Below are 62915 nucleotides of genomic sequence, written 5' to 3'. Positions count from 1 at the left end.
TGGCCCGTGGACGATCGGAACCATGGGATCTTATCGGGTCTAATCATCCATTCCCCACCATCCGTTTAAGTCCAGATGGTGAAAATTCCAGTTTTAAATATCAAATCTCTCAATCTAAATTCCAAACATATGAACCTTCAAATTCTCAATTTCAATCCAATTACCAATACCTAAATCTGCTGCTACTATATGCCAGATACATGTATTTTCTATACATATGTGATTGATGACTAGCCTTAATCGAAAGTTCTCTCTCGTGATCGGGAGGGGTAATTAACTATAGGGGCTTGCGCCTATAGGAAACCAGAACTCAGATCATAAAGTCCTCACAAAATGAGGGCGAAATCTCTGGGTAGTGTCTTATCTATAACCCATCTGCCTTCCAAAATATACCTCGGAACTTATTCAGTTAAAACTCCCCTCGCTCAAATAAAAAGAAAAAGCGCGGCGGGGAGGCCGGGGCCGAATTTTCGGAGCCCACATCAAGACAAAGTTCCTTGTTCAGGAGAGATGTTATATAGAAAGTTAATGTACCGAGTAGTCAACTAATGTTTAGCGCTTTAAAAATTGGCTAAGCTTTGGTGTTTTTTTCTTTTTGGTAGTTTTGGGTAGGTGGTGGGCTGTTGCAATTTAGTGCGGTTATTTAGGGAGAAAGGGGCTACGCTTGTGTATTGTTTGGGGTCTATTAACTGGGATAAAATTTTGATTAGGATCAAAATCAATTGAAGATCTGCCAAGATTTTGACCCTAATCAACATTAATGAGGTCATTAGCGTGGTAGCCCCACCCCAAATCAAAATTAGCAGGGATTATTTTTCATCAAAGGTGACATATTTTTGAATTAATTTTTGTTTTTTGGTGATAGGACGATAACATCTATATCTTTTTTGAGTAGAGGAATATCAAATAAAGACATTTTTTAGCTCTAAGATCAAGTTTATCCTAATATTGTTTGTTGATGTGGACATAGATAATGTGCCAAATGTTTTTGGAGAAGTTTTTCAGAGAAATTTATTTGTAGGAAAAAGTTCTATTAAATTATTTAGAGGATTTTTGAAGTAAATCACCATGAAGGTATTCAATTTGTTTTTGGAGAAGTTTTTTAGAGAAATTTATTTGTAGGAAAAAGTTCTATTAAATTATTTAGAGGATTTTTGAAGTAAATCACCATGAAGGTATTCAATTTGTTTTTGGAGAAGTTTTTTAGAGAAATTTATTTGTAGGAAAAAGTTCTATTAAATTATTTAGAGGATTTTTGAAGTAAATCACCATGAAGGTATTCAATTTATTTGGTATGTTGCAGTTAGGACTGTCTCCACAATATATTTTTGCAACTTGATTATTGAAGAAAAATAGTCATGTTGGCTTCCAAAAGATAGCAATTTTTCTTTTTAGTCCCTCTATTTTGTTGGGGAGTGTTAGGCAAAAGGATTGGTAGATGATACTTTTTTTTTTGGAAGAAAGATGATAATATGTAATTAAATTAATTACGAGCACTATGTATCCAAAATATTGCAATGGTAGCAAGAAGTTGTTTTTGTTCATGATAATTTAAACGAAAAGAATTATGCTGATGTTAGATTTTTGTTTGATAAGATATACTCATGTTATTTGAGTATAATTATCTATGAAGCCTGAAGGTGACAAATTCTATAGCTTTAGAAATGTTGAGGATTTTAGAATACCCCTAAATGTCAAAATGAATATTTAGAAAAAAAGAGTAGAGGATTTAGAATCACTTTCAGAAATAACATGTTTGGCAAATTTACTGTTTTTTAAAAAGAAAGAAAAAAAATGGCAATTTCATAAGTCTCACAAATTTTTTTTTTTTTTTTACATTCAAAAAAGAAAAACAAACATATATTATAAGATTTTGAAAGAGAAATGCCATGACCTATCATAATCCCAAATAACTTATGTATTAACTAGTAATTTATTTCTTTAAGAAGATATAACCCTTTATTTTCTCTTGTTTTCCAATCTTGTTCTTGTAGTGAGGCTCTAAAATACAAAATAATAAGCCAAAAAAAAACATTATAGTTTTGATTTTTAGTGATTTTATTAATTGATAAAAAAATTATTACAATATGCGGAATATGCAGTACATTATGGAGTATAAATGTGGAGGAAATTGAAATATTTTTTTGACCGGCAACAATTGTTACAGAACTATCAATCTTTTTTAATTTTCTATTGCTTGGTTAGGGTTTGTAGATTGAAAAAAATTTAAAATATTAGTTATGTGATCAATAGCTCTTGAATTTAGGATCTAGTGTGAGAAGAATTATTCAAGACATTAAAAATATAAGAGTTAGATGTCATACCATATTGAGTTATAGTATAATTTGGATGATTTTTTCAGAGAGTTAAGAAAGTTACAGAGTTTGTCAATTTCTTCTAGATTAAACCCTTTTAATTCCATAAGATAGATATGCCTATTTTTATGTCCTTTCTTTTTACAGTTGCTCACCATACATTGCCGAAGAAAGCTTTTATCCTTCATTATGAGAAGAGTTTTGTACCAGTAAGTCTTATATTGTAGTTCAATGGTTGTCATGTCAAATCTTGGAGATCGAAGTGTCTTGCATTATTGTCTTACTTCCTTGTTCAGCTTGTATAAGAAAAAAAAAATCTCATTTAGTGATGGTAGATTTTCTCTGTTTAAAATTTGGACATTAATTTAGTTGAAGTTATTATGGGGTCCTAAATATAAACATCCATTCTCTTTCTACAAATTACTTTAGAATTTTTGCACCATCACAGTATGTCATCTTGAGATCTTGACAATATACCAATTTAAGCACTAAATTTTCATTGCATTAAAATATTCAATAGCATAAATGTTACCTTGCTTGGTTGTTGAAATTTCAATTTTGATCTTGTAGATGACTGCAACATTATATACTTTTGAGTTCGTTTGTTTGATAACATTCTAAACTTTTTTTTTTTTTTATAGAGAGAGGAATGCATATATCCAATTGATTTCAAACATCATAATATTTCATAATCATTTCATGATCATAGAATCCACTCTATCCCAAAGTATAAACTTTTAGTCCGTTGGCTGAAAGATAATCCATATGGTGATGGATAATTCCCTTTTCTTTAGAAAGATTTTTATAATTTGGTACCACTTTAGACAATTTCTCCTGTTCAAAATGTGTAAATATATATAAAGTTTGTTAGAAATCTTACAATAGAAATAAATCAATATTATTCATAAAAAAAGGAAAAAAAAAATCTCTGAAGGGTTGGCAGCTAATAGAGATAGAGAAAGAGGAGGCACGTAAATTACAATCTAATGGTCATAAGAGGATTGATCCAATGATTACGTTATCCTTATATTTAAGGATCCTATAAAGATTGGTTAATTTATGAGTCATCAATCCCTATGTGGTAGGACTGAAGTCTATTTAGACGGTCAGTTGTGATTTGGGCTCCACGATCATTCAACATTTTGTATTGATCAGTTGCTGTATAATTGTATTTAAGAAATTCTATGCCATAATTACTATGCAAAGAATACTACATTGTTCTCGTTCTTCATACTTTTTTTTTTGGGTAAAGATACTATATGAATATTATAGATAATTTGGTTCTTTATTTCAGGAGAGGACTTGCAATGATGAGAAGGTCTGCAAGATGTGAGCTACATGTCATATCCACCTGAACATACATTATGGCGTAAAAAAGGTACATGAATATATATATATATATATATATGAATTGTTATAATTAGAAGAATGTAGGGCAATATCTCATTATCCTATGGACAAGTGCCTGTAGCTGCCCTTGTTATCGTAGAATAAATTAATCTATGTAATATTGAAGGCATTTAATTTTAATTATGGATCTATTGTGATTTTTGTAGAGATTTATTTATGCTGAAATTGCATTTGACTTATGTTTGCACTGGAGAATGGAAACAATAATAAACAGCAACAAGAAAGACATGCCAAAAAAAGTTATTCTTACAAAAACTAAAGTTCAACCGCATGCTAGATATAGTAAGTTTATATATTACTAAATTCTTTATTATTATTTTGAACTTTGAAGATTAAAAAGATGTCATACGAGTGGAGGAGTGTGTTTGTGTCTATTTTTAAGAATAAAGGTGATGCACAAGAGTGTGTGAATTATAGAGGAATTAAGTTAATGTGTCATACATTACAATTATGGGGGAGACTAATTGAGCATAGGTTACGATGTAAAACTAAGGTTCATGCTAGGTAGGTCTATATGGAAGCTATACATTTGTTGAGAGGTTTGATGGAGAATTATACAAAGACAAAGGAGAATCTACATATGATATTTATTGAATTAGAGAAAATATATGATATAATTTCAAGAGAAGTGCTACGGAGAAGCTCTGGAAAAGAAAATAGTTAAAAATGATTATATTCAAGTTATTAAGGATATATATGTAAGAACTGACACTTGTGTTCAAATAAATGGTGGTTTAGCCAAGTATTTTTCTATTTCAATTGGACCACATCAAGGATCAACTTTAAGCTCATATCTTTCTGTTTTAGTCATGGATGTTCTTACTAGACATTTACAAGAGGATGTACTCTGGTGTATGTTTTTTGTTGATGATATTATTCTTGTTGATAAGACTAAAGAGAGAGTAGTAAGAAAATTTGAATTATAGAGGTCAACCTTAGAGTCTAAATGTTTTCGTTTTAGATCTAAAATTGAATACTTTGAGTGTAATTTTCGTAGTAATAGATCTAATGATGGGATTGTGACTTTGGGTGATTAAGTCGTTAAAAAGAGTGCATGTTTTATATATCTCAGGTCTATTGTTCAAAGCAATGGTGAAATAGATGGAGATATTATTAGTATAATTCAAATTAGATGGTTGAAGTGGAGGAATGCATCGGGCTTAGTGTGTAATTGAAAAGTGGCTCTCAAGCTGAAGGGAAAATTTTATAAGATGATGGTAAGACCTGTAATGCTTTATGGCCTATAATATTGGTCATTAAAAGAGAAGCATAAATTAAGTATTTGTTGTAGAGATAAAGATGCTTAGGTGGATGGGTAGTTTTACTACACTTAGAGAGAGAATGTGAAATGAGTATATATCTGAAAAGATTGGACTAACTCCAATGGAAGATAAGATTAGAAAGAGCGCCTTAAATGATTTGGTCACATCAAGCGTCGAACTTCCAATGACCAAATTAGGAGAGTAGATGTACTAGATCCGGCCTATGTTAATAAAGGTAGAGATAAACCTAAAAAGACTTAATTAGAAAGCATTAAAAGTGACATTTGTTTATTAGATTTAAATGAGAATTTACCTCTTAATTGGATGCAATGGAGAAAAAAGATTCATGTAGCCCCCACATAGTGGAATAAATGCTTCATGTTATAATTGTTGTTGTGAATAATAATACTTTATAATTTTGTATTTCTTTTTAACACTTAAATGATAATATATGCTTTACCGAGCCAATGCTTATCTACCTGCAGGCAGTTGGAAAATATGTTTAAAAAAAGTCTGATTTTATTAAAGTCATCATTTGGTTTGGTGTAATTAAAGGCCAACATTGATTTCAAATTGCGTCAAATAGAATTATTTGATTTTCAGTCATATAAATGAGTGACATTTGAAAATCAAAATTGAAACTGATTCTATGACTTAAAGATTAATGCACTTTAGTTTCAAATGGTAAAATTGTGATATATATATATATATATATATTTGCATTATAGTTCTCAGAACCAGATATCAGATGGACCCTGAGTAGACTAATATTTATTACAAGGCCATGGATTGTTACACCAAGAAAATTCATATTAGACAAAGAGCATAGTACAATTAAATCTCTTTTCCAACTACACACTGGCCAGTAATGGCCAGTCACTGGAAACTAACCTCCAGCATTACTTTCTGCTGTAACCAGTTGGACAATTGCTTGAGAGTTGCTCTTATTTCCTTTAGAATATCACTCAATCAATATAAAGCCGGAAAGAACAAAAACATAACCATTTGCAGGTGCTCATCTGTATATGGCTATTCGCTATGTTTGAAGCCCTAGAAATCTTCTCAAGGAACACCTTTACCAAGCTTATTTCCTTGGTGACATGAACAGCATTCGATCTTGCTTTCGACTTGCACATCTATGTAATGGAGAAAACTTACCAACTCCGTTAGCCAGGCGAATTTCTGAATTGATGCCAAGTATTAGCAAGTTTCTAAATTTAGTTCAAGTAATGGAAATTATTTTAACATGTTGAATATATTACCTCTTTGCCTTTCAAGCTCTTGGTCCAACTCTTCTTTCCACTTTTTGCGCCTGTCAATAAAATACACATAAAATTTTGAAGTTAGCCTTCAAAAGTAGAAGGATGCTTAGGTTCTTAGAAAAAGATATCAAATATATCATCATCAGAAAGGTGCAGCTTGCATAAGACTTCAACATTTTTATCTGCTTATGTCATCAACTGAAAGAGTGTTCAAATAAAGTAGCAACAAATGAAACATTTAATGGTGAACCTTGGGCTGTTAGCTTCTGGCTGAGAATCCTGAAGAGGCCCTCCCCGCTCGTTGAGTTGAGCTGAAGGAATTTCTCGAAGAACAGGATTGCTCTCTAAGCCAGTATTTAGAACAGTTGGGCTCCCAACAGTGGCAATATCAGCACAAAAGGTTGATTGATCACTAGTAATCTTGTTAGAAAATGGTTTTGAATTTTTAGAAGGTACTTCTGCTTCGCCTTCACCATATTCATCTCCAACTTTCCTATCAAATGCCTCAGGAATGGCGCCTAAGCTGTTGAAGAACTCCTCATATAGTGGTGTCTGTAACTTCTTCAAATCAAGCGCCTGGAAGCAAAATGACATGGGCAATATTTTGTATGAAACCATCAGCAATTTCAAGTAATTTTACATTCCTCGCCATTTAATTTTTGTTGGTTCGGTAGATAAATAAATAAAACATATCATAATAGATTAACATTTCATACCTTTTCATCTAGGAAAGCTCTGATTTTCCCTTCTGTGACTTCATAATCATCTTCCTCGCATGTAGGCTCGCATGGGAATGTGAATTTATTCTCCCCATTCGATGATTCACCCAAGTTATCAAAGTATGTTTTTACATGCTCTGGATTTGCATCAAATTTGGATGGCCATTCATCAAATGGCTCTGACATGGGATTAAAACTCTAGACTCAAAAAAAAAAAAAAGGTCACCATTAGAGTTTTTAATTTATGAAGTCTAATTTTTGCCCTAAAACTAATAGATCCCCATTATATTAATGCTAAGAATCCAATGTTTGCAATTTTTTTAACTAAGGATGTTTTAGAATTTTCACTGTATTTTTTGTTTGTCTTGTTTTTTTTATGGGGCTATAAAAACTCCACAACCAACAATCAAATCATAATAAAATCTGCAGTGGTGATAATAAGATGAAGTCATTAGTTTGGTTAATTAATATAAAATTCATGAAGTGTTATATGTGTTTATGTTTGTTCCATTTTAATTGTTTTCAATGATTTGAATTAGATCTCATCTAATTCCCCAACAATAACAACCTGAAGACTGGCTTCACACTAACTTTATGTATTATGTCATATGATGCTATATTTATAAATAAGGAATAAGATCTTACGGATCCAACCCCTGGAAATGCATCCTTGTCAAAAATTTGGCACATATCATCATCACTGGAATTTGTGTCCCAAATAGGTCTGAGGTTAGAAAGCTGATCAGTGTAGCCCCCACTGTGCTCAACATCTCTGAAACTCCTGCAAAAGTTAACTTACATTTGTACTGAAGGAGAGATCTATCTAATGGTTGCATCCAGTATATTGAATATATGATGTTGTTTTAAGAAAATTGATGCTGCTAGAATAACTTACCGATCTTTCATGTAAGATTTGGTATCTGGAACTACAGCTTTCGATTCCTGATACAGACAGCATTATGAGAGGAATAAATATGACATATGACATATTGGACGAGCAACTTGAGGATGGATATATGCATATATGGGAATACTTTCTTGGGAAAGAGGCTTACCGTTGCTGTGGAGTGATGAACTAACTGTGAATCTTCAAAATCTGCTGTAACAAAAGGATGCTACACAAAGTTTTGAAATATATTCAGATTAAACTTTCCTGTTCATGGCAGTAAATAAACATTGGCTTTACTAGACAATTATCTCAACCCAACCTGAAGTAAATCTGATGCAGGTGGCCTCAACTTTGGTTCCCTGCATGCACATTCAATAATTAGAGCCATGATTGCAAGCATAAGAGATACAAAATGTGAGGTAGGTTTTAATTGCGTAGATGTTTTTGATGAGAAATGACTCTAGACCTTGAGAACGAAGAGAGAGCAGAAAACCTAGGCAAATAGTGTTGTTATGAATTTAGATGACAGAGGGAAAAAAATGATCCATGTCATGATTGAAAGAAAATCAATCAAAACTTATTATTGAACTTGAACACATTTATAAGGTAATTTATTCTTGGACACCAATGTGTAGAGATTGGATTTAGTCCCACATAAAATAGTTGAAAATATATTTTAGTTTAGAAATATTGATTAATCCTCACCCATAAGTATTTTGTTTTTGGATTGAAAATATGTTTGATCACTGGTATATATGACTCGACTTCCTTGTTTGGTTTGCACCATAACAAGTGGAGAGTTGATAGTTAGATTAGGATCAAATGGTTTGAATGTATAGTAAATTTTTTACGACCTTCTATGATGGTTGAGTAAAGTTTAAAGGCGGCCGACTCTTAATAATGTTGAGTACACTCTTGGTGCATGATACTCGATGATATTGAAAACTTTCATTTGAAGTCTAGTAATGATTAATGTGAAAAGCCCTCACATGAGGGAGAGAATGTCATCGCATGTGATATTGGGTTTAGTCTTACATCGAATAATTGAAAAATTGTTTGTGTAAAAATAACAATTAGAAAGCTTTAAGGCTTTTGCATGTTACTTAACACAATATCAGAAAAGGAAGAAATCCATTAATCAAAGTCAGAGGAATATACGGCATTTTGCAAGAAAATATAAAAATTGGAAAATTTTATTCTTTCTCAAAAATTAAAAGACAAAAGGCGATGGTCCCAAGGTCATGAATTCGAACTCTGGATTTCCACAACACATTTTCCATTTGAAATTGGGCAACAAGCACTCCATATAGGTGTCACGTGGGAGTATAAGTCCAAAGGAAAACTAAACATGAACGTGAAGTTACTCTAATCTGAAGTAAGACCTTTAATGCACATATTAGACAATTTAAACCATATTATAATAGCAATTAAATATATGACAAGTACAGCAAAAAGCATTAGACTAAGGATAGTTATGCATTGTGGTACACCTTCAAAATGTTAGTATGTGTGTTTACTGAGCGGCATCAAGCTCTAAAGCTGCCCATACGCAGAAGTTTTATCAGCTTTGTTACCATAGTCAAAATCATGCACAAGGACAATGAACATACACCAAAACCGGTACAATTAAAAGTAAAATTTTTAACATGCACTTAATATAACAATGTAAGGACTATTACAAGTACAGTAAATAATGTTAAAAAGCAGTGGCATTTTTAGCCTCATAAAGCATATGTACACAACTTCATAAAGCTCTATATCCTCCTATATGTTATTCCCAACACCATATTATATAAGTTTCTATTTATTGCAATCTAACCCGTCTCATATTGAACATCATGATTTTATTTTATTTTTTTGTATAACTTCTCAAGTGATCATCCATTCTAAAAATGCTCCATGACGAGCACCTTTATTGTAGAGTTTCCAAGAGAAATCCATCCATCACACTAAATGATGTCTTGCATACTGTGGCCTAACTCCACATATAGTAGGGTTGCCCCTATCTGATGTAGGTTTAATTCATTCATTTCTTCTTCTCTTAAAATTTGACAATACCTTGCATAATATGATTTGGAATGCCACAATTGGGTATCAGAGTTTGACCTCCTCTAATATGATATGTGATTTAGAGATGTATCAAATGAAAGTGGGTGAGCCTATAACATCCCAAATTTGAAAAGGGTACTCAAATGAGGTAAGTGATCGTCAGAGTTAAGAGCGAGATAAGGAACGGCTCCTTGCACACTTCTACGATATAAGGGGAATATGAATGACTTCAAATGTGATATTGAAAGAGAACAAAAGGATACAAGGCATTGCACAGTAAACTTAGTCCTTATCATTTCAAGTTGAAGAGATAGTAGATATTTGATGTTGGTTAGGATAGTACCAGATAGATGTAATTCAAAGAGTAGTAAGCTCTAACACATCTCAAACTAGAATTTGCTGAGTTGCCAACATTATCTTCCAAAAACTGCCTAAATTGCAACTAGTTTAGCAAACACTAAAATTCATGAAGTTCTCCTATGTTATGCTAGGAACAAACTGCATGTGGTCCCATCCCATGTCTTGCTATGACAATAAGTGTTTAAATACAATTGGTGATTTCTTTTTTTATATATTTATCTTAACACACAGATGTACCTAGCAATCCAACATGACCTTGTCACATTGATGCGAATAAGACACGTGATGCAAATAAGATCTTCATAATAGGCTTCTTAGCAACTTCGATGGTATGATAAGCAGCTGCTTAAAGATGCTTAAAGATGAGGGGACATTATAGAGCCTATTGACTTAATGGATGCATTAGCATAAAACTAAGTCTGTCTGAAATCCAGAAAACGATGTAACATATAGAATAAATATTTGAAAGCAAGCAAAAACTTGTAACTTGCTATAAATTTGTTGGTCAAAACTAGTTCAAAATAATACTATGGAAATAAATAAAATTTGCATGCATACTTGTGCAAACATTTCAAGAGAAAATGCTTGGCTTCTGATGAAAGGTGCTCTGGAATGGGAGGATGTGACTTTGTAGTCCCAATGTGAAATAAAGCTGCAACCTGGAGATTTTTTAACTTAATAAATCACCAAATGAAATATCAAGGCATAGGATGAATGCAACATAAATCATAAATAAGGAGAAAGCAATGGTTATGGTACTAATTTACCTCTTGATATTGCTGACTCCATGGAGGTTTTCCAGTAGCCATCTCAATAACAGTACAACCAACACTCCATATGTCCGCAGAGCTAAGATTTATTTTTTAGCAAACATTTAAATATTTAGAGGTTAGCATCAAACTAAAGTTATCATATGAAATGAAAATATTAGAAATTATCTACAGTTTTAAATATTTTCAACGATGAGTAATCAACCATAAAAATAGCCTAAATTGGAAGTTTATTTCATGTGAAGAATATAAAGGTGCGAAGTTTAAACATCTATCATAAATTACCTGACAATTATTATCTAGCCACTATATTTGGCATGCATTCATGTATCAATAATGTAAATGAGGTGAACTACTCATTGACTCCATCTATTTTGATCACCCCTAGTATATATAATACTTATATTAGTAAAACATGCATGCTATGCAAATCCTTATACAAATTTCATCCTCAAACGCATATCAATTAAAGGCATGTTCAGTTTGTGATCATTGAATAAGGATAATATTTCTCTCCAATGTCAATTTACATTGACAAGCATACGTAAGATTCTAATGTAAACATGCATGATAAGTTTATTTTCAAGTCAGTCGATAATAGCAAATAGAACAAGTTTAAGATAAAAGAGGCACATCATATTAACAATCAATTACATGAAAATTATACTTTCTTAATCATGTGAAAGAAAAAGAGCATGCATAAGACTTTTATATCCTTACAAGGTATGCCCTGTTTGAAGAATTACTTCTGGAGCCATCCAGTAAGGTGTGCCTTTCATTGACTTCGCTGCTGTCATTGTAGCCTAAAGAAAAGTTCACATTACAAATCAATCAAATAATAATGATAATTTGAAAAAACAAAAGATAATAAATGTATAAATCAAAGGTAAATTTCTTATTTTCTAGTGAGACAGTAACCTCTAACAGAATAAATACCCTTCAAAGGTTCTACCAACAATGACAAACAGCAATGGCCAAGAGCACAAATTACCAGTTATATTTCCCCCCAAAAAAATTACAAGCTATATCAATCGACCAGAATATGACATCGTTGAGAAGTTGCTTAAAAGTTATTATTTAACTAACTTTTAATATAATTGTAGCATTGTCAAATCAGATTTAAGCATTAGATTTACAAAAGAGAAGCAAAACAAAGGAATATAAGTCCATAGGAAGACGGAGGAGGCCAGAGTTTTCTCTAGCATTATTTTACCAGCTTGGCCACTTGTTTAGATGCGCCAAAATCTGCAAGTTTGATGCATCCTTTATTATCAACAAGAATATTTGCACCCTGAATTTGATAAAAAACTCATTATTTAAACATGTAAAATGAAATCAAAGATATAATCTAAGAAGACCATGTAAATAGACCTTTATATCTCTATGAATAATTCCATTCTTATGAAGATATTCCAGTCCCTGCAATAGCTGCTTGGTATACATTTTTATAACCTGCTTAAAACATAAGAGGTTCCAAACAGGATTAACAATTAGTTATCACTTATCAGTTATGTAAACCCTAAACATACAACTATGGCACATACAGCTTCAGGGAATGACCCAAATTTTCCCAGCAGCGATGAAATGGAACCGCCCGGTACAAACTCCAATAATATATTTAAGGTTTCTTCTTCCCTCACAGTTCCCAAATATCTCTGATCGAAATACACCAAATAAGAAATGTAATTTTGACTTTAAGTACAGGAAAAAGGACCAAGTAATTCAAAACAAAGATAAGAAGGAGAGAACTTACGACAATATTCCGATGGGATAGGTTCTTGAGAAGCTTCACTTCTTCTTCAAGTTCCCTTATATGAGCCTGCAAACATAAGGAAAGATGTTGAGGCGGAAGACGAGCTGAAAGGCAGTTCAGGAAAGACGAAAACCAGGGTTATATTTCATTTTTGAAGAAAATGGAAGGAAAGAATCTAACTTGGGCCTTTTCCTTGGAGGCATTGCTATTCCCGAGCAAAACCTGCAAAAATCGAAAACGAAGCAGCGGTCACCTTAGCCGTAGAAATCATCGTTATCAAAATTAAAAGAAGCACTGGAGATAAAAGAGTAGACCTGCTTTACAGCGAGAAGCTCCCCAGAATCTAGATTCATCCCCATGTAGACATGGCCAAAGGCGCCGCAGCCAATTAGCTCGCCCTTTCTCCACCGGATCGGAGAGGCATCATCGTTGGTCTCCTTCGGAGAAAGACCATTGGGGGATGCAGAGAGTTTGGGTGATAAACCTAACCCTAGGCCCAACCCCACCTTCGATTTCCTCAAACGCGATCCGATCCTTTCCACAATGCGGCTGCCAGGGCCGCCGCCGCCGCCATCGTTTCCTGCGGGATTCGATCGGAGAGAGAAAGAACGCCGAACCGATCCGAATAGATCTTGCATCTTCTTTCCTCCTTCTGCGTTGATTACTTGGCTTTCCACGACTGAGAGAGAGATAGAGAGACAGAGAGTTTTTTTTTTTTTCTCGGCTGAACGGACAGTGTTGGATTCTGCTTCGCTTCTCATTTTCAAAATTTCTCGTGGTGTGACCGAAGTGCCCATTGGAGCCGTTACGTTTGGAAGTGCCGAAGATGCCGGAAAATGCTTTTTTTTTTTACTTGTTGAAAAGCTTTTTTAATGAATAATATATTTTCTTATTTAAAATTTGAATTAAAAAAAAAATTATAAAACTTAGGATCGGATAGGAATGGCTGCAGTTTTTTTTTATAAAAGTGATTGTAAGGCTATTTGGAGAAAGTAGTTTTTTTTTTTTTAGTTGTAGTAAATTTTTAATACACAAAATTATTTAAAGCAATAAAAAATATTGGTCAAATAAAATAGTAGTTGAGGTTTGAAAAATAAAATAATAAAAAATCATCTCAAATACAATGTGCTCGAAAGAGGTTAGGCTCTATAGATTCTTTGTATGAATTGATTTACAAAAAAATATAATTACACCAATTATCCTTGCTATAGAGGTGAAATATATATATATATTATAAGAAGAATCTTAGCGATAGTTTTGACACCAATAATAAGATTGTGTGATATTTATCCTCGATTGATAAATCCTTATTTATAAGTGTGGATTAGCAAAAAAATTTAATTAAAATATGCTAAGTTTTCGATGGTTATTATCTTTAAAGTATAATAAGACTTCTTTACATTTAATTATTATTATTCATATGATAATAATCAAATATAATTTTCAGTAATTATATGACATCAAATATTAGTCATGAAAATAATCATATGCTGCCTGAAAATAATGAAATTCAAGAAATTAAAGATCTAAAAGATAAATATATAATTTAAAATTTCATGTATTTTTGTAAAAGATAAAAATATTAAAGTCATTATGGATCTTCATGTCAATTCTATGACTTCAAAAGAGCTAGTCTGTGGATTTGCAGGGCTTCCCATGGGGGCTGGCAGGCTTTAGGCTTTTGTTTGTTTGAGCGTTTATTTTGCTTTTTTCATTTCCGGAAACAGAGGATTTTTTTTTTTTTTTGGTTCGTCAAATCACATTCCTGATAACTCCTTTTTTTTTTCATTTTTCTGCAGTTTTGAGAAAGTTTTTTATATATGTTAGAAAACTTCATTTTCTGAACTAATGTTTTTCAAAACTGTCTTTTACAAAAGCACCAAAAAAACAAACGAAGCTTTAAAAGGGAGGCCCAAAACACTGCCTATTTAAACCCATATTTTGTGCCCTATTACACCTAATCGTATTTACCCATTTAGGTTTCCTAAGAGGCTGTTTGGCAACAAGTGGTATTTAATTTTAGTGGAATTTAGTAAATCTTATAAATTTGAATTTAGTAAATCCCAAATATGTTAAATCCTCAAAATGTTTGGTATGTCAAATGTTAAATCATATTAAATCTTGAGAAACTATTTATTAATATATTTCATGATTTATGGCAATTAGGGATATAAATGTGAAGATAATAATTATAAATTAAAAAATAATGTGTTATGAATTTAATAACATGTTAAGTGCAAATTACTCATTAATTATTATTTACACTATTAATTATATATTTTATAATATATATTTAAAATTATATTAATTAAGCTAATTATATTAATATTTGATTACTTATTATACAATTAATTTAAATTAGATAATTAATTTATGCACTAATTATACAATTAATTATTTAATTCATTTACTCAATTATTATTAATTTAAATTATATTGATATGCGCCAGCAGACGCGACGCGACGCTCGATGCGACGCGCGGTCAGACCCGGTCCGCTCGGACTCCGCGCGGGCAGCTTCGGTCAGCTCCGGTCAGGGCGGGCAGCGGGTCATTCCGGGTCATTTTCGGGTTTCCGGGTCAACCCGAACCCGACCCGGTTTTTCAAACGGGTCAAAAACTCCAACCCGAACCCGACCCGGTTCGGGTTCGGGTTGACCCGAACCCGAAATTTTCGGGTCGGGTCCGAATCGGGTTGTCGTGTCGTGTCAAATATTGACAGCCCTACCTTTCATCTTCTCTTTTGGTCTTTGCTGTTCAGCTTCGTTGCTTTGCAGGTGTATAGATTGCACGCGTCGCTTCTTCGGCTCCTTCGTGGCTGTTCGACTTGGATCCTTCGACGACTTCCCTTTCCTGTCGGATCGGAAGTTACAACATTTTGATCGGAAGCAAGAACGGGACCTTGCTGGCTGTGAAGGTAACTTCTCCCTTTCGCGCGCTTCTTCGGCTTAATCTCGTTAAATCCGCCAAACCGACGGATTTAGTAAATCCAGGATTTAAGCCGTAAATCCGGGATTTAACGCGCGCACAAAAACCATTTGGCTGGATTTAGCGTAAATCCGAATTAAATCCGATACCAAACAGCCCCTAAGCTCTATTACGCTCTGCGAAGCCCGGCGCCGAGTACGATCGACCTGAGCTAGAAACTAGCAGATGAACGCAACGATGAAGGGAGTCGGCGATGTTGCCTACAAGGCATTCACCGCCGGTCTTGGCGCCGCCACCATTTACCTCGCTGTCACTTTTTCCATCAACGTCTACCGTGGACTCTCTTGGCACACTTCACAATCCGTGAGATTTTCCGAATCCTGTTCTTCATTTCTTTATTTGAGGCTTGTTTCAACCGTTAATTCTATTTGTTTTTTAAACGTAATTTGGTGGTGATATAACCCTAAATGTTTAGCGCGGTTAAATGTTGGTATGCTTGTTGCAGGCGGTTTTAGCTGTTCTAGATTCCTTTTTTTTTCAGTTCAGGTTTTAGTTGGCTAAGCTAAGCCCTGTTTTCCCTCACTTAGTGGATAAGATAGGATATGCGAAATGGACACCCAGCCCTTCTTAAGATTGCTTTGCTTAGCTTCCCTCTCCTTCGTCCACAGTTAAATTCACCGGCGTGCATTAACTTACATTTTTAATGAACCAAATGGCTTAACCCAACTCACAACTTTAAGCTTCAAAAACTTACAACTTATGTTTGCTTATCTCATTATTACTTGGCTTACATAAATAGACAACCAAACAGGCCTATTATTATATGAGGCGAATCATGTTATTTAGGGAATCTGTAGGAAAGCAAGGAGATATTTGTAATAAGAGGAAAGGGAATATGCTACAATGTATGTCCGAGAAGTAGGCTAAAAATATGGTAAAAGAATGAGCACTCATTAACTTTCATTGGTGCCCGTGCATGTGGCGAATGAGAGTTGCAAATAGGAGAGAACAGAAAGGTGTTAAGTAAAAATTATATTTTTTTCTTATGATTGGGAGTGTCTAGTGAATACAAAGAATGAAAGTAGAGGATAGTGAATCTGCTATGGTTTCTCTCTCAATTTAAGTGAAAATAGGAAGAAGGGAGATGCATTTACACAATCTAATGACACCCAAACAGTCTTCATTACTCCCTACAACAACAACAACAACAACAACATCAAGCCTTTATCCCACTACGTGGGGTCGGCTACATGAATCCTTTTTCTCCATTGTATCCAATTAAAAGTCAAATTCTCATTTAAATCTAATAAAGAAAGGTCATTCCTAATATTTTCTAACCAAGTCTTTTTAGGTCTACCCCTACCTTTCTTAACATAAGTCAAATCTAATAACTCTACTCTCCTAACCGGGTCATCGGAAGGCCGCCGTTTTATGTGACCAAACCATCTAAGGCGACTCTCTCTAATCTTATCTTCTACTGGAGCTACTCCAACCTTTTCACGTATATGATCATTTCGTATCCTATCTCTAAGGGTAAAGCCACTCATCCACATGAGCATCCTCATCTCTGCCACACTTAACTTAGTATTATGCTTCTCTTTTAATGGCCAACATTCGGCACCATAAAGCATTGCAGGCCTCACTACCATCTTATAGAATTTTCCCTTAAGTTTGAGGGGTACATTTCTATCACATAACAAGCCCGATGCATTCCGCCACTTCAACCATCCAACTTGAATTATGCTGATAATATCCCCATCTATTTCACCATCACTCTGAACAATAGATCCAAGATATCTAAAACATGTACTCTTATTAATGACTTGATCGCCCAAAGTCACAATCCCCTCACTAGGACTATTACTGCTAAAATTACACTCCATATATTCCGTTTTAGATCTACTCAAGCGAAAACCTTTAGACTCTAAGGTTGACCTCCATAATTCAAGTTTACCTTCAACTCCCTCTCTAGTCTTATCAACAAGAAGAATATCATCAGCAAAAAGCATACACCAAGGTACATCATCTTGCAAATGTCTAGTGAGAACATCCAAGACTAAAGCAAAAAGATATGGGCTTAAGGCTGATCCTTGATGTAACCCAACCGAAATAGGGAAATACTTGGTCAATCCACCTTGTGTTTGATTTTGAGAAACATTAGTATCACGTCGCAACCTATGCTCCATAACTCGCTCCCATAGTTTTAAAGTATGACACATTAACTTAATACCTCTATAATTCGTGCAATCCTGTGCATCGCCTTTATTCTTAAAAATAGGAATTAACACACTCATTCTCCACTCATCTGGCATCTTCTTAGTCTTCAAAATAGTATTAAAAAGTTTAGTAAGCCATGAAATTCCTTCATCTCCTAAGCATTTCCACACCTCTATTGGAATATCATCAGGTCCAACAGCTTTTCCACCCTTCATTTTCTTTAAAGCCTCTCTAACTTCAGTTTTACTAATACGCCGATAAAAGCATAAATCTTTATTTTCATTTAGGGTGTTAAGGTCACTATAGTCAATCTTATTTTCACAATCTTCATTAAAAAGTTTAGCAAAATATCTCATCCATCTTTGTTGAATATCATCTTCTAAGAAAAGTATTTTTTGATCTTCATCTTTAATACACTTCACTTGAACTAAATCCTTACTACTCCTATCTCTTTGTTTGGCTAACTTATACATATATCTTTCTCCCTCTTTAGTATCTAATCTATAATATAAATCACTAAAAGCTAATGTCTTTGCATCGCAAATTGCTTTCTTAGCATCCTTACGAGACACTTTATATATTTCCCAATTATCATAATTTTTAAAATTAAACCATTTTTTATAACAAAGCTTCTTATTTTTAATCTTTTCTTGCACATTTGGATTCCACCACCAACTAATTTTACTATTATGAGCTTTTCCCTTTGATACTCCAAGGATATCTTTTGCAATATTCTTAATATCACTAGCCACTTTTTCCCACATAATATTAGCATCCTCATGCACAGACAAAATCTTAAGATCTAAAATCTTATTTCTAAAAATATTTTTATTAATATTCTTTAAATGCCTCCATCTAATCCTAGAAAATCGTTTTACTTTATTTTTTATTTTATGCCCCTTTATCTTAAAGTCCAAAACTAATAATCGATGTTGTGTACATAAATTTTCACTCGGAATAAATTAACAATCTTTGCAATCTAAACGATTTAGTTTTCTAATAAGAAAATAGTTAATTTGTGTTGTACTATATCCATTTTTATAAGTGATGAGATGCTCATTTCTTTTCTTAAATAAGGTATTAGCAATTGAAAAATTATAAGCTAAACAAAAATCCAATATGGTCTTGCCTAAAGAAAATAGTCTTCATTACTCCCTATGTAATGAAAAATATAGCTAAAAAATTATTGAAGCAAGCATTCGTTGAAACTCATATCTCGATCACCGACTGCTCTAATCATCATGAAAGTCTTGATTGCAAAAAGGGCATCTCCCTCTCCAAGACCTTTTGAGATGCTCCTTTCAATATCGGTGCCCTTTATTGCCTTTATCTCCATCATTGTTATATTTTTCTCCAATATTTTTATGTTCTAATGTCATTGCCAAGATGTACAAAGTTTAAGATGTGCGACCTTGAAAACTATCATCCCTCTAGCAATCATATATTTATCCACCACTTTCCATGTGACTCCCCTTTTTCTTGAGAATTTGTCTTCTCTTTCTTTGAGTTGTGTCAGTTGGATGTGATGGTGCATATATTATTGTTTATGATTGTGAGGAGTGATAGACATATGCGATATGGATGATAAATATATTGGATGGGACGCTCTTACGAGAGTCACTGGCAATAAGAACAAAATTATTGATAAAGTCTAAGCTATCTTGGCATATTAGTTGCAATATTTAAACCTGCTACTGCACTTTGCACAGTCATGCTTGAAGGATTTGACTGTATACAGCTTTCAGCTTTTTTTTTTTTTTGCTAGCTTTTGCAATGTGCTTGATCTTATGTTCCAATAAGTTCTTGCATCTCATAATGCATAAGCCAAACTCTGAATGTTATTGCATAAGGCCGAAATGAAACGTTAGAACGGTTAGAAACGTTTTATTAATTATAAGAGGGAAGTGGTATATCTAATAGAAAATTCATAGTGGTTATTTAAAATAATTTGTAAAGGAACTGTTTAACACCTCAAGAAACACTCAGCATGAATGAATTGGGCCAGAAATAGCTAGGATAAGGCTACTAATGATGATGATGATGATATATTCCCTTTGGCATTGTATTTGACAGAGAAATTTATCGTATTTTTGGTCAAGTTTAATTCTATGTCAGAAGATTCAGTAGTGATGGAGGACTCTCTCTGTGTTGTGTAAAAACCAGAGCTGAATCTATTTTTTAGTGGGGGCATTATAGTAAAACTGTGATTTATTATTTTAAACCTCATTTTCTAGATTGCACTTGCTGTAAGTTGGCACAGCATTGATGGCGAGTTGGCAGTGCCCTATGATCTCTCTAACTATTGCAACTATGTGTTTTTTTTTTTCATATACATTCCCAATTCTTTGCCACTTTTTATATTTTGTAAATATTTTAATCCTAAGTCATAAAATCAAGAAGTGCTGAGTGAAACCCAAGTGAATGGGGGTATGTGCCCCTGATTATCGAGAAACTATTTTGAGCGGACACCAGATGGTCCAGAGACCAGCTAAAATGCGTCACGTCATCCAGTACACAACATTATCGAGCAAAAAAGTGAGATTGTGCATTATGGTTGGTCTCAGGACGTCGCCCGGTGTGAGCACAAAATAATTTTCCCCACTTTGAATCCATCCATGGCAGAAATTGAAGTGAGGGAATTGGTCAGAGAATGAAATTATGCTTGAACCTGAGCGGCCAAGGCATTAATTAGCTTATTGCTAATTTGTTGTTAACAATGTCATTCTTTAAGCTTTATTCCATTTCACGTTTTCTCGCATGTTTGATTTATTTAGTAAAAAATTAACTTAAATGTCTTAGAAAATTTGAGAAAGGATATTCTGAAACACTATTTTTGAATCTTATGTGTTGGATATTTTTTTATCTTTATTAATTATATATACTGTTCTTCTCAGAAAATTGAAAAGGATAAATCTCTGGAATGACGCTGGACTGGAGTTTTCTCCTATGAGAGCATGTTCCCCCCCTCTATTCGTCTCTCAATTGTAAGGCTGAAATGTAATTTTCCTCTCGCTTCTCACTTCTGTTATATTTTAAAATAAGATACGAAGACTTTGTTTCTGCTGTTTAAATAGTTCATTTCAGCTCTCTTATAATAGAATTTTTTTCAAATTTTCTAAGGTTCATTTTCCCCTTAATGTTGTATGTTAGTTAGTGATGTTTTTGTGATAAATGTTAGGCCTTAAATTTATGATGATGATAATATTGAATAATAGCCTTTAATTGGCAAGTTAAACAATCATCATCATCATCATCGTCGTCATGAAAATAGCTCAAATAGTTTATATTTTCAATTACATAAATATTTTTTCAGTTACATAAATTTTTTTTTTAGTTTTGTATTGAACAATGCGAGCCTTTTTCATCTTTAACCACCAGTTAGTTTTATTATCAAAATATGTTAAAAATAACGTCGACTTATCATTATTATTCATTTTTTTTTCATTATTATTATTATAAGTCAGATATTTTTATTTTTTAATAATAAAATTATTTGCTTAAATGTTATCTTATTAAATAAATGAATTTAAAAATTTAAAAATAAATAAATGAATTTAAACAACGTATGTTAAAACCTAATTTTCCAGCTTTATAGACGATAGCTTATGTTTCTTTTTTTCTATCGCAAGTCTTGAAGGATTTTGAATGAATCATATACATTTTTATGAATTGGAAGAGAAACTTTTTATCAGAGTTTGAAATTTCTCAACGGTCAATTCATAATATTTAAAAAAAAAAAGCGAGAACATTTATAGGAGAGAAATTCGAAACTAACGTGCGGGCTTAATATTTCATCCATATGAAGATTAATTAACTTATTTCTTCCTCGAATATGGACTATAAAATATCAAGGGATAAATGAAATTTTGGTGATGATATCAAACTGATTCATTTGAGAAGAAATCAATCTACATTCATGAAAGCAATAAACGACAGTCACATAATGCATTCAATGTTCCAAGTTTATTGTCATATTTGTACTTGAAATTTCAAAAAATAATAATAATAATAATGTTGCAAAGTTTTAAGGGAAAAAAAAAAATCAAATTAGAGTCACCAAAATCTCCAAGGATCTTTGTACGGTGGTACATAGCTCTCAGTGGGTGGAAGTAGACGAAAAGAAGCAACTGCTTCCTTCAGGAAAGGTCCCAACTGCATGCAACATATGTAAATTCAAGATAGAAGCGCAGCAAAATAACTAAAGATATATGGCAATATGTTTGCAAAATAACTACACATCTTAAAATAACCTCATTATATTTTTTTCTTTTTTTGATCTCTTTTACTACAAAAAATCAAATAATGACGCCCAACTCTTATAAATAAAATTTAGGTTGATTTGCATATCATATATGCATAAAGTGCCTCTTCATGAAGTATTAATTAAGTTTCACAATTTGGCCATGCGTTAAGAAACTTGTCATCCTCTATCAAACAATAGAAAATAATTCTTAGAATCAAGAAAAAGATTGTGATCTCCATAGAGAAATGAACATCTGAAATATATCATTTAAGAATGATTGTGAATATCCCCTACTTTCCATTCATTTTCATTAAGGAAAATGATTTCATTGCCTTTTGTTCTCCTTTCTTCTAGATATCAATATTTTATTTTAAGGATGTGAAATGACAGGGACAAATAGGTTAACAGATCAGACCAGCGCATATTAGGGTTTGTTTTTACATTGAAAATCATTCATTTTTTGGATAGGAGAAATTTTGGGTAATGATATCTTGATCTAAATTTTATTAGGTTATTTATGAGCGTAAAATAAGAACAGCTAAATGTCATACTCATTACAAAACAGATTGGTCAAGTAGAAAATATCCTGATCCAAATTTGGTTAGGTTATTTATGAGTGTCAAATAAGAATTGTTGATTAACTAAATATTAGACTGGTTCCAACAAAATTAGATTGGATGTCCTGGTCCAAACCCTTCTACAGAGAAAAAACTACAAAATGTGATAGAGAACAAACTGTCAAAATTAAGCAGAACGAAAAGTTAACTACTTACAGATTCCCACTTCTTGCTGAGCGTAGAAGCATTCAACGAGTACAAGTATCCTGACAACAAACATCAATGACTTCAAATATTGCCAATTTCAGTTAAAGCAAAAAAGAATAATTTATCCCGTTGCCAACGGCAAATTATTGGGTCAGGTGACCGAACGCAGAGATAGGTCCGGATATTAATAAAATATTATTTTAAATTTAGCGCAAGTAAAGCGCAGGTAAAGTGCAACTAAAGCGCAGGTAAAGTGCAACTAAAGCGCAGGTAAAGTGCAACTAAAGCGCAGGTAAAGCGCAACTAAAACGCAAGTCAAAAAGCGCAGGTAAAGCGCAAATAAAGCGCAAGTCAAAAAGCGCAACTAAAGCGCAAGATGACGCGGCAAAATTTTATTGGATGTCCGAACTTATTTTTCGCCTCCGGTCACCTGACCCAATAATTTGTCGTTGCCAACAGATCTAATTACTTGATGCATGATTTGAATATTCATTTTTATCTTCAGAAAAAAAATCATTGCAGCGATAATAAGCAGTGAAATGACATCTTTTTTTATGAAGTTATGTCATCAAATTATTATTAAATTTTTCTTCCCCCTCCCTAAATGAGGCAAAGTGCACAAAAAAAACACTTGTATCAAGATCTTCTTATAAAAAAAATGCACCAGGATAGACTCATCATGTAACACTTAGGCTTCCTTTTTATTGTTTTTTAAAATCGAGATTTAGTAAAAAATTAAAACTTTTGTACTAAAATTCTATTTTTTAATAAGCAATAAAAAATTGATCCCAAACAAAGCCTTAGTCACATGGATGTATGTTTCTTTCTAATCAAATGTCTACTATTTTCTTAACCACAGATATGTCTTCTATAAATGTAGTTATCTTCTATTCTTATTAAATGTCTTCTTAATCTCTAACCTCAATTAAGAGAACATGATACATGCCGCAGGATGATCTAATCCTCAAAAATATTTCTATTGATGCAATTTTTTTTCTGAAGTGCAATGTTTCAACTACCAATTTCTCTTTAGAGGTGAAGAAGTTGGTGCATATCTTATTAGCCAGAAAGCATTACTTTGACTAGTTAAGCTCTCAGCCAACACTAAAATTGACATTTACCATCTCGTTCAGCAGTTGAAGCCACACTGTGTCTGTAGAGATTGGAATCTGGCGCCTGAAATGGCAATGAAAAAATCAACCTTAACAAAACGATTTGTATACTTACTCCCAAAAAAAATCGGTTTTGAAATCTCTGGAAGATGTTAATCAATCTCATATTTAAATATTCTAGTATTTAGAAATAGTCTCCCAGGCCGATAAGTGAAATAACTCACTGATTTTGTAGGAGATTTCCGAACCAGATACTCATAGTACCAGTACACATCTCCATCCACCTAAAAACACAGAACAAGTTTCAGTTATTGATTTCTAAAGATTTAGCTAGCATGAACTTGTCTGATTTTACCTAATGCATCACAATAAAATAATGCTAACAAATTTATGAGTTGACCTCACTAGCATGGGCGTCAAGGACAGAACTCTCGGTCATTCTCTGGCCTGTTGAGACAGGCTGCATGGAATAAGCACATTTTCAGCCACTTTTATAGTACAGTGTATATCTATGCATCATGTTCAAAAAGTATGAGCTAAGAAGTATATAAAAAACAAGAAAAAAAACAATAGCATATCATCCAAATAATCTTTTCATGCATTTGTACAAAGACATTCTGCAAACAAACATGATATGGACAGAATAATAGGCAAAAAAGTTAATTGTTCTATTGCATATGTATAATATAAATGGAAATGTTTTATTTGCAAAGAGATATTGCATATGCAAAACTCTTAATCATTATCATTATGAGTAAAAGTTCAAAATAGACCTTTGACTATTTAGTAAATGTCCAATTTGATCCCAGACTTTTATAATGGCCCAATTTAGTCATCTGACTATTAGAAAAAATCTCAATTTGATTTCAAGGCCAAAAGTAATAATTAAAGTTAATCCCAACAGTTAAATGTGAAGTCATTTTGGATAATAGAATGTATGTGATATTATATTATTATTTTAATATATTTTATCATTTTTCATATTAAAATAAATAGAAAATTCATAATGAAAACTAACCACGTTTTTTAAATTATTCATTCTTATTATTTAATTGGTGAACTTTTAAATATAAAAATAATATAATCTTATATGCACCATAATATCCAAAAATGTCCTCACATTTAACTATTAATTTTAACTATTACTTTTAGCTTGTGGACAAAATTGGGACATTTTCTAATAGTTAGAGGACTAGATTGGATCATCATGAAAGCCTAGGATTAAATTAGACATTTAGTAATAGTCAGGGGACTATTTTGGGTTTTCACTCTTATTATTAGTCTTATCTCAATTACTAAGGGTCAGTTTTATGAATCTACATTCTTGTTTAGTATTGTGTGAGATGTAAACATATATACATTAAGTCAACCCTTTAATCTTCTTAGTCTTTCAACACTAATTTTATCCACTAGTCTAATGGGTGTATTATCTATCATTTTTTTACATATCCAAATCACTCATTTAATCTCAATTATTCTTTTTTTCCATTCAAATTGTATATTTATACTTTTTAACAAAGAGTTACAAGTCCCTACTAGACTCAAAGTTACGAGAGACTTTCCTCAAATATACATAAGAAGAGGAACCTATGACTACTTGTTAGGACAAGGATAGAGAAGAGCGTTTATAAAAGACAATGTTGAATCTTTTCTTATGGTTTAGCCCATTAATACAAGCAGGTTAGCACAACAATTAGCCTACCTAACAAAAATTTTTGAAGATAAGGTTAATGGTGTCATGGATGTTAAAAAGTTATTTGAACCCACAATAGAGACAACAGGGCACGACACAAATCTTATCAGCCAATATCATCAGAGGGAGTTTGATTCCACCTTAAAATATCGTGAATTCAGTTTGATAATAACTACAAGCTAATGAGAAGATCTTCAACATCAACTTCAAGGACAGTAGTCTATTATAGGTAGGAGAAGTCAAGAGTAACCAATACAGTGAGAAATCAACAACCACAACCACCATTATCAAAAGAAATTGATACAATCCGATCATTTTTATTTTGTTAAGAAACTTGGGGTTTGGAAAGTTCATTTGATTGTGATTAAATTTCTTGGAGGATTGGGTTTTGAATTAGGGTCCAAAAGCAACGTATAAAGCTCAATAGATCCCCAAGCCATAAGAACAGGGTGACCTGAGATGATTTCCAAACTATTTGATTCTTTGAATTGAAACCTTATAGCACGCCCCAGTTCGACTCATCTTCTTTTCCCTGTTTCTACTACATTGTGCGGCTATGTCGCCCTTTTTAGTTTCTCATCTTCTTCTTCTTATATTCTTCCTTCTTCCTTATTCTTCTTTGTTTCATGTGTTGAGCCTATCAGAGGCCCTTTCTTATTGGATTCCGCCTCCACTTTTAACGAATTAGGAATTGAAATGACAAGAATGGATAAGAATAATGGAGAAATAGGATAAGATAAGCAAAATTTGTTAGTAATCTAATTGCTTAGTTATGTAATTAACTATACTATAGGTTATCCCCGCCATCGCTTATTCAATTTATCCTTGCATGATGGAATTTCGGAAAAAAACTCAATTTTTGGTACAATATACTAAATTGCGATAGTTACATTTATATTAAACTTTAGAGAAATTGTTTAATAACTAAATTAATTTATAAATGCTACTATATTTTATAATTTATATATACTTTTATATATCAAAATAATCGAAATAAAATGTAAAATTTTATAGAAATTGTTTTGAAGATTTTCAGGATGTTCAAAAAATGAGGTATACTTTTTTTTAAGAAAATTTTAATTTGTATTTTTGAAATTTTAGGCATTACAACACTCCCCTCCTTATAAGAACTTCACCCTTGAAATTCTTTTCATTGATAATCATTCAACAAATTTCTATCTCATTTCTTAATATTTTTTCCAAGTTACTTTTTTTTAGATCCATGCCACACCTCACTTTAACACAAGGAATTTGTTTGCTCCTTGGGTTTTTAACATCAAATTTCAATATTATTTCATGTTCCTCAATATATGTTGGATCTTTACGTACATTAATTTTGTCAAGTAGTATTTTTTGTGTGCATATATAACCCATTTCATCAAAATTGATGCATGAAAAACATCAAATATATCAAACATATCAGGCGACAGTGCTAATCTGTAAACAACGATATCAATTCGTTCAATGATTTTAAATGGTCCTATAAATTTAGGACTCAATTTATCTCTTTGACCAAATCTAACAATACCTCTCATAGTTTTGACTTTCAAAAATATAAAATCTTTGACTTCAACTTTACCATTATGTGCTTAGGGTCATAGTATTTTTGTTGATAATCCTAAGTATCTTTTAGTCTATCTCTGATTAGCCTAATTTCTCTATATCCTTATCGACTAATTCAAAACCCATCAATTGTCATTCTCCTACTTCAAACCAATTTAAAGGAATTAAGCATTTTTTACTATAGAACGCTTAAACGCTACATAGGATGCCATTTGAATATTGAATTTTAATTATTATTATTATATAAAAATTAAATAATTAAAATATTATCTTTCCAATTGCCTCCAAAATTCATTACATGTAAACTCAACAAATCTTTAGGCATTTGAATAGTTCCTTCTAACTGGCCACCAATTTGTAGATGAAATATTGTACTGAGATTTAATTTTGTGCCCAAATTTTTATGAATGATATTCTACATTCTATAAGTAAATTTGTCATCCCTATTTGGTACTATCACTTTTGGAATGCCATGTAATCTAATAATTCCCTTCATATATAATCTTGTTAACTTAATAACTGGATATCTATTTGATAGGACAAAGTGAATAGACTAGTTAAACTATCAATTATCACCCAAATGCAATCGTGATTCTATCTAGATCTAGGAAATCTAATAATAAAATAAATTGCAATTTATTCTCACCTCCATCCTAAAATTGGTAATGACTGAAATAGTCCACTTAATCTCTCTCGTCATGTTCATAAATATACTTGCTCAACTAATTTCTAATATTCCAGGCTAGTTTTTTGAATTTCTTTAATTATGTCTATAAAGTTGGTTCCACAATCAACTAATGTAATATATCTATCAAATCTTCTAACATCTTATTGCAAAATTTCCATTTTTTAATCAATTCAGGATCGTCATAATCATCCAACTTATAATGCTGGTGAACTTTCGACTTAAAATATCAAATATTACATTTGCTTTTTCAGGACAATACTGTAAATTCAAATCATAATCTTTAATCAATTAAAGTCATCTTCTTTACCTCCATTTTAACTATTTCTATGTGGAGAGATATTTCAAACTCTGATGATTAGTAAATATTTCATATTTTATCCAATACAAATAGTATATCCAAAATTTCAAAGCAACGACTAACACTATCAATTCTAAATCATAGATTGGATAATTTCTCTCATGCAATTTCTACCATCTTGATAGATAAACTATTACTTTTATATTTTGCATTAAAATGAACATCAATCATTTTCAAGATGCATCACTGTAAATTTGAAATCATTCTATTCTTGATGGTTAACACTAGTGCAGTTATCGAATACCTTTTAAATTCTTGAAAATTATTTTCACATTTTTCTGTCAATTCAAATTTAGCATTATTTCACAAAAATCTAAACAATGGCATAGCTATCTATGAGAACCTCTTAACAAACCTCCTAAATATCTTGTCAAACCTAAAAAACTACAAACCTCTTTAACATTCTTTGATGTAAATCATTCTAATATTATTTTAAAATTTTTCATGATCCACCAAAATTCCTTGACCACTAATTATGTGCCCCAAAAATATAACGCTACAACAACAAGAAGTTTATCCCACTAAATGCAACACTACTCAGTTAAAATTTACATTTCAAAAACTTTACATACATCTAATTATTAATTAACAACTCCAATAATATCCTCAAATGTTTAGCATAATCTTCAAAATATCATCAATGAATATAATAAAAATTTGGACAATATATGCCTTGAAAATTTGATTCATTGAATTTATAAAAATAACAAGAGCATTTGTTAACCCAAATGAGTTCCAAAAGGTCTTGATTATACATATATTATATATTTAAGTCTAACTTGATAATATTATAATCTCAAATTAATTCTAAAAAATAGAATAACCCACTCCAATTGATCAAATAAATCATTAATCATTAGCAATGGGTATTTGTTCTTGATTGTCACTTTAGTCAACTTCCCATAATTGATGCACATTCTCATAGATTTATCTTTCTTCTTAACCAAAAATACAGATGCACTTCAAGGCAAATTATTTGATCTAGTGAATCATTTATTAATAAATTTCCACAATTCTTTAGGAGTCATTCCGTAAGGAAATTTAAATATAGCTAATGTTCCCGGCTATAATTCAATCATAAATTCAAATTCTCTTTCAGGAGGCAATCTTAGTGTTCCTAATGGAACATATAAAAAAAAACTCTACTATAACTAAAATATCCTTCAATTCTTGAATATTTTACTTCAATTTTTGCTAAAAATACCAACTCTCCACTTTGCATCCATTTATTGATCCTTAATGCACTGATCGGTGATGACACCATAGTCTTATCAAAAGAAAAATAAAATGACTTCTCGTTAGGCAAATCAAATCCTATTCTTTTCTTTAACATTCAAGAGTAGAAAAATGTATTACTAAATAGTCAATTCCCAAAAAAAATTAAAAGACATCATAGGTATTAAAATTAACTATGTTATTAGTTAACCATGAACATTAATATCCACAATGCATTTTCTATTCACATGAATACTATCTCCAAACGTCGGCCTTCCGATGACCCGGTTAGGAGAGTAGATGTATTGGATTTGGCCTATGCTAAGAAAGGTAGAAATAAATCTAAAAAGACTTGGCTCTTTGAATGTTGTCTCCTCATTTGACATATTCTGAATTACACTTCTATTTGAATTATCTTCAATTGCATGTAAGTTTTTGTGGTTGGCCGGAATGACCAACCATTCATTCTTCCTTGCATTTTTTCAAGCATATTTATACGTACAATTTATCATAAAATGATCATGTTAGGTTTAGGCCACTTCTAAACTCGACTAAATCACCTATACCCCAATCAGACCAACCTATAGCTCTGTGGAAATCATATTTAAAATAAATCTCATTCTTTGATTTATTTCAAAGAACCAGGTGCTTAAGGACTTTCTTACGGAAAGAACATGCTTAGTAGATAAAAAAGGGTGTTGCTGAGAGCATAGTAAGGATGATTCTATCCATTTAAAAAAGAATTTTTACTTACTAGCCATCAATGCATTTCTAAATATTGGAAAGAATTTCGTTAAGAAGATGAAAGCAACTTCAATCATGTATTATGGGAACTACTAAATACCAATGCAGATTTGTCAGATAAAACGGAATCTGCTACATCCCTTGCTTTCCATGAACTCTTGTCAATTGAAGTCAGATAGCGCAAATTAGGAGGACCAATCTGCAACAATAGATATTAGTGTTATATAGCTGAAAAATAAAATAAAAAATCACTTGGTGTGCTGATTCAATAAGCATTTTTTAATAAGTCAAATATTGAGTTCTTTCCACAGTATTATAATGTAAATATGCAATCTAGCAAAGGGTACATATGATGCACAAAGCTTTTAAAGGGCACATTTAAACCATTTTGATGCTCACAATCCAGTCAATAAGGCAAAACTCAAGCATTAAGGGCACATACGAAGCACAAAGCTTCCTCCATTGTGGGATTTATGAGGGGGCTGATGTACACATAATTACCCCTGTACATGCAAAAAGGGTGCCTTCATGACCCAAACCATACATCCAAATCACAATGGAGACAACATAACCACTACTCAAGTCCTATCCTCTAACCATGTAGCAAATGATTATTGGAAAAAAAATGAAAAATATCTAGATGGAGTTTGTATAGTTACTTCGAAGTTACCGAAACAGAGATGACAAGGTTATTAATCATGTCAACACGCTCAGATACAATGCGTTGCCGTGCATCAGCTGGATAAAATGTTATTGTTAGTCCGCGGATTTATTTATTAATTTTAGCCCTTATGCTTAACAAACAAAAAGCTTAGAGTCAAACAATTAACTAATGCAACTTAGAATCAAACAATTAAATAATCCAACTTACGTGATAAAGGAGCAGCAGATGAATATCGCTCTGGTTTCCTTGATTCCACCCTTGACAAAAAAACAATGCTTAGATTTCTGGTATAAAACTATGAGCTTCAAGTATATATTTTTCTTACTTAAACAGCAGTTGCAACAATTAATCCAACGTCTCTCTAGCTAAAAATGAAAACCATCTAGTAAAAAAGGTTAATGATAACATTTGCTAATAATACAACTTAAGATGCAGCACTCAAGAAAGAGAAGAAAAGAACATTAAAAATTCTTTGGAAAATATAATTTTGCCATACAAGTTGGGAACATAACAAAGGACAATGATTGGGAATCAGAAAACACGGGAAATGAAGTCCACAAAGGCTATGGAAACCTAGGAGAACAACAAGAAAGTTCAAAGTTGCCAATTCTAAAGTTTTGCATCAGCTAATGCAAATATGAGGTGTAGAAGGTTCATTTGCTACTCAGACTATTACAAGAGAAAAATTAATTGGAAATTCATAGATTAAGATAAGCAGAAGCAAAGGAAAATCAAAGACTAATGCATGTTATCAAGGATCATAGTGTACTGGAACATAAAAATCTTGAAGAGATTGTACATTTCTATCTTAAAATTATAGCTGCATGTGTTCAATTTGGATGGCTATTGGATATTCTTGTACCCCAACTGCACATGAATTGAATTTGATTATCTCTAATGAGAACTCTCTGAATATGAAATAAAACGGTCATGGGTCAAAGTTACAATCAATGTATTTGCTTTTCTATTAGATAAGAAACCAAAATACCAAGAAAATATATTTCATATAAATAAGTTATATGATGTTGTGCATTCCATTAGTTCACTTAACTAAACTGCCAAAGGGAGAAACTAAAAAAGAAGAGCACACATTTGCATATGCATAGCATATATTTACATGGTATAATGTCCATTGATATATATACATATGGGATGGAGCTTTCTTCTCCCAAAATGAGAATTATCATTCTCCACCAAATTAGATTTTGATATTATCACCATGAAATGCTTTTTTTTTTTTTTTTTGTCACCATGAAATGCTATTGTTTGATCGTCAATTGGATGTAGCAAATGAATGTCTACAATTGCATAATAACATATTGTGATTTCAAAGTGCAGAGAATTTCAAATGGCTAGGAATCAAATACATGGTATGTTGATTATCTTGATGGTATAAGCTAGCTTTGATTGGTGAAATACATGGATAAAATTTAACTTTGAAATAGCTTCTATTAATTTAATGATCCATTTATTTTCTCACATAATTGATTAATGATTAAATTATCATAAAATTGATGAAACTTGATCAAAATGTAAGTCTAACATATTAGATCACAAATAATGAGTGATCTTGAGTGTGAAGTTTATTAAAATTGGGAGCAAAAAGTCATTCTACTCCTATGAGGAGAAAAGTCTTTTACACACACAAATTATATATATATATATATATATATATATATATATAGCAAATTTGTATGAAAAGAAAGAATTCTAATACACTCCAAAAGGTTTGAGGAAGAGCTCAAATCAACTAACTAAATTGGTGGCCCAAACAAGGCTCGGGATGACATGATCAACCATTAAAAGAGCTTTGTGACGTCTCATAGAATCCATAATCGCATAGACCAACAGTACATAAATGATCTAATTTTACCAAACTCACCATAGATGATCTTGTATTAGCTAGAAACAAGTATTGTTGCCGCTCAAGACGATGGAAAAAATAATTAAAGAATAGATAAAACAAAAACAAAGATCGAAACAAATGATAGAAGATAAAAACGAAAGATACAGGATAAAATAAATACCGCGAGCCTTGGACTCTTCCGAAGACTGACGGGTGATATGTTGCCCTCCTCTAAGGGACTTCAAATCACGAGCCCGGACCCATCCTGCGGCTGGTAAAAACTCCGATTCCTTTCCATAGGAATCTCACTAACGCTCTCTCACAAGAACACAAGTGTGGACACAAATTTTTAATATCAATTCTTCATCATCATTACAATAGCTTAAGGCCCTATATATAGGCCACAACATAAGAAAAACTCAAAAATACAAAATTGCCCTTTGGGCCACACCACTCTGTTGACCTCTGGATCAAATCCAAAAGAGCAAAAAGAGAGAAAACCAAAAATCCAACGTGCATACCTATAAACCGTTGAGTCCCCAAAATCTGCCCGAAACCAGCCGCAAATCCTGCTGAGTTCGGCGCCGCGCGCGTCTCTTCCCGGAAAAGCTGCCCAAATCGTGTGCCAACTGGACGCCTCCCTCTTCGTTAAATACCCGATCCAAACGAGGGGTTCAGCCACACTTCCTCCATTCGCGCTCTTCTCCTTCCACGAAAAAAAGCCCCTCTCCTCTCCCACTGCCGAGCTCAAGCCGGCCTCTCTGCTCTCCCGATACCTCTCCTCTCAGCTGCTTCCCACAACTCCATCCTGCCGAACATCAAGCTCAAACCTCCTCCCTCCTCCCTCCTCCTTCCTCATTCCTTTCCCGTCACTGTGCCGACGCCTCTGACCGAACCTTCCCGTCGCCTCCAACCCAACGTCCTTGCTTCTCCGACTTCCTCTGCCGAGAGAGAGAGAGAGAGAGAGAGAGAGAGAGAGAGAGAGAGGAAGCCATCTCCTACCTCAACCGAGCTACCCCTACCCGAAGCAGATCCCGATCCCTCTCTGCTCCCGACCATAGCTCATACCTCCTCCCTCCTTTCCCGTCGCTGTGTCGACCCCAAGCCGCAGAGAGAGAGAGAGAGAGAAAGATTGAGAGGAAGAAAGAAGTCCTCATACCTCCTCTCCACGCCGAACTCCAGCCCGATCTCCATCCCTCTCCTCTATCCCGTTCACGCGCTTCTTTGGCCCATCCTTGGCCGAACCAGAGAGTGAGAGAGAGGTTTATTTATTTTGTCTTTTTATCTTATTTTATTATTATTATTATTATTATTATTATTATTATTATTATTATTATTATTATTATTATTATTATTATTATTATTATTATTATTATTATTATTATTATTATTATTATTATTATTATTATTATTATTATTATTATTATTATTATTATTATTATTATTATTATTATTATTATTATTATTATTATTATTATTATTATTATTATTATTATTATTATTATTATTATTATTATTATTATTATTATTATTATTATTATTATTATTATTATTATTATTATTATTATTATTATTATTATTATTATTATTATTATTATTATTATTATTATTATTATTATTATTATTATTATTATTATTATTATTATTATTATTATTATTATTATTATTATTATTATTATTATTATTATTATTATTATTATTATTATTATTATTATTATTATTATTATTATTATTATTATTATTATTATTATTATTATTATTATTATTATTATTATTATTATTATTATTATTATTATTATTATTATTATTATTATTATTATTATTATTATTATTATTATTATTATTATTATTATTATTATTATTATTATTATTATTATTATTATTATTATTATTATTATTATTATTATTATTATTATTATTATTATTATTATTATTATTATTATTATTATTATTATTATTATTATTATTATTATTATTATTATTATTATTATTATTATTATTATTATTATTATTATTATTATTATTATTATTATTATTATTATTATTATTATTATTATTATTATTATTATTATTATTATTATTATTATTATTATTATTATTATTATTATTATTATTATTATTATTATTATTATTATTATTATTATTATTATTATTATTATTATTATTATTATTATTATTATTATTATTATTATTATTATTATTATTATTATTATTATTATTATTATTATTATTATTATTATTATTATTATTATTATTATTATTATTATTATTATTATTATTATTATTATTATTATTATTATTATTATTATTATTATTATTATTATTATTATTATTATTATTATTATTATTATTATTATTATTATTATTATTATTATTATTATTATTATTATTATTATTATTATTATTATTATTATTATTATTATTATTATTATTATTATTATTATTATTATTATTATTATTATTATTATTATTATTATTATTATTATTATTATTATTATTATTATTATTATTATTATTATTATTATTATTATTATTATTATTATTATTATTATTATTATTATTATTATTATTATTATTATTATTATTATTATTATTATTATTATTATTATTATTATTATTATTATTATTATTATTATTATTATTATTATTATTATTATTATTATTATTATTATTATTATTATTATTATTATTATTATTATTATTATTATTATTATTATTATTATTATTATTATTATTATTATTATTATTATTATTATTATTATTATTATTATTATTATTATTATTATTATTATTATTATTATTATTATTATTATTATTATTATTATTATTATTATTATTATTATTATTATTATTATTATTATTATTATTATTATTATTATTATTATTATTATTATTATTATTATTATTATTATTATTATTATTATTATTATTATTATTATTATTATTATTATTATTATTATTATTATTATTATTATTATTATTATTATTATTATTATTATTATTATTATTATTATTATTATTATTATTATTATTATTATTATTATTATTATTATTATTATTATTATTATTATTATTATTATTATTATTATTATTATTATTATTATTATTATTATTATTATTATTATTATTATTATTATTATTATTATTATTATTATTATTATTATTATTATTATTATTATTATTATTATTATTATTATTATTATTATTATTATTATTATTATTATTATTATTATTATTATTATTATTATTATTATTATTATTATTATTATTATTATTATTATTATTATTATTATTATTATTATTATTATTATTATTATTATTATTATTATTATTATTATTATTATTATTATTATTATTATTATTATTATTATTATTATTATTATTATTATTATTATTATTATTATTATTATTATTATTATTATTATTATTATTATTATTATTATTATTATTATTATTATTATTATTATTATTATTATTATTATTATTATTATTATTATTATTATTATTATTATTATTATTATTATTATTATTATTATTATTATTATTATTATTATTATTATTATTATTATTATTATTATTATTATTATTATTATTATTATTATTATTATTATTATTATTATTATTATTATTATTATTATTATTATTATTATTATTATTATTATTATTATTATTATTATTATTATTATTATTATTATTATTATTATTATTATTATTATTATTATTATTATTATTATTATTATTATTATTATTATTATTATTATTATTATTATTATTATTATTATTATTATTATTATTATTATTATTATTATTATTATTATTATTATTATTATTATTATTATTATTATTATTATTATTATTATTATTATTATTATTATTATTATTATTATTATTATTATTATTATTATTATTATTATTATTATTATTATTATTATTATTATTATTATTATTATTATTATTATTATTATTATTATTATTATTATTATTATTATTATTATTATTATTATTATTATTATTATTATTATTATTATTATTATTATTATTATTATTATTATTATTATTATTATTATTATTATTATTATTATTATTATTATTATTATTATTATTATTATTATTATTATTATTATTATTATTATTATTATTATTATTATTATTATTATTATTATTATTATTATTATTATTATTATTATTATTATTATTATTATTATTATTATTATTATTATTATTATTATTATTATTATTATTATTATTATTATTATTATTATTATTATTATTATTATTATTATTATTATTATTATTATTATTATTATTATTATTATTATTATTATTATTATTATTATTATTATTATTATTATTATTATTATTATTATTATTATTATTATTATTATTATTATTATTATTATTATTATTATTATTATTATTATTATTATTATTATTATTATTATTATTATTATTATTATTATTATTATTATTATTATTATTATTATTATTATTATTATTATTATTATTATTATTATTATTATTATTATTATTATTATTATTATTATTATTATTATTATTATTATTATTATTATTATTATTATTATTATTATTATTATTATTATTATTATTATTATTATTATTATTATTATTATTATTATTATTATTATTATTATTATTATTATTATTATTATTATTATTATTATTATTATTATTATTATTATTATTATTATTATTATTATTATTATTATTATTATTATTATTATTATTATTATTATTATTATTATTATTATTATTATTATTATTATTATTATTATTATTATTATTATTATTATTATTATTATTATTATTATTATTATTATTATTATTATTATTATTATTATTATTATTATTATTATTATTATTATTATTATTATTATTATTATTATTATTATTATTATTATTATTATTATTATTATTATTATTATTATTATTATTATTATTATTATTATTATTATTATTATTATTATTATTATTATTATTATTATTATTATTATTATTATTATTATTATTATTATTATTATTATTATTATTATTATTATTATTATTATTATTATTATTATTATTATTATTATTATTATTATTATTATTATTATTATTATTATTATTATTATTATTATTATTATTATTATTATTATTATTATTATTATTATTATTATTATTATTATTATTATTATTATTATTATTATTATTATTCCGCAATAGTCTGCCGGGGTGGACAAATTTAAATAAACTCTAGCTCACAAAGAGCCAAATGCCTAGTCGAAAATATCACTAGGATCCATTCTCAAACAATCTCTTGCCAGTAAGGACGTGGTACGTGTCCTCTAACCGGCAGTTTCGCCGCCAAATGGCACTGCAGGTAAACGGTTATGACTCGGGGCCCTCTGAACCGAGTGGTTTTGCCGCCAAATGGCACCACAGGTAGCGGTTATGGCCAGAGCCAATACGCTCCTTAATGGCGTTAAATCCTTGAGATATGAATCAATAGGATATGATCGATAGGGCACAAAGCCCTCTGTTAGCTAAGGTGGATTCAAATTTGTCCCCTTAGACAAACATCAACCCCGGTCTACAAGGTTCCCTTGGACGAAGCAACCCATGGCTGCCGACAAGGATCCTTCTGTCAGGTTGGGTCGACTACCTCCTTTGACTAAGTAGACCAGGGACCACGATGGCCCGGGATGACGGAACCATGGGATCTTGATCGGGTCTATCATCCATTCCCCCACCATCCGCTTTAAGTGCAAGATGGTGAAATTTTAAATTTTAAATGTCAAATCTTTCAACCCTTCAAATTTCCTAACATCTAAACTTTTCAATTCCAAACCTATGTTGTACTATATGCAAGATAACATGTATTTTTTACGTATCTGATTGACGACTAGCCTTAATCGAAAGTTCTCTCTCGTGATCGGGAGAGGTAATTAACTATAGGGGCTTGCGCCTATAGGAAACCAGAACTCAGATCATAAAGTCCTCGCAAAATGAGGGCGAAATCTCTGGGTAGTGTCTTATCTACAAACCCATCTGCCTTCCAAAATTTACCTCGGAACTTAGTTCGTTAAAACTCCCTCACCGAATAAGAAAAGCGAGCGGAGGCCGGGGCCGAATTTTCGGAGCCCACACACTCACATAAACTAACCTAGGGGTAAAACAGGAAATAACATAAAATAAGAGCTAAAATTCAGAAAATAACTCATAAATGACAATTTAAATTATAGCCATCGATTTACGACACCTCCTGTGATAGATGCACCAAATCTTCGTGTCGATGTCCGCATCACATTTATTAAATAATTTCATAAGAAAATCATATAGTTTTGATTTAAATTACATGTAGCAAAACTATTGTCTTGTAGCTAATTTATTTTTTTCCCCTTTTCCAGTAAGGATGTATAGGGAAATTTAAATTAAATTAAATTTTTAATATTTATCTACAAAAAATCATACTAACAAAATAACCTAAGCTATACTAATAATTAACCTAAACTTATCCCTTATTATCCCCAACCATACCTATCCTTATCCCATTCCATCTTAACTGCCAGCTGGAGGAAAAAAATATAGGAAATAAATAGGGGGAGAGGTTCTCAGTACAGGATACAGAAAAAAAAAAAAGAGGAAGAAGTGAAGAAAGGAAAGAAAAGGAAGAAGGGAAGAGGAGAAGGGAAAGGGAAGAGAAAAGATGAAGAAGAAGAGAATAAAAAAAAAAAAAAAAGAACGAGAAGAAGATGATTAGGAGAAGGAAAAAAAATGAAGGAGAAGGGAGTTCGGTACAAGAAAGTGGAAACAAAAAAGTGAAGAAAAAAAAGAGGACGGGAAGAGTAGGAGAAGAAGAAGAAAAAGGTAAGGAGAAGAAGAGGAAAAGGGAGATGAAGAAAGAGGAAGAATTGAAAAAGCGGAAAAATCAAGCCTTTTGGTAAGAATCTTAATTTAATATTTTCTTCCACGTTGAATTTTGATTTAAGTTTATTAGGATTGAAGGCTTGAACGAGGAGAAATCAATTTGAGATAAAAATATTGTTTAATATTAATTGATTTAGCTGCTATGAGATAAATTAAGAATTTATCTTAAATTGAGAAAATTATTCTTATTATATTGTTTACAAAAGAACAAGACGACGAGGTGATAGAAATCAGGATATTCATACTAAATATGATCATATAAATCAGGTGATATACTCATTCTCTAATATAAGGAGCAAATTATTCATATGACTTATTATTTGTCAAATTTTATAATTCTATTGAATTATTATGTATATGTAAGTAGATATTTCTTCATATTGAGCATGGCATGATGATTTCAACAAGTCTAATAGGAATCACCTGTTTAAATAAATTCAAAATATTTTTAATCAAGAATATTTAAATTATTTATTGAAGTGCATGGATGTTGAATTTCACATGTCATGTCTACCCTTGACATATGTTAAATAGATAAAGTAATAACAAGTCAACATTACTTCTAAGCAATAAGATTTAAATGATAATGATGATCATATTAAATTGAAAGAAATCAATGAAAAGTCATATCATGTGGTATAGATTGATAGATCATGATGACCTACATGGGGGGAGACAAAAGTTACGACGAGATGAAAAAAAAGAAAAATTTTGGACACTCATCCTAAAAAGTTGATACTATAACGTTCAGCCTTGAGGTCGACGGGTCATTGATAATTGTTATGTTGGATTGTCGAAACTTTATCAATTGTTTTTAGGGCCGATGGACCATGTGATGACCAATGATATAAATGTGCCAAAAGCCTATAGCATTATATGACATTTCTAAGGAAATAAATTAGTAATCAAAATGAAAATAAAAATGGTGCAAGTAGATTGATAAGTAGAGTGCATTTCATGATCTAAATTTTGAAACATCCATTCAATATTCTTATAGTTATTCACACTATTAGCTTAAAATTATGTCTTATATGTTTAAATTTTGAAGACATTTCTTAGAAGTTATCACTGTATTAAGCTAATTACGTTTATAATAAAAAATACTCATGATAGTTCACAAGTTCAGCATACATATTATTACTTCATTCTTGTATATTTGAATCTTATATTATAATTTTTTATCTCGCTAAGTATTAACACTCATCAAATATAACGATAACTATTTTTTAGATAAGAGAAAGGAGCAAGTGAGATCATAGATAGGTAACTCAAAATCTTGTACGCTAATACTATGGTTGGATGTACAATTATGGGATTTAATCTAGAAAAAAAAATGTACATAATGTGAATTTAGGAATTCGGGTATATATATATATATATATAATATTAGAAGCTATGTAATATATTTTGATAGTTTAAATTATGCACACTTTCATAACAAAGAGCATGAGAAAATCTATTAAAAGATGATATATAATAAGTGATAACCTAATCAGATTTCTACTCACTTAAACCTAAGTAAAAAAGAAAAGTTAGGAGAAATACAGGTAGGAAATAAGTCTGACTAATCACTAGATTGTCCACCTCTGTTATGCCTCAGGAGTGATTGGATGAGGAACAAATTCATCAAAATGGGGCATGAAAATTTATTTATAAATGCTCCTCTTTAGATGAGGAACAAATTCATTAAAAATGTAAGGCCATTTTTACCCATTTTTTGTCGATCTCATCAGGAGTTGACAAGCCTTTTTACAATTATTCTCATCCATCTGACCATCCAAACCTTAATCTTTCTTCACCAATCTCTTATAAAATTTTCTCCAACAATGTGTTACCCTCGAATTTTTAATTGAAAACATCACTAATGACAGCTATCACTAGCTACCCAAACTCGGACAAGTTCGCAAAAAGGAAAAACCTATAGATCAAATTTCGCAACAGCTTTGGTGTTCAAATAGGTTGTCCTATTTCATTCATTAAAATAAATCATGAATACCAAGCATGCTTATTCTTTAATTGACTTTAGCCAAATTACAAAAACCCTCTTAGGTTTTCCCATGTTAATGTATTTGTCTCTTCTATTATGTAATGGAGGTCTGGCAAAGTATATATTTTCCTTTTTTCTTTTGTTGAAAGTAGGGAAATGATATTGACCAAAGAAGGAGAAGGGGGGATAGAGAGAGAGAGAGAGAGCTGAGCGGCTCGGAGAGAGATAGAGGGGGAAGAGATATAGAAAGAAGATTGGGTAGGGAGCTAAGAAGGTTGTTCAAGTGAGGATGGAGAAGAGGTTACTTTCTACAACAAGAATTGTATTCAACACTCAATGACCTTCATATAGGAGGGTCCCTTACATAGAGTGGAAAAGAGGAGAGATTTCTATCCCATGTTTTAAATTTCCTCTTACTTTTCATACAAAACTAGATGACAACTAAATTCAAATAAAACTTAGTGAAATAAAACACAAATGATATGCTAATTGTCCATACTAGAAAAATGAAAAGAAATGTCATCCACTAATTAGAATGAAGTCAGCCGAGTTTGATCGAGTAAGAGTTTGCTTTTGTTCCGTATTAACTCCCACCAACTACAAAAAGTTTACTCATAAATGTTAAGTGCAGTTGTTAGTTCTTGATCATGTCCAAGAAAAGTAAAATTGGGTGTTTTAAAAATACATGATAAAAAAATGTTTAAAAGTATGAATTTAAAGTACAATGCTGAAAATTAATACATCAACATGCATGTGATACAACCATAAAAAGATAAACAATTGTAAATTAAATGAAAAAACAAAACTAGTAGTGAGACCATCAAAGAATGTGGATGTTAAAGGATTAATGATGATATATTTTATTGTTAGCCCTCTAATTGACAATAGCATGATGAAATTTATAATTGATGTACATATATTAATAATTGCTCAACTAGGCTAAGCCCTATGAATTTTTCCCTCTAGAATTATAATTCTCTTATATTATGGTAGTAATGAACTTCTAAGATATAACGAAGAAGTCGACCAATATTAGCAATTCATAAAAACATCTGTGGCACACAACAATCACACACGTGTATGCACACACACAAATGGCAAAGCTTAAAAAAGAGAAATATTTGACAATATTAATTATTATATTCAAAGCTGTTCTTTTGAGACTATTATTGATTGTTATTTTTTTAATTTCATATCTATTGAGCCAAATAACATCTTTAAATTAAAACTAACATTTGTACGCATGTATGACAAAGCATATAAAAGAGAAAAATATTGGGCAATATGAACTATTTTTCAAAGATAATATGACCTATTTTTCAAAGACGAGCCTTTTGGGATTAAACTACATGAAACATAAATCTGAAACAAGCAAGCTTGGGTGTATTATATAAATCTCACTTATTAACTCATCTCCTACCCTTTTGCACACTAGTCATCAGGTATACAGTAAGAAGATATCCCTTGTTTCCTTCTCTATTCTTACAACCATTCCTTTATCTGGTTCTTTCTCAGCCCATCAATATCTCATCTTACTACCCTTTACTCACATATGATCTTCTATAGGGCTATTTCTATCTTTCCTGCAAGTCTCCACTGCATATCCAATTCTCCCTCCCTGCTTTAATACAAAATCTTCTAAGCATTGCTTCATCCATTGTTTTCCAATGACCCTATCCAAGCTTTAAATTGGGGTGAAACGCTATAATCCTTTCAGTCCTAAACCGTCATCTTCCTACTTTTCTCATTTAGAATTTTAGAGATCAATGGAGAAGCTTCGAGCTATGAGGTGAAGATGTGCATGATTACAATTAGGAAAACCAAACTTTTTTCATGTTTGTTCTAGTACTTTTGAGATTCCCTGATTATTTCAAAAGCTATTAATTTTAAAAAGGTCATACCAAAAGCATGAAACTCCCTAATCCAATGTTTGAAGAGGCATTGCTATATTCTGCCCCAACATCTTGACTGTTGAGAAAATGATTCCAATATTTGACCAAATGACCGCCATGGGCAATGGAGTCAACTTTATCATCGCTCTAACATGGCATAATTTCAACATAATTTAATGAGAACACTTTAAAAATCGGATCAATTCTTAAAGCACGTAAGAAATTCTTATCCTAATCCATCATACAAAAAAAATCATATCAATTTTCTTTTATTCACTTTGCATATATGGGAACCATCCATAATTAAAAATTTTATTAGAAATTGTTGGTTTATTTCCTCCATAAACAATCACACTAGAGTCACATAGATATCCCTTGTAAAATAAAAATCTGAAGTATGTCAACTATTTAAAATTTTAAACACTCTGATTCAAACTCAATTCAAAAATATATATAAGTAATGAAAATTGATAATGCGAAAGAATACTTTGGATCAACCCTTAGTAACTATCTATCAAGTTAGAAAGTAATTCATCAAAGCTCATGTGTCGACAAACCATAGCAAATGGATAGTTTAAGAGAAAATTTAGCATCTTCTTCAGGTAACAAAATCACTCATGTGTAGTAGGCAATTTTGAAGGGACGGTCCTAAACACAATAAATGTTATTAATGGAATGCATTTAAACTCTATATCATGTACTCCAAAACTCATATACAAATACTAGAATTCTCTCCACCATTCCCATGAAAGTGTTCAAGCATTCTACGTATGTCCATCCTCATTCACAAAATAGGAGAAACTTGATCTCAGGGCTATCAAATATATATTCATAGAATATTCCTCTGATTAGAATAGGTGCAAGTATATTCTCCCCATTAGACGAAGTTTTTAAACTCAAGGATGTCAGCTTTGAAACACTACTCCTAAAACTATCACTATATTTGAATCCTACATGCATATTGAGCCCAATCCCACAACTTCCCGTGTTAGAACTAAACCACGATAGATATTCCAATTTTCTCTATTCTTGATAAACAACCCTCATCTCCTAGTCCATAGACATGTATTACCAAAAACTATGAGATGATTGTTTATACTAAAAGGGAAAGAAAACATGAATGAGTGGAGAACCAAGCATCTCTTGAGCAAAGTCAATAATCCAATTAGAGTTCAGACACCACTTAAAGCTCACAAGTTCATATCTTCTATGATTTTGTAAATGATAAATTGATTGATGATGGCCTTAACACAATATTTGCTGAAGATATTGCACTAATCGGCATATTTTATAACTTTGTATCGTATGAGCACCTTTCTCCCAGCTTCCACACTTTTGTTAACAATATCAAACAAGTACATATCCCAAAGTCAATACTTGATGTAAATAAAATTCCTTCAAGTAAAATTACTATCTTGAAAAAGATTCAAGCACTTGAAAAGGGTATATGCAATCCAGTGAGATCGACCATCTAGAGAATTATGCTCCAAACAAAACTAAACACAGCATGGGTAATCTTATCTCTTGCAACTAATTTGGATTGTACATTTTCCTGTTAGAAAGCCTTCCACAAAAGTCTACGTCAACGTTCCTCTTGGTTTTCAAACATCTGCCACAGTAAACAAAGTCTAAAAACTTAAAAGATCCTTGTACAGCACTATGGCTTGAAGCAATCCCACATTTTTTGCTCCACAAATTCACCAAAATGGTCAAATATTATGAATATATGTGTTAGACGGTCGTGTTACAGGAGGCAAACAGGTTCTGCCTCAAACTCCCGCCCCCCTTTTGGGGTGAGGTCTAGCAGCAATTAGAGAGAAAATTAAGGGTGATTAGGAGGAAAAATTCAAAAGATGGGTTGTTTTGGGATTTTCATTATTTTTGTATCCTTTAAGTAGGTTATTTTCCTAGGGTTAGGGTTAGGGTTAGGGTTAGGTATGTGTTCGCTGAAATTAGAAATTCCTAGCAGGTTTGGGCTCTAGCTGGTGGCTAGAGATTTGGGAGAGACGGATCGTCCTCTCCAATTGAAAATCCATTGTAACTTGTTCGTTTTCTTCCATATATCATCAATTTAAAAGGTTTTCTCTTAGTTTTCCACATCGTTCTTCTCAATTACTGGGAACTTTTCTAAAATTCAATTTCAACCAAGGTTTTATTCTATTCTACAGGCATTACCTATCAATATGCAATGTCAAGCTAATCGTACTTTTTTTCAAAAGATCACCTGAAAGTAAATTGCATATGTTAATGATAGCATTCTCATTAGATACTTCGTAGAAGAAAGGACATGCATTTGAGACTTCTAGACAAAATAATTATGCTTAAAAACTTGAAAAATCTAATATATTTCCTGCAAATGAAGGTGACTTGATCTCATGAGCGCGTATCAATCTTACAACAAAAATGAGTTAGATCACTTTAAACAAACAAGAAGGTTAGTATGTAAACTAGCAAATACTCTCATGAATATGAGTGGCAAACTTAGAAGTACAGATGAAGTGCTCTAGTTGATGGAGGCAGGTATCAAAGATGAAGTGCTTTAGTTGATGGAGTCAAGTATCAAATATCTGTTAACAAACTTATTTATCTTCCTCACATTATTCTTGATATTGAATTCCCATTGAGTGTGGTTAGTTCTATGAATAACCTGTTGAAAAATATGTGGAGGTTATTTTCAAAATTCTTAGATATTTGAAATGACTAAAGGAAAGCAAATGTTCTTTAGAAAAAACTTAGATAAGAAGATGGAGTTGTTCTACCTGATGTTATTTGGGCTAGCTCAACGATGAATTACCTCAATGTATTATATATTTATATAAGGAATTATAGTTGTGTGGTGCAGTTAGGGATGTGAGTCAAGCTGACTAGTCAACCGGCTCAAGCTCGACTTGATAAATGGCTCATGAGCCGAGATCGATGAGCTAACGAGTCAAGCTTGAGTCAACCCTAACTCATTATTAGCTTGCAAGCTAACTCATTTTAAAGATATAAATATAAAATGTACTTAAAATTCATTAACATTCAAGATTTTAAAAACAAAGCAATTAAAAATGCTTAAAATTTATCTCACTCTCTTATATTAAATGATTTTTACTATATTTCCTCTAAATTTCTTTTTTTTTTACCATTTTAATATAATAATTGCTTGAATTATAGTCATTTTTTCTCTTTCATAATAAAAAACTGACTCGAACTCATTACTCATAGAATAAAGCTTAAGCTCGAACTTGATTTTTAATCAAGCTTAAACTCAAGTCAAAGGTGACTCGAGATCTGCTCGACTCATTTGCACCCCTAGGTGTAGTAAAAAAAAGCAATTGTGGTAGCCCGAAGTATTGTTGAAGCTAAGTTTAAGGCAATGGCCCATACATTATGAGAAAGAATGAAGTTAAGAAGACTTCTTTATAAATTAGTAAAACAGCCAACAAAGTTGCTATATAATCTAGTTGTAATAAATATTGCTAATAAGTATTCGCATCATAACCGACCAATCATGTTGAAATAGATCAGCACTTCATCGAGGAGAAGATCAGATTATACTACGTATGTATGCTACAACTCATCCACTAATTGCAGAGATTCTCACCAAGACCCATTCGCAATTAAATTTTGAGAAATTGAGTTCTAAATTGGGAATAATAAACAACTACCATATAGCTATGTGGTGAAATTCAAGTATAGATCACATATGACACATAGATTAATTGATTGTATTATTATTTATTTTATTTAGTATTGAATCTGGGTGGTCGGTCCTCCAAACTCAAGTTTCTTTCTATTTCATTGTTTTAAAAACCTTCCTATCCTCTACTTACATTTTTTCCCATGGTTGTTCATAAAAGGTAGAAGGAAGAATACAAGTATCCAATTCAAATTCTTTAAATCCCAATAATTTATAGGTTAACTATGAATATACAATAATTAATTTAAGCATTTCAGCCCTGTTTTTCATTCCTTCCACTCAAATATCTCACTTCCAAACACGCACAGAGTACTAGTTCCTCCGCCCCATTGCAGTCCATGAGCTACTCTCTTTTCCTGTCTCATCCATCCTTGGTTGACCATTGCAAGCAAGCTTTACTAGCCTGTCATTTGCTTGTTCATGACCTTTGTTGGGTAAATTCTATCAATATCAGCTAAAAACTCAACCAATATTAACCCACACTGTAACATCTGAAATAAGTAAGGACGGAAATTGATAGCAGTTTTGACGAATTTTACATAGCCATGGATCTAACTAATTCAAGGGAAATATCACTGGAAAAAATAAACCAAAAAAAAAAAAGAATTACCCATGGTTCTGACTAATTCAAAAAATATATCATTGACATAATTTAAGAAGAAAAGGAAATTATGAAGCATTAGTTGTGGCAGATTCATAAGAATATCCACAAAACAAGGATTTTTTTTATAGGTTGTCGGAGGAAATAACAGGATACAAACTATTCCCAAAAATACTCCATGCCGGATACAAAAGAAACATTTAACTTCTAACTTTAAAAAAAAATTACCATCTGAAGGAGAACTTCTTTGCAGGTACTTCAGCAGGATATAGAAAGGAGTATGCATTTATGTCATCAACAACTAAAGCCATTTTGACATCTTCATCCACTTCAATGGCAGCATGCAAAACTACGCAAGCGCCATAAAAACAATATGAGCATCATTAGATGTTAAATAATTTAGCCGACAAAATAGGAGCACATATGAGCATATATCAATAGCAAAATTGGCATAGTTGTACTTCAAAATTTATCAATCGAAAAATAATGGTTATAACAACAATAAGTTTCGGCACAAGGCTATAGAAGATCAGGTCATACTTCCAATATCTAGTGTCAACCAAAAGCAAACAGCATTTTGCATATGAGCAGTGATTTAGAAATTAGAACTAGTTACATTTTTCATGAACTTTTGTTAGTTGGACCATAATAAGAATGGTCTTTCAGTGATCCACGAGACTACCACTAGAATGGTGGATGAAAGAGAGCGCCTTATACGATCGCTAACATAACCCAAAATATGTATATATTAACATAATCAACAAGTGATGAGTGATTCCTAGGGCTAAGGCCCGAATAATGAGTGGTTCCTAGCAAGCATTTAAAATCCAGTAAAACAGATTTCAAACAAGCAAAGCAGGTCAGACATGAGATGCTCAACCAGAAATCAAATTTGTCTGAATAATTTTAAAATCCAGTAGTAAAATCCTAAAAACCAAAGCCTTGGAATCATAGAAAGCGCATAAGAAAATCAAGAGGTTTATCACTTACCAGCAGAAGAAAAGATGATATTCATAGCCGAACAACAGCCGAGCAAAACTACATCGCGTCTCAAAGGACCAGCTTTGCATATGGGCAATAAAGCGGCAAAAAAGATAGGACTGCGGTATTTCCGAAACCGAACCCCTCTTCTTTCCCTGCAACCAATTAATCCCATCATAAACATAGATTATCTTTGAAATAATAAACTAAAATCTATCATAAATGTGTCTGAGAGAGTGAGATGTAGAAAGACAGAGAGGGGAGATGAAGGGAGAGAGAGAAAGAGAGAGAGACCTGATTTGGGGAAAGGGAGAAGCCGCGGGGCGAGTGAGAGAGGATGGACGGAAGAAAGCTGTTGTCATTATTTTTGGTAAGAGCCACCTCCACCTTCGGAGGGAAGGAGACCGAACAACGAGAGGATAAAGTTCGGTGTTTTGGGATAATTTGATTTAATATATATCTCATAGTTTCCATAATATACAATAATATATATTTGTATAAATATAATTTAACTTTATTTATATCATAATATTTTAAAATTGAAAAAAATACCTTCCGATAGCTATATCTTAAATTTTCCTTCCAATGAAAATACCTTGTGGAAGATGTCCACCATTCTCCATTTTTATTTTCTCCATTGTTATCATTGTCGTCCTATCTTCATCAGAGCTTTTTCAATATTTATTAGAAGAACAACATACGAACTATGTTCAGACCTTCTAATCATGTTTGAATATGATTCAATGTATTAAACATTATGCTCTTCGATCTTTATTTGATTAACGTTCAAAATATCTTTTGTTGAATACGTTATGATCATCCGTTAAATCAGGTGAATGTTTTTGTTACGTCTTCAAATATTATTCGATTGCATGTTGAGTATATTTGATCATTACTCGATTAATATTCAAATAGGTTAGAATATACTTTGATTAATTTCAATTTATACTCAACAATGCATTTTTTAATAGGTTAATCAAATATCAACGTTTTTGTATTGTATGAAATGAAATTAAAATATGGCATACATGTTGGTTGAATATTCATTATAAAATGAAGTAAATTACTAGAAATACATATAAATGTTTTCTTAAACAATATCATTGATCTTATATACATTATAACTATTGTTGATATGAAACGCTCAAATTTGAAACTGATCTTTTGTACCACTTTGATGAAGTATCATTAATTTTTTTAATAGGGCTCTTTATGGATAATGATTATGTTTTTTTTTTTTTCTTGGAAGATGTTTCCTTATCCATAAAAACATTGGGCTCTCATATTTGCGATCACTACTAAAAAAAATTTAACTACATTTCCTTGGGCAAATAAGGTTGGTGTAATATCAATAAATTCATCATATTTCACTAGTCTATTTAATGATCGTCAACCCTAAACACTCTACCTACATAAATAGATGATACTTTGGACTTAGAAGTTTTAGATGATGGTGATTCAATGAATGCTTCAAAATATAAGTTTTATGAATTGGAGATGTCAATTCATACTGGTGACCAAACTGAAACTTTAAAATGACTATGAACTACAGATTTTTCATATTCATTATGACTAGAAGCAATAATTAAATTTCTGGATAATACATGGATAACTTCCAACTTATAAGAGTCAATACCTAAAAATACATCAACTTTGATGTATGTTGATTTACAATTGTTGTTTTTAATTATCTTTATATTTCTTTCTAATGACAAACCCACTTCACATGCCATGGCTAATCCCCCAATACCTTTGCCTTTAAAATTATATATATATATATATATATATATATATACACACACACACACATCATTGAAGTATATAAATGTTGAAAGAACAATTTATGATCAAGGGAATTAATATTATTTGATGAAACGTTTTACCTCAATCCACCACCAGCGACTATAACATTAAATCTTTGAAGTATGACGACCACATATATTGAACCATCATCAAAACATTTTCATTGAACCAACACCTTCCAACAACTGTTGTCAGACTAATGATTTTTTACCATTGTCATTAGGCTCATGTACTATGACGCCCCAAAATTAAATTTTGTAATTATTATCTATTTGAATTTCTTAATTAATTTAATATAGCAACTAATCTAATTTCAATACGTAAAAACCAGTGGAAATAACTAAAAAATATTTTCTTCAGTATATAATTCTATTTATTTTTCAAAATTCATATACAATAACAAGAAGTTCAATCATTGAATCATTCCATCTCTATTTCTGACTGCAAAAAGATAGAACAAAAAATACATAAGATAAAACAAAACTTGAATCTTGATCAATCTCACTCCATTGGATCATAACCCTTTCATGAAAAACATGTAAATACCACCAAGTGAGCTAAAAACTTCTTAAATTACTAGAACTTAGAACTGCAATCAATACAATAAAAAAAAAACAATATGCCAATATATATGTAATCATTCAACCAATATCAATATGAACATATAATTGTGAAAGCAAGTAAGAGTTAATGTGATCAGTGTCATCTCATATGAGTAATAAAAAACAATGTAAGCAATATAATTCATAATCAGTGATTCGTGGTCATATAAATGATCTTTAATTTTGTCATTCCTATACTCATGTCAAGTGCAATGTAACAGACCTATCATGAATTTGTACATGCCTATAAATTATGCCCTTTTATCTCAATTTATATGATGTCGCATATGTATCAATATACTTGTTATATAAAGCAAGTGTTATGCATCTGATATATATGTGATGTATAGTAACAATGCATGTATATTAAATATTGTACCATGTATAAATGCAATATATATAATATGATTCATATGTATTAGATGTCTTTGTATCAATCTTATTAGTTATATAATGTAATTGTGACGATCATGATTTGTATCGTGTGCATGTCATATTATATCATACCACTTATGCAATTCATTATGTATGCTAATGTCATATGTATATGCAAGCAAGATAGGACACATGGCTACCATTGGTGTTTTTCCTATATCATGTTATGTAGGCCAGCCCTTCAAAAATTAGTCTCAATCATATCAGCCTTATTATCACGAATTGATCTCATATCGTGTGTCATAAAGTCAGGTGACGTCCATGTAAGAAGTCGTGACTTCATATATGTTGGTGTATCATGTCATATTAGTCAATCCCTTATACCTATTTTTTATATTACTTGAGATTGCACCACAATTTTTATCTAAAAAAAGTTTATCGGTCCATCATCTTGTACAGGTTAGCATATCTCAAAGCAACTTGAATCAGTTAATTATTTTCATCTAATATTTTTTGCATAACTTCCAACTTATAAGAGTCAATACCTAAAAATACATCAACTTTGATGTATATTGATTTACAATTGTTGTTTTTAATTATCTTCTTATTTATTTCTAATGACAAACTCACTTCCCATGCCATAGCTAATCCCTCAATACCTTTGTCGTTAAAATTATATATATATATATATATATATATATATATATATATATACTATATATATATATATATAAAGTATCTAAATTCTGAATGAACACTTTATGATCAAGGGAATTAATATTATTTGATGAAATGTTTTACCTCAATCCACCACCACCGACTATATCATTAAATCTTTGAAGTCCGACGACTAGATATATTGAACCATCATCAAACCATTTTCATTGAACCAACACCGTCCAACAACTGTTGTCATACTAATGATGTTTGACCATTGTCATTAGGCTTCTGTACAGTGATGCCCCAAAATTAAATTTTGTAATCATTATCTATTTGAATTTCTTAATTAATTTAATATAGCAACTAATCTAATTTCAATACGTAGAAACAAGTGGAAATAACATCAAAATATTTTCTTCAGTATATAATTCTATTTATTTTTCAAAATTCATATACAATACCCAGAAGTTCAATCATTGAATCATTCCATCTCTACTTCTGACTACAAAAAGATAGAACAAAAAATATATAAAACAAAACTTGAATCATGATCAATCTCACTCCATTGGATCATAATCCTTTCATGAAAAACATGTAAATACCACCAAGTGAGCTAAAAACTTCTTAGATTACTATAACTTAGAACTGCAATCAATACAAAAACAAAATGCCAATATATATGTAATCATTCAACCAATATCAATATGAACATATAATTGTGAAAGCAAGTAAGAGTCAATGTGATCAGTGTCATCTCATATGAGTAATAAAAATCAAGGTAAGCAAAATAATTCATAATTAGTGATTCGTAGTCATATAAATGATCTTTAAATTTTGTAATTCCTATACTCATGTCAAGTGCAATGTAACAGGCCTATCATGAATTTGTACATGCCTATAAATTATGCCCTTTTATCTCAATTTATATGTTGTCACATATGTATCAGTATACTTGTTATATAAAGCATGTGTTATGCGTCTGATATATATGTGATGTATAGTAACAAAGCATGTATATTAAATATTGTATCATGTATAAATGCAATATATATAATATGATTCATATGTATTAGATGTCTTTGTATCAATCTTATTAGTTATATAATGTAATTGTCACGATCATGATTTGTATTGTGTTTATATCATATTATATCATATCACTTATGCAATTCATTATGTATGCTAATGTCATATGTATATGCAAGCAAGATAGGACACATGGCTACCATCGGTGTTTTTCCTATATCATGTTATGTAGGCCAGCCCTTCAAAAATTAGTCTCAATCATATTAGCCTTATTATCACGAATTGATCTCATATCGCATATCATAAAGTCAGGTGACGTCCATGTAAGAAGTCGTGACTTCATATATGTTGGTGTATCATGTCATATTAGTCAATCCCTTATACCTATTTTTTATATTACTTAAGATTGCACCACAATTTTTATCTAAAAAAAGTTTATCGATCTATCATCTTGTACAGGTTAGCATATCTCCAAGCAACTTGAATCAGTTAATTATTTTCATCTAATCTTTTTTGCATATACACATATTTCATATTATATAGAGCATAGTAGAAAATGTCATATAAATCCAATGCAATTATCACTTTGCTCATCTGTATGCCTATAATATGCTAAAAATGTATGTTTGAATAAATGAACAATAAATATATTGCTATAGTATATTTCATTTATAATGGTAATATAATAATTTATGATCATTTTATACTCAATATTATACTACTCATTATAATTAAAACGACATATAAATAAAATCACTTTTGTGAAATTTCAATATTAGCAAGTTAAAATACCCAGGACAATGATATATATCACATATCAAAAGTTACATGACAAAAAATCATCAAAACACTACATGTTGCATTTTTATCAATTTCAATAAGGAGAAAATTAGGAAAAATTCAAAATCATTAAAAATAGAGGTAGGATTAAGGTTACATATCACGATCATAATACTTGTTCTCAATTGAAGCGATGGAAAATATCAGCTTGAACAATGCTTTCTCTCTCCTCCTTTCTCCTTCTCTCACCTTTTCTATCTTCTCACACTTTGCTAAAGAAGAAAATAAGGGGAGGGAAAAGGTTTAATGAAATATTTTAAGATATTATATATATATATATATATATATATATATAAACCCTTCGTCGTAGTGCTCCGGGCTTAGCGCAATAGTGCTCTCTCAAATTCCATAAAATTAGAGAGCTTAGTTCCACAATGCCTAATAAGCAATGCTACAACACTCTCTCGGTAATATTTAATTAAAATTTTATGGAAATTAAACTTTAAACATTTACATGCACTTTGATTATCATTGTATAATTATGATTCACTAATGATCGTCGCCATAATGCAATTTCCTGAGCGATGTTATATAATTATGGTTCATATAATACTATTGTCTGATTATGATTCTTTAGCCACATTGCTCCTTTTAACCACAATTGCCCATCTATGTTAGTGGTTGTTGACTTTGTCACCCTCCATCGCCATGAAAATCGACACCCTCCACCTATAAATTTAATGTTCACCATCAACACAAACTTTGACTCTTAACATTAACACTAAGATTTAACTAAAATTCTAAGTTTTTGGTCTCATGCCCTAATAAAAAAAATTTAACACCTCAGAGTCTACTTTTGAAAGAATTGACTATTTCTTAGTTAATTAATCTACCAAATTCATATACAATAGTTAAGAGTTTAATACATTCATTCATCGATCAATCTTTTTGGTATTGACTGCAAAAAATAAAAACTAAAGAAATTGTAAAAATAAAATATAACATGAATATATGATTTGTCTTTACTCCATTGGATCCTGACCCCTTTCTAAAAAAAAAAAACTAAAGGCCCAGTAGGCTACCAGAGCTACAATTGAAATTAGTGTAAGATAATATGAACAATATACATGTAATCATTCAATCACAATTAATATGAAGTTATGAACACATAACTGTAAAATGTATATAACAATCAATGAAATAGTAACATGTTATATGATTAATAAATATAAGTATAAATATATATCTTAAGAGCAGTGATTAGTAATAAAGTGAACAATGATTTATAAGTTTCGCCAATTATATACCCAACAATTACAAAATTATTTATATAACATTTTATTATATTCATACACCTATCATTATTATATACATGTATATCATGTAAATCATATTATTCATATATACCTTTGTATCAGTTTGATTAATCTTATCATATTCTTGTATCAGTCATAGTATATATATATATATATATATACACGTGCAAGCAAAAAAATGCATCCAGCTATTTGTTATATTTTTTTCTATATCCAGTCATGTAGGCCAACCTTGCAGGAATCAGTTTCAATTATATTAGTCATAATTTCATGAATCTGTTACATCACAAATTATCTTGGTCAGGTGGCTTTTATATCATAAGTTATCTCTTTTTGTATGTCAATGTATCATATTATATCAATATGTTTCCTTATGCATCTATTTTCATATTATTTAGGATTACACCACAAATCTTATTTTAAAGAAAAGTTTATAGACCCACCCTCCTGTACAAGATAATATGTGTCTAGCCAAACTGAATCAGTCAATCATCTATGTCCAGTCTTTACTTGCACATATTTCATAGCATATATAACATAAGAATATGATGTCACACTCAATGTTTAGTTCATTGTATCATATTAATATATGTAAAATTTGCATACAAATTAAAATTAGTAAAATTCATAAGAAAATATAGTGTACTCTTTTTCACATATATAAACATACAATAGTTAGATTATAACAAGTATGAATGTCATATACTTATATGAGAATATTTTAATCATATTTCTCAAATTTTAAATTTATTTAAATTTCCAAAATTAAGTTATCGCCCAAAAAAATACTAATTTGGGTAATTTGGATAATGTCAATATGTGCAACTACAATAACAACAACATCATGCCAATATGTGCAAAATAATAAAATTATAACATGCTGAAAATTATACGGTGGAAATTTGCTAAAAATAAAGATATATCATTTTTTAAAAGTTTTGATCAAATTAAAATTCATAAAATATAAAATACACAAAATCATTTAAATCAGATGTAGGGTAATTGTAGCCTACCTCACTACGGGAAAACACGCAAATACCGTCGGATTTTCCGGCGGAAAATTATGGACGGTAGTAAGCGGCGCAGTTTCCGGCGGCTTTGTCCAACGTAAAGTTTGCGTCAAACTTTCCGGCGCAAAATACGCCGTAACGTTACCGACGCATTTTCGGCCGGAACGTTCGACGCTATTGGGACGTCTGAACCATTTCCGTCGCACGTTACGGCGGAACTATTACGGCGTATGTTACCGGCGGAAATTGCGCCGGCGTATTTAAACTCAACGAAATATAACCGACGGATGAGACGTCGGAAATTATACCGACGTCACTAATGCAATTACCGGCGGAACGTCCGCCGGTAAACGCCCTATTTCGCGATCCCGAACCCGTCTGGCCGTCATTTGTTTCCTTACATTCTCTCACTTCGACTGCTTCGCCCGTCGCCCTCCGTCGCCGTTCGTCGCTCGCCGCGGTTAGACATCGCCGACGGTCACCGGACTTCGGGTCGCGCGCATTTCCTGCCTAGTCGTGCCGAGCCTCCTTCCTAATCGCACGCATTTCCTGCCTAGTCGCGCGCCGCCGAGGAGAACCGAAGGTTTGGTTTTTGTTTTCAATTTTTTTTGCTTTCACGTTTTTCACGTCGGCAAACAAACCGTTTAATGCGCCGGTAATGCGTCGGAAACAACGCCGGAACTGGTTCCGGCGCAAAATATGCGTCGGAACAAATTTATCGACGCACTCAAAACCGGCGGAGATATTTGCGCCGGTACATGCGCCGGAAAATACCGGTACCGTCGGAATTTACATTTGTTCCGGCGGATTCCGTCCGCCGGTAATAACAAGTTTTCCTGTAGTGCCTTGAGATGAGAAATTTCCCAATGGAATTGGCTATCAAAAACAATTATACGACCTATAAACCTAGCTTCTCTCTTCTCTCCTCTCTCCTTTTATTTTATTTTTTTTCCTTCCTCTTTGTTAAATAAATAAGAAGAAAAAAAAAATGGCTTATGTAATGTTATGTTAAGTTGTTAATGGATAAAGATATTTTTATTAAAAAAAAAATATTGAGGATATATTGATAATTATAAAAATTATTTAGTTTTCAGTATAAAATTTTTTATACCTTCAAATTCATATATTTAAAAATTATTAAAAAATATTTATTAATTAGCTAAGCATGTCTAGAAAACTATGGTCAGTGTAATCAGTTTGTAAAACAGACACCAACAAATCCACTTATACTGGCATGTGTCAACTTTCTACACTGCCTATAAAATTAGGAGAAATTTTTCATAATTAAATCACGATAATATCTATATTATGGCGAAGACAATTTGTAAATTAGACTTATAATGACTCTTGAAATATTAATTAACTGAGTCAAAATACGAGTTATTACAAAAATAAACAAACTACAACAAATGATATCTTGAAATGGCCGCTTCAATGCTATAAGACTCTTCTAACATCTGCCATGTGATACATTCTCCATAGCTCATGTTTGTATAATTATGAGAATGTGCAACATTTTAACCAATACTTAAGAATATATATTAGTAGAATTATCATACAAAGTTTAAATTTTAGCAACTTTCTTTCTATTGTTGTGGAAATTTCAGCACGCAAAAAGAATTAATATATAAACAAATATTTTTCACATTCAATAATTATTTTTTAAAATATTTGTTCTTGCAAATATTCATTGTCAAATATTTGATAGTATGCCACTTGACTGGATAACATATAGTTTGACAAGCAAATACTATTTTAAGCTTTGAATAAATATATTTTTATTGAAAATAAAATAGAAACTATTAAGTTTTATGAGTATCATTGCAAATAAGGAATAGCACCTTTTTGTAGGTATATTGAAAGTCGTTTACATGCAAAATGAGTCAATCATCAATCATTTTGAATGATTAATTTAAATAAAAAATAAAGAAATAATGTTAATCCACATAAAAAATTTATTCTACATTAAATGAGTTGATTTTATTAAATCTTTTAAAAATTTATATATTTAAAATATTTTGAAATGAGAAGAATAGTAAGAAAATATTAATTGATATTGTTGCGTCCTGGAATATTCACGGCGGTAGAGAACTATATAATTTTAATGTATTAGCGTTGTACGAAGATCCAGCACACAAGCAGATAAGAGAGAGTAGGAGGGAAGAAACTCCTTATCGATCACCGCCGAAATTCTGCCCGACTTCCACGGGACGCCGGGATTCTGCCCGACTTCCACGAGACGCCAGAATCCTAGACGTCTTCCATGGGACGTTGAAGTTTCGCCTAACTTTCAAGTAACGCTGAAACTCCGTCCGATCTCCAAGTAATGCCGAAATTTTGTCTGATTTCCAAGTGACTCTGGAGTTTAGTCCGAATACCATCTAACACCGGTGTTCTTCCCAGCCACCGACTGACGTCGGACTTCTATCCGACGTCTAACCTCCGTTCGTCACCAGATTTCTACCTGATACCGGACTTATGCCCGTTGTTAGGTTTTCGCCGGACAACTATCCGATGTTAGATTTCTGTTCATTGCTGGACTTCGACTTGACACAATCCTTTCGACCTCTGTCGCCAGACAACGATCTTTATGACCTCCGTCACCTGCCGACTACGGTCCTTCTGACTTCCATCGCCCACCGACTACAGTCCTTCCAACCTCTGCCGCCCGCCGACTATGGTCCTTCTGACTTACGCCACCCATCAACTATGATCCTTTCGACCAAATGAACATGTCAACATTGACACTTTGTATTCCCATCATGTATTTCATATAATGTACATCAAGTCAATGCCTCCCCCCTAAGGAAGGGCCTCAATTAAGGAAGAGCCTCAATTGTAATGGACTGCAAATAATAGTTGATTCATTCAAATTGAGCTATACCCCATGATTTTTCCCCATTTCCAGGGAATTTTCACGTAAAAAAATTGGTGTCTCTAATAAATGCTACACCCTCTATCTTATCTTATTTAGTGTCATATTTTCGTACAAAGTTAAGACATTAAATATTTTATTTTTCTACTTCCACAAATATTCCAGGACACTACACATATAAATCTTAAAACTCATCATCCTTAAAAGAAATCTTTAATGAATAATTATATATATATATATATATATATATAATTTATTAATTTTATTTTTTGTCGAGAGAATCCTAAGCTCGAAGCACCTTTTGTTCTCTTCGAGAGGAGCTCATCAGCATTGATCATTTATTAAAAAAAGAGAAGAGAGAGAGAGAGAGAGAAAAAAAAAGCACTAGGGTTGAAACTCCCATTTGCACTATCCCATCTTACTCCCTTACCCACCCTGCGCCGATTCGCAGAGAAAGTTGGACGAGGGAGGAGTGACCAAGTGCGCATCCAGTGAGGTCGCTGGCTAACAGAGTGCGTGAGATTTGACTTGGAGCTGGTCTTGCTGGAGAAGAAGAGGTTCGACGGCAGCAGTAATCGATGGCGAAGACGAAGCCGGGGAAGAAGGACCTCGATTCCTACACCATCAAGGGAACCAACAAGATCGTGCACTGTATGTATCCCTTGCCCGCTTCTGCTCTCTTGTCTCGAGATGATGGATTATAGGGTTTTCATGTTCTTAGATAGTGACGATGGATGTCTCTGCAGCGGGTGATTGCGTGTTGATGAGGCCCTCGGACTCCGACAAGCCACCCTACGTCGCGCGAGTGGAGAAGATCGAGGCGGATCACCGTAACAACGTGAAGGTGAAGGTCCGATGGTATTACCGACCGGAGGAGTCGATCGGTGGTCGACGGCAGTTCCACGGGGCCAAAGAGCTCTTTCTCTCCGATCACTATGACGTTCAGAGCGCTCACACTATTGAAGGAAAATGCGTTGTTCACTCCTTCAAGAACTACACCAAGCTTGAGAATGTCGGGACAGAGGACTACTTCTGCCGCTTTGAGTACAAGGCCTCTACTGGTGGTTTCACTCCTGACCGTGTCGCCGTGTAAATTTCCTCCGCCGATCTTTCTTTTGAGCTGCCATTTCCTTGTTTGTTTTGGTGGGATGAGAAAATAGTCATGGTTCTGATTTGTTTAGCTGTGTATGAAGGTACTGCAAGTGCGAGATGCCTTATAATCCGGATGACCTCATGGTGCAGTGTGAAGCGTGCAAGGACTGGTAAGTGTTCTCAGACCCACGGTACTTTATGCTTTTTCGTAGTTATCTATTTGGTTTTTAGTGGCTGAGTGTAGGTGCTAGTTTTATTATGATTTTTGTAAGTAATTTTGATGAAGTCTTAAAGTTCCTTAATACATGCCCGGGCAGTGCGTTGTTATCGTTTTTTCCCCCTCATTTTTTTGGTTGGGTTAGTTCTAGATGACGAAATTTGAATTTTGACGGAAGTATAGCACTTTGATATAATCTCATCAATTCTGAATTTTTTATAATTTTCTTTTCTTGTTTTGCAGATAACTTCTCTTTTCCTTTGAATTTCAAAAGAAGTATACAAGTAATTATGTTAATCATAATTGAACAATATATGCTTCTTTTGCCTTAGGTTGCATGACAACTTGCCAAAGCTCCTAAAATCATTTAAATAAATCTAGTACTTGGGCTTCCATCCAATAGACTAAGATGGTATGATCAGCTTTTTGAGCTTTGATCTTCAGATTTACCAAACACAAATTCTACCTGAACTTCTTTTCGATCTAATGTCAACCCTTTTTTCCCATAATATGATGAAATGCAGAAGCAATAAAGAATATCTGAATGAACATTATAAAACATTATTCTTGAATGATGGATGCGGTTAGTAAAAAATCATATGTGAGGTCCATTTATATGAAGAGATGCTCCTAAATTAAAAGTTGTTCTCCTTGGCTCTCATCTTTGATGATGGTTATGACTATCTAAAAATCATGACATGAGTTATCCATTGTCTCCAAATTCAAAGGCAAATATCTAAGGTCTATATCATGTTAAGGATTTGAACAATTATTAAAGACCATACCCAAAGGAGTTCACCAACATTGTATGTGGCATCAAATGTCTACAAAGTTATTGAAAATGACAAATATTCTATTTGCCTGTAAACGATGGCCAACATTGACATGCAAAATTATATTCACTGTAAATCAAAAGATTGGTCTTTTACAACTCGTCTGCCCACTGATGGGTGAGCAAAATATAATTTCAACCGAATGGAATATTGTATGTTTCCACAAGCCTCTGCAAAGAAAATAATGCCCATTAATAAAAAAGCAGGGCCATTAATCCAAATCCTCCTTGGAAAAATATTTACATTCAATGGACTCGCCTTCTCAATGATGGGTGTGGTCACCGAGGGTCATAATCATAAAAATCACCGCTATCTCCAAAGTTCCTCAAAGTCCAGCAATAAACATTGGCCATTTTAGCCCCTCTGCACTTGACAAATATACCATCCACTTTTATTGATAGACGCTCCCGAGAAAAAAAGGAACGGGAGGGATTTATGTCCAATGTTGATCTTAATAATATTTTCGCTAGAAAAAATATAGAAGTACACCTAAATAGAGAATAAAAGCTCTAAAGAAAATTAATTGCCTGCTTCATGCTTAGAGCATCTACTTATTTTCCCTTCGCACCAAGCTTGCCAAAGGTGACAAATTCAAAGGTTGTTCAAACCACGAATGAATTATTGTCATATTGGTGTGTCCATATAATCACAATAGAAATTCTCATGATGGTGAAGATTTGGTACACACTTTCTTATATAGTTGTTAGCCTGATTGCAGCGAAATATTGTATTATGGTTACAATCAAAATTGAAATGTTCCTTAATGGATAATTCTGAGTATTTTGGGCTAAGGATGCAATCAATAGGGCATGAATTACTTTTTTAGCCAATGCTTGCTGTGAAATTGTCTCATTTATGATGCAAATATCAAAATTTATAGTAAAGAATGCAAGATGCATGAATTCAGATGAATAAATAAAAAGTAATGTATTTTTAATAATTTTAGTACTAGTTTAATTTTGTGTTAGCTTTCACAATTTAATTTTGTGTTATCTTTCTTTCTAAACATGTTTGTGATGCCCTCTACTTCTCCATACTAGAGTGGGTTGTGCTCTCTATTTTTTCTTTAAGAATATGTGTAAATGGGGATGTTATAGCTGTTCTTTAAAAGTTTATTAGTTTTAAAATTTGTTGTTACCTTGGACGTTGCTTACTATAGTGTTTTTGAGGTCAAGTGGTCGTTAATGAGGATTTGTTTGATGTTTGCATTGATTCCATCGGATCCTGGCATTGTTTAGAGGTCGAACTTGTCTGGTTTTAGAATTTGGAGGTGGTGTTTTTGGAGTAATGTGATATGATATTCATGCTGAATGACAAACCCAACAGTTTTGATCGATTCTAGTGAATATTTAGTAGTGCCATGTTTAATAATATTGGTTGTAGTGCGTCTATTGCTAGGACTTTTTGATGCAAGCAACTCGAAACAAAACTCAAAG

The 62915-nt window shown here is 30.7% G+C and overlaps 3 protein-coding genes and 2 long non-coding RNA genes across 8 annotated transcripts; 3 read left to right on the top strand and 2 right to left on the bottom strand.

Annotated features, from left to right (window-relative positions):
• Positions 1-2456: 2456 nt before the first annotated feature.
• Positions 2457-3904, top strand: LOC110092565. The gene is made up of 2 exons (XR_002302597.2): positions 2457-2524; positions 3610-3904. It is a non-coding gene; the product is annotated as an uncharacterized LOC110092565 (long non-coding RNA).
• Positions 3905-6000: 2096 nt separating this feature from the next.
• Positions 6001-13729, bottom strand: LOC110092564 (mitogen-activated protein kinase kinase kinase NPK1-like). Of its 2 annotated transcripts, none has more exons than XM_020817165.2 (17): positions 13104-13729; positions 12970-13011; positions 12790-12855; positions 12581-12691; positions 12408-12488; positions 12250-12327; positions 11757-11839; positions 11034-11115; positions 10825-10925; positions 8177-8216; positions 8024-8083; positions 7864-7910; positions 7614-7740; positions 6966-7166; positions 6500-6825; positions 6250-6299; positions 6001-6169 (listed from the first exon to the last, which is right to left on the bottom strand). In XM_020817165.2, the coding sequence occupies exons 1-17, from the start codon at positions 13584-13586 to the stop codon at positions 6072-6074; spliced, it is 2076 nt and encodes a 691-aa protein (XP_020672824.2). In that variant the 5' UTR covers positions 13587-13729; the 3' UTR covers positions 6001-6071. The 2 variants fall into 2 exon arrangements, with proteins under 2 accessions (XP_020672824.2, XP_020672823.2); XM_020817164.2 differs by having other exon boundaries at positions 7614-7749; positions 13104-13728.
• Positions 13730-15517: 1788 nt separating this feature from the next.
• LOC114578515 lies at positions 15518-21058 on the top strand. The gene is made up of 2 exons (XR_003699521.1): positions 15518-16079; positions 20828-21058. It is a non-coding gene; the product is annotated as an uncharacterized LOC114578515 (long non-coding RNA).
• Positions 21059-21806: 748 nt separating this feature from the next.
• Positions 21807-49338, bottom strand: LOC110092566 (psbP domain-containing protein 5, chloroplastic). Of its 2 annotated transcripts, XM_020817166.2 has the most exons (11): positions 49185-49338; positions 48900-49045; positions 48138-48258; positions 31185-31234; positions 30984-31051; positions 30414-30512; positions 24453-24512; positions 24277-24336; positions 24062-24116; positions 22950-22999; positions 21825-22085 (listed from the first exon to the last, which is right to left on the bottom strand). In XM_020817166.2, the coding sequence occupies exons 1-11, from the start codon at positions 49250-49252 to the stop codon at positions 21987-21989; spliced, it is 876 nt and encodes a 291-aa protein (XP_020672825.1). In that variant the 5' UTR covers positions 49253-49338; the 3' UTR covers positions 21825-21986. The 2 variants fall into 2 exon arrangements, with proteins under 2 accessions (XP_028547562.1, XP_020672825.1); XM_028691729.1 differs by lacking the exons at positions 48138-48258; positions 48900-49045; positions 49185-49338 and adding an exon at positions 33983-34063 and having other exon boundaries at positions 21807-22085.
• A 10309-nt stretch (positions 49339-59647) lies between these two features.
• Positions 59648-60599, top strand: LOC110092567 (chromatin remodeling protein EBS; the record flags this gene model as incomplete). 2 transcript variants are annotated; one of them, XM_020817168.1, is given in 3 exon segments in its annotated part: positions 59648-59988; positions 60063-60426; positions 60531-60599. In XM_020817168.1, coding segments are annotated over 3 exon segments (506 nt in total), but the record flags the coding sequence as incomplete, so codon positions are not given.
• Between the last annotated feature and the right edge of the window lie 2316 nt (positions 60600-62915).

This window comes from Dendrobium catenatum, unplaced genomic scaffold (assembly GCF_001605985.2).
Source record: "Dendrobium catenatum unplaced genomic scaffold, ASM160598v2 original_scaffold_60082, whole genome shotgun sequence".
NCBI lineage: Eukaryota > Viridiplantae > Streptophyta > Magnoliopsida > Asparagales > Orchidaceae > Dendrobium > Dendrobium catenatum.
The sequence above is the reverse complement of the archived record's forward strand: the minus strand, read 5'-3'. Positions and strand labels throughout refer to the sequence as shown.

What these genes read in the sequence shown, in the direction of transcription:
- LOC110092564 (XM_020817164.2), bottom strand. Translation starts at nt 13,586, where the DNA reads ATGGGCACTTCGGTCACACCACGAGAAATTTTGAAAATGAGAAGCGAA. An exon ending in CTAAACAAGTGGCCAAGCTG is followed by an intron (nt 11,840 to 12,249) that starts GTAAAATAATGC and finishes ACTTTTCTTTAG; the next exon opens with GCTACAATGACAGCAGCGAA. An exon ending in TTCATCACTCCACAGCAACG is followed by an intron (nt 7,911 to 8,023) that starts GTAAGCCTCTTT and finishes TGTCTGTATCAG; the next exon opens with GAATCGAAAGCTGTAGTTCC.
- LOC110092566 (XM_020817166.2), bottom strand. Translation starts at nt 49,252, where the DNA reads ATGACAACAGCTTTCTTCCGTCCATCCTCTCTCACTCGCCCCGCGGCT. An exon ending in AAGAAGTTCTCCTTCAGATG is followed by an intron (nt 31,235 to 48,137) that starts GTAATTTTTTTT and finishes TTTTTTGTCAAG; the next exon opens with GGTGGAATCAAGGAAACCAG. An exon ending in ATCTGCTGCTCCTTTATCAC is followed by an intron (nt 31,052 to 31,184) that starts GTAAGTTGGATT and finishes CATTTTATCCAG; the next exon opens with CTGATGCACGGCAACGCATT.